The sequence below is a fragment of the Solanum dulcamara genome, chromosome 1 (assembly GCF_947179165.1).
Source record: "Solanum dulcamara chromosome 1, daSolDulc1.2, whole genome shotgun sequence".
Classification (NCBI taxonomy): domain Eukaryota; kingdom Viridiplantae; phylum Streptophyta; class Magnoliopsida; order Solanales; family Solanaceae; genus Solanum; species Solanum dulcamara.
In genome coordinates this window covers 28,210,154-28,282,242 of record NC_077237.1, presented here as the reverse complement: position 1 = coordinate 28,282,242, position 72,089 = coordinate 28,210,154, and the positions used below count along the sequence as shown (strand labels likewise).

Sequence of the window (72,089 nt, the reverse complement as noted above, 5' to 3'; positions counted from 1 at the left end):
CGAGCTATAACATGAAATTTTATTGTCTCCTCATACAACGATGAAAAGGGGAATCTACTTGTCAAGGTAGACTCTACCCCGCTAGGCGGCTCATGTACATACGCTATATATGGATCTACTAGCGGATTGTATTTTCTTCTATGACTTGTCCAGTTGAGTTATAGAGTAGATCTCGGAGATGACATATGTGGGTCATCATACCTTACCTCGACTGCTCGTGTCTATGAGTCCTAGACCACTCGTAGACTTGGGGTCCCTCGTCTTTTCTTGAAATTTGCCTTTCGCTTGACTTTTTCATCTTATGGGGTCTTGCATCTCCCTTCCTAGCCTAGGCCCAGTTCGCCTTTAGTTTTTTGATACTATCACAATATATATATATATATATATAATATGATAGTATTATTTAATATTTGTATAATTTTTTCTGAATGTCTGTTATGGTATCATTGATGATTTTAGAAGTGTCTAATTAACGATTAAGGATTGACTTTGTGAAATAATGGTTGTTCCTCAATTATATTATTTTAATATCATGATAATATATGAATATAATGTGATAGTATAATTCATGTACCATCAAAGGACTTAGGAAAACCTTTATGATACCATCACAATATACATATATACTATAATATTATCTTTAAGGATTTAGAAGTTCCACATTAAGGATTGAGTATTGGCTTCATGAAATAGTGGTTGTTCCTCAATTATACCATTTTAATATCATGAAAATATATGAAAATAATGTGGTAGTATCATTCATGTACCATTGAATGAGTTAAAATAATATTTATGATACCATCACACTATATATATACACACACTATGATAATATCATTCAGTACTTGTGTAATTTTCCTTGAATGTCTAGTTGTTCCTCAATGGTACCCTAAAAGATGTCATTTACTGTTATGGAATCATTAGATTTTAGAAGTTTCACATTAAGGATTGATGATTGGCTTTGTGAAATAGTGGTTGTAGGCGATCATCAGTGGATAGAAAGTAATTTCAAGCTTCTTCTTCTTCAACTTAATGTACACTTTCACGTCGATATCACTAAATATTTTAAATGATGAAAATTCAGGTGCAATTGCATACTTGATCTTGATGTTTCAGAAGCAATAATTTTGAGTTGATTTGAGATTAGTGTGACTAATTTTTGAAATTGAAAGTAGATTCTACTATTATTGCCCCAATGTCAGAACTGATGTACTGTTGCTCTATATTCCAACTTCCATGATTGTGTAGAAGAATCACAATTTCCTTCATTGATAGAATGTTGTGTAATCGAGTAATGGTTTGGATTGGGGAGGAAGGAGAATTGGGGATGGGAACAAACTTTTCCTTTCTTGAATTGTTGAAGGAAAAAAGTCGCGAGCCTATAGTTATAGTTGGGAGAAATATCAATTAGGGGATATTACTTGTAATAAGTTTTGGGGTATTAATTGTATGGAGGTATTTATTGAAATTATTTTACTTTTATAAGACATGAGTTTAGTTTTCCTAAAAAAGTATTGTATCGAAATATATCCTTGTTAAGAAGAAAACTAAAAACAAAGGAAAAACCCAAGAGGGTCATCAAAACATACAAAACATCAAAGCAATCTCTAAATAAAATCAAAGGAGAAACTCCAACAAACAAAAAAACTGATCAACCAATCCATTCTTGTACCAAAACTAAGAATATAAATATCCTCAACCACTGACACCATTCCGACGCAGCCAAAATGTGAAACCAATAAAACAACGACCTCAAACAAATGTAACAACTGTCAAATTAACAACCAAATATCAGTATTTAATATATTTTTTAAAAAAGCAACAAACTGCTTAAACACTATATAAATATAAGCACTATCGTTTTAAGTAATATAATTCAAAGTTATAAATTTTTTTTGGGTAAAAGATAGATATTTTTTTAATATAAATTTTGAACATCTTTTCTATTATCTTCGATATTGTAATAACTGAAATTAAAATTATTAAATTCACCAATAATGTTTTTGGAACCTAAAACACATGTTTTACTAGCTTTACCCTTGAGACACCCCTGCTTTAAAAGTTTAAATTTCAAGAAGCAAACAATGATTTAAATAATATAATCAACTATCAATATGTGGGACAACCCTTGAATCAAAGATAAAAATTTAGTTTATGAATAATTATTACACAATGTAAAGGCAACCAAATTTAAAAAAAAAAGAGGAAAGGGAGAACCAAGGAGTAACTATGAAGAGTACATAGTACATACCGAGGGCAGAGGTCCAGATTCCGACAACAAATGGTAGCAATAAGAAAGTTGGAACCCTAACTCTTCAAAATCAAAATTTGAATTTAAGGCTGTTTTGAGTGTTTGAGGAGAAATCACTTGTCAAATGTTGTTTTAAAATATTACATTGCTTTATTATTGTTTTCAATTATCAACTTTTGTTTTTTAATAAAAAAAAAATCTACATATAGGAAAAGTTGAATTAAACAGTAAAAAATAGGCAAAATTGAATTAATCCTGCATAAAAGATAGGTAGAGAGCATAGTAATGGCAAAATAAAGCATGAAATGATGTAATGGAGGCTTGAACCACAATTTTTGGACTCAAGGCCTTGTTGGCCACTGAAATACCATTGAGTCATCTACCTTTATTTACTTATGGGTTCACACATAGTACATATATATATATATATATATATATATATATATTGAGTTCTTAGTATAAATATAGGGTTTACATAAAAGTAAATGGATTCATCAAAACCTCTGTATTATACTGTAGCTCCGCCCTGAACACAACCACAAACTATTAAAACAAGTAGTATTGATCCAAATGCTACACACAACACTCTTAAAACTAATAACTTCCAGCTACTCCTAGTCACTATTAATTATTAATTAAATATAATAAGTGTGAGTCGATCAGAGGCGATAAGGGTAAAGCAATATTACACTATTAATGGGTTTATGTGATGTAATGACCTTAAGGGCCATTTTCAAAAATTTGTGCAAAATTATCATTTTACCCTATTTGTAGTGCCCCCGAGTTTTATTTGATCGATTTGTGTTGTTGGTTTTTTTAAAATCTTAATAGGTTGTGAATTGTGTGAGTTTTTGAGTTTTCATAATCTTTAATTGTTAAAAAGTGATTTTTGGTTTCAATCGGAGCTACGGATCTCAGAACGAGGTTCCGTCAGTTCCATCAGCTCTTGAATATGGAAATTGGTTTGCGAGAATTATCGGAATCACTTTTGGGGTTAATACATGGATTTGAGGTCTTGAGTTGAAAAATTTAATTTTTATGAGCTAAGTTTGACTTTGGTCAAGAAATCGAGTTTCAAGTGTCGGATGGTGATTTTGCTAGTTCCATTGGCTTCGAAACATATTTTCTGATCAATTTACAGTATTAGTTCATATTTATAGAGTTCCGAATGATTTTGAGGATCAAAAATATGTTTTAAAGGGTGGTGGTGTAAGTTGACCGCGGTCAATGCACGGTCAACATGCGGTCAATAGTCAACACACGTGAACAGTAACATGTGTGAACAGTAGCACGCGTGAACAGTAACTTTTTGGGCAGAAAATGCCGCTTTCTTCCCATTCCAATAATTTTCACCATTTGTTTGAGTTCTTGAACTCTTGAGGCAATTTGATAAGAGATTTTCGAGGCAAAGTATTGGGTAAGTGATTTTTTGACCTAAAACCTTCATTTTTCATTAAGTATTTGACAATTTTAACTCCTAAATTTTAGTTTCAAACCCCAAAAATCTTTATTTTTTTCATAATCAAAATTTAAGGAGAATGACGATTTCTAACTCGTTTTGAGCTCTTTTTTTATGGGTTTTACAACCAGGAGTTCCTTATTACCAGTAAAATGTGATTGTCTAATAAATTTTTAGATTTGACACTTTTCAGAAATAATTAATTTTTGGACCATTTTACCCCCGGTTTCAAAATCTATCAATATGGGTGTCATTGAACTTTTTGTGATGTGTATGTTTCATTGTTTAAAGTGGGTTGTTATTACGGGTGTTGAATTTGAGAGTTGCTTGTCCGGTAGAGGTATTTGGGTGGTTTTGGCAATTGAGATGAGGTAATTAGTCATTCATATATTATAGACTTTGGGATTGGGTTATAGTATGAGTTGAGAATGTTATATATATTATGATGCCCGTGTGAAGACTTATTTATTTATGTGTTGCTATGTGGAGGTTTATTTGTATTACATAGTCCGTCTGGGGCCTTATTTGTTATCTTATTTGCTTTGAGAGAATGTGATTCATGATTTGCCTAAGAGAGAGGCTTGGGTATATTATCTGATTTGTGATGCCCGTTTAAGAAGTTGAGTTGGGGGTTTTGAGCATGCTTGAGTATTGAAATATTGTTGAGAAAGGGGTGAATATTTAAATGGAAGTATTTCCTTCCCATTACTATTTATTGAGGGTGAATATCATGTGTAGGTTATGTTTTGAGAAGTTTGAACCTTGTAGCACATGTGAGTTGAATATTACTTCCATGCCATATGTGTTTTGATGCATTAATCCTCATTCATCATATCATGAAACATGGGAAGTTGAGAAATATGAAAATTCTTTTTGAGAAAGAAAATGAAACACCTTTAAACCTTTGTATCTTGAGTCTCTGACCGAGAGAGTTTTACGACAGGGCAGTGGATGCATTGTGATCCCTTGACCACGGGGAGGTGACAAGGATAATGATATATTGTGATTGAGGTATATGGTCTATGAGACCTCCATGGGTCCTGCTTGGTAGCACAGCTCGGCAGGTGTATATGACAGGCTATGCGACAATCTTTATTCCACCGTACCACCACATTATTGCATCATCATATTGCGTTGATATCTTTACTGCTTGAATTATCTGGTTAATTATAATTATGAGCTGTTATTATAGATTTACTTTACTCGCGCCATTATATATATAAACTGGCGACACCGATGTCGAAGTGAGACTTTTCTGTATGTAGGTGAAAATGTTTCTTAGTTTATTTCATAGGTTTGATTAAATCCATATATTCAGTCGGCTAAAACCTACTGAGTACATGTGAATTGTACTCACCCCTACTTCTATGTCTCTTTTTGATGCAGATATTAGTCAGGGTACCTCACGTGACAACTGATATTCTAGCAGATTGTGTATTCTTAGATTAGTGGTGAGGTCTCAGAATTTGGATTGTCACTAATCTATCTTTATTTCTTAGTCTTTTGTATCATTCAGAGACTTATGTTATATCTTCAGACTCAAACCTTTTATTAGATGTTCTTTATACTTATGACACCAAGTTTTGGGATAATTTCTTTATTGTCTTTCTTTTCATTTAAATCGTGGCATGACTTTCCCTTTGGGAGTTTCGTATGAGTTTTACTTTTAGGCTTAGACATCAGGTTGAGTTTTGGGATGTGTGCCATCATGACCTAGGTTTTTGAATCGTGACATTTGAACTCTCGTATTACACTATAGCTTCGCCCCTGAACTTATCCGCAGACTATTAAAACAAGTAACATTGACCAAATGCAACACACAACACTCTTAAAACTAATAACCACTGCAACTCCCAGACATTATTAATTATTAATTAAATATAATAAGCATGAGTCCATTAGGGATGATAAAGGGTAGAACAATCAATAGCTTTAAAAGCAATACTTTTACGTATTCCTACGTCTTCAGTTCTAAACGCATGTCCCAATTTTTTTCCTTTTTTTGTTGTGAAAGAACTAATATATTACATCCATCCCATTTTATGTGAAACCATTTCCTTTTTAGTCCGTCCCAAAAAGAATGTCACCTTATTATAATAAAAAATAATTCAACTTTAAAATTCTTCTTTAACCCTTAATGAAATGAATTTCAGCCACACAAACATCTAAAAATTATTTTAGACCACAAATTTTAAAAGTCCTTTTTAGTAAAAAATTACACAAATTCCATAATGTTAAGACTTAATTTTATCTTATCCCTACTTTTTTCAAATTATAAAAATTCCTTATATTTTGAGAATTTTGGATTCATAACTTGCCATCTGGACCCATAGCGAGTTGATACGTTGCCTTTAATGTTGTTATGCTAGAAAAGGAAAAATTAATGGAAAATTTAATTACACTCCCATAATACACACGAATACATTTTTTACATGGCTAATCAACCCCTTCCAAAGCATAACAACTTCAACAAATTCAAATTTCAAAATTTCTCAAGCCGATCATCCAATTTAGATTTAATTTTTATTCAATTTTTTTGTATTTTTGAAGAATATACATCATGAATATCTTGATTTTGCTGAGATATTTAGGAATATGTGAATTTGAAGTGAGGTATGAATGATACAAAAGTGATGAAATCATTGTTGGAGAAAAGTATTTGTTCATGAATTTGAAATCAACCATTGTAGGTGAAATAGAGATTGATGAATCAAGAAAAAAATTGAGATCCAATACATCGTACAAGATAATTCATATGCAATGACTATTCGAAATGACATAGGAGTGAAGTTGTACGTAGAGGTGAAGAAAAATAATCCTGGATTTTGCAGTGTATCGCTGTGCATAAATACATCAGATAAAGAGCTTGGTGAGATACATTCTTTTGATGCAAAATCTGGTGCCATTATTTGTGTCGAAGGTTATGAAAATGATACTCATTCTCTTAGTTTGGTTGAGTCAAACAATAGTGTTTCATGTTATTTATTTGAATTGGAAGTAAAAAACTACATCACTGATACAAACAATGTAGAAGTGGAGGAGAAACAATTTTATAAGGATAAAGCAACGTTAGTCGCTGTAATGAAAAAATATAAAATTAAGAATAGCTTCAATTTCCAACTAAAAATATCTGATAGTAAAAGGTATGAAATTATTTGTATGGTGTTATGTAATCGATTTTTGATTCTTGTTTTTTTGGATGGCTGAATATGCCATGATACATTGCTATTTATGTATTTTTTCTTAAATGATTAGTAATTTATACTTACTACATATATTAAACAAGTAATTCTTGTGCATTAGATGTTTATTTTGAGTTAGATATATTAATGTGTGGTATAGTTGACATTTAAGATACATGTAGTTTAATTTTGATGTTATGTATCATGATTAAATAAATTAATCATGATTCATTATTATACATGTATCATATTCTTTGTGAAAAGTTCTGAATGTATCAGATCACAATTGTACAATGATTTCTATTTTTTTTATTACTGATACATAGAATTAAGGTTAATGTATATGTATCTGATACATGCAAATAATTATGTTATTTAAACAAATGGTGTAACTATGTATTAAGATGTTACTTGGAGGACTGTGCTTGGAGTATGAAAGCATCTTGTAGGAAAAACTCTAATGTATTTCAAGTGAGATATTTCAATGGCGAACATACATGCCCGTTGAGAGAAATGATATTCAATAAAGTTTAAGCTACATAAGTCTTTATTAGTGAAGTCATTGCTCCCAAATTGGTTAATCATCAGACAATTCACACTCTAAAAAATATAATTGAGGATGTTAAAGCTATCTATGGGATTGATATTATGTACCAAAAAAGCATAGGGTACAAATGAACATGCATTAGATATGATGAGGAGTAAACTTGCCAATGGATATAGATAGATGTCTAATAAATCCATATGCTAAATACTTTGTATTCAAATTCAAACATAAGGATGTACAAGTCAACCAACAATGAATTCATGTAGCTGTTCATAACATTAAGACCATTGATAAGGAGGTTTCAATTCTGCAGACCTGTAGATATTTTTGACGGTGCTCATCTTAGTGAAACTTACAAAGAGACTTTTGTATCGACAAGTACTCGATGGGAGCATATATGAATATTTGTAATTGTTAAATGAGATAAAACTATGTATCATTACTTGTGATACATTGGTTATATATCTAAAATAATAATTAAAAAGTTTGTGGTGAGTTTTCTATTTAGGTTGCATATTGCCATGAACTTATGATGTTGTTGATACAGAAAATGATTGCTCATGGTCATGTTTCTTCCAATCGTTTAAGAATGCATTCAGTGATAGAAAATATGTGTTGTATCATATAGAAATGAAAGTATAATGAACAATGTAAGTGTTGTGTTTCCAATGTTCTTCATTATGTACGCATATGACATATTTGAAAAAATGTGTGCACAAACTATAGCAAGATCAAAACTACTCAATGGCCAAGGCTTACCGAAAAGAAGATTTTGAAAAAATAATAAACAAAGTGGATAAAATTGATCACAGGGTAAATGAGTACCTTGAAAATGCTGGGCATGAAGAGTGGTTAAGATTTTATGCAACTGTAAACAGAGGAAGAATGATGACTTCTAACATCGCGAAATATATCAATGGCTCTCTTGTTGATGCACGACAACTACCTATAATTTTTTTTTTTTTTTTTTTTTTTTTTTTTTTTTTTTTTATGGGAACAGACCTTACACGAGGCTCCCACCTCTCGTGCGCGGCCAGGGGTTGAGCCGCTCACCCCCAAGCTGTATTATACATAAAAAACAGAAAAATACACGGAGGGGGACATAAACCTAACCTCCAATCCTATGGTGGTTCATAAGCCGACCATCCTACTAAGGGCAGCCAACTCATCCCCGATACAAGCACATGAAAAGAAAACCTAGAAACTATGCACCTAAAGAAAGTGACTCCTCTCGATACAAAGAAACTAGGAAAGCATAAATAAGGGAGACTCTCCCTTTACATAAAATAAAGGAAAAATCTAAATAAAAATGGGGATGAATCCTCATAAATGCTATATATACAACAAAATTAGCATAGACGATGGACATCAAATAACATGGCTAAGATATAACATGGAAAATCACAAACACTGCAATTGGGTGCTCAATCCAAGGATGCAACACTAAATAGTAGATCATGGAGGCTTTTTAATCCGTTTGGTCTTTCTCCGTCTGAAGCTGGGCAGACCGACTCTATCTAGCATGTAGTAACCTCGAGTACCACGAGGTAGCTGCTTAAGGGTGGTGTAGTGGCCTGGAGTGGTAAGAGTGTGACTGTGCTTGGAGAGAGCATCCGCAGTGTAGTTTGCCTCCCTGTATACATGCCTGCAAGAAAAGCGAACAAATAATTTGGAAATACCAACAAGGTCCTGAGTTACCTGGTGAAGGCTCCACGGAGGGTTAGTCTGATGATTGATCCATTTAGTGAGCAACTCCGAGTCAACTTCTAAGATAACGTGCTGAAAACCCTGTTGAATGCACCATTTAAGCCCATAAACTGCCGCCTCTAGTTCAGCTTGATTGTTGGTTCCCTCCCCTAATGGTATGGCGTAGGCGAAGATGAATTTACCCATGTGATCTCTTACAATGCCACCCCCCCAATTGCCCCCGGATTACCCAACGCGCTGCCGTCAGTGTTCAGCTTGACGAAATCGAGTTGTGGCTTAATCCACGAGACTTGGGTGATCTTCATCTCATGAGTACACTTATCTATGTAGGAGATGGTGTGGCTCCAGTTCGATGGCCAATGGATATAGGGATACGCGACTCTAAGAAGATTTGAGATGTCCTTGAAAACTGCAAATTTCACTCTCGCCAAGCTAGAACTCTTCCCCCCGTATTTGCTCGCGCACCTATTCTTCCACAAATTCCAACATATAAATATTGGGGTGGAATGGAGGATAAGTTTGTGAGCTTCTGTGCGGTACTTGCGAAGCCACCAGCTCATAACAAGAGGTTTGAGGGGTGTGGCTTCATGCCTTATGCCTAGGGAATTTGAGAAGTAGTGCCAAATATTCCTAGCGAAATGGCCAGTGCTGAAAATGTGCTCTATGGTGTCCGGACCTGGACTGTGACAGCAATAGCATGGTGTGGAACCATAGCCAAATGCAGTGATCTTTTCCTCTGTTGGCAGCTTGCCTCTAAAAGCCCTCCACAACAAAAACGAGCATTTAAAGGGGATGTTTTTGTGCCAAGTGTAATGGTCGGAAAGTGTCTTGGTCCGATGTTCCCTCACAAGCTGCCATGCCGAGGAACATGTGAAGTTCCCATTGGTATTCAGCTTCCAAATGGCCTGATCCGGTGTGTTTCCTTGCAGCTGAAGTGTGGAAGAAGTAATGAGAGGAACGAGCTGCGCTGGTGCCAACTGATTTAGCATATCGATGTTCCATTGGCCATCTATACGAAAATCAGCCACCCTCGCATTGTTTGCTCTTCCCAACTCCTGCCTATAGTTGGCTAAGGGTCCGATACCTAGCCAATCGTCCCACCAAAAACAGCACTAACCCGAGTGAAGCCTCCATTGAATGTGAGGTTCGGCAATGTGTTTGTTGTGCATCATGTGTTTCCACACAAGCGACTGGCCAGTATGGAATTTTTTGATGATGGGATTCGCTCTTTGACAGTATTTGGCTCTAAGGAAATCACCCCACAATGTTGGTTTAGCTCTAAAGATCCACCATTGCTTTAACTGGAGAGATTTGCACACATCTGTAGTTCTCCTCAACCCAATACCTCCTTCGTCATTAGGGTAACAAAGTTTCTTCCATGAAGCCCAATGGTATTTTTTCTTGTTATCCTTCCACCCCCAGAAAAAATCAGCGGTGACTCTCTCAATCTGTTTGAGAGTAGTACGGGGGGGAGTAATGGCCGAAAGAAGGTGAATTGGGAGCGACTGAAGTACGTATTTCACGAGTGTATCTCTACCGCCGTAGCTGAGGATTTTGGAGTGCCACCCTCTAATTCTGTTGACAACCTTAGAGACCATGTCCGTGTAGTACATGACTCTCTGCCTGCCAATGTACAAAGGGCATCCTAAGTAGGTGATGGGACTATGCTTCTGAGTGAAACCCGTAACCTGTTTCACCGTTTCCACATTGTCTTGGAGTGCATTGGGATGCATCATGAAGTGGCTCTTATTCTTGTTTATAAGCTGCCCTGATGTCTTTTCATACAGAGTCAAGGTCTTCATAATAATCTGGAGAATTTCCTTCCTTCCGGAGGAAAAGATGATAACATCATCCGCAAAACTCAAATGATTAATCTGTGGGCCTCTTTTCTCCATATGAAAACCATGGTAGAAGTGGTAATTATGAAGACTATTCAACATTCTGGACAGCACCTCCGCTCCCAAAATGAATAAGGCGGGAGAAAGAGGATCACCTTGTTTGAGCCCTCTGGTGGAGTGGAAAAAACCATTTCTAGCCCCATTAACGATAACGGAGTACCAATTGTTAGACATGATTCGCCAAATCATATCAATAAAGGTCTCACCGAAGCCCATCCTTCTCAGTACTAGACAAGTATAGGACCAGGAGACTCTATCATATGCTTTGGCCATGTCTAACTTGATAACCACGTTTTCGCCAATAACAGGCTTTCGGATATCGTGGATAATCTCCTGTGCTAGCATGATATTTTCGGAGATGCTTCTTCCTTTTACAAACCCGGACTGATTGAGAGAAATAAGACCGGGGAGAATTGGAGCAAGCCTGAGGCAAATGAGTTTTGATATGATCTTATTGGTGAAGTTACTGAGACTAATGGGTCTATAGTCAGAGAGTGTGTTGGGGTGATCTACCTTTGGGAGCAAGACCAAACAAGCATGAGAAAAGAACTTAGGCATAGCATACCCTCCGAAGAAAGAAGTAACCACTGCTAGTAGGTCCTCCGAAATAATCTCCCAGCAAGCTTGGAAGAATTTTCCATTCATACCGTCCGGACCAGCTGCAGAGTTAGGATTCATAGAGAAGACTACCTGTTTCAACTCTTCAATGGTAGGCGTGGCTTGAAGGCTTTCATTCTGAGCATCTGTGATCATTCTAGGAACGTAATTCAAGATGTTCTCCGGAATCCGAGATTCATCACTTGTGAATATTTTCTGAAAATGATCGCATGCTGCTCTAGCAATGTGTTCGTCGCCTTGAATACAATCCCCTTCTTCGTTGGTAACCTTGTGAATGAACAACCTCCTTCTCCTACCACGGATTAAAGCATGGAAATACTTGGTGTTAGCATCTCCATCCTTGAACCAATGTAGTTGAGTTTTTTGTTTGAGAATGTTCTCTTCAATTTTAAGAAATCTGATGTATTCGGCGTTGAGAGCATGCAATTGCATCCTGTTCTCTTCATTATTGGACACTAACATATTTTCTTCGGCACTTTTCACCAATTCTTCATATTCCTTAACCTTGGCAAAAATGTCGCCAAATTCCACTCGCGACCATTTGCTAAGGGTGGAGGAAAGCCTTTTCATTTTTTGGTGGAAGGACCACATTGGATTCCCAGTCAGGGGTCTGTCCCAACAGGACTCTACAGTTTCGAGAAAAGTAGGGTTATCCACCCAACAATTCAAGAATTTAAAATATTTAATAGCGGAATCCTGTCTAGCATTCATCTCTATTAGTAAAGGGTTATGGTCAGAACCAGTAGAGGGGAGATGGGTGACTGAAGTGTGAGGCATAGCGGCTAACCAATTATCGGACACCATAGCTCTATCGAGTCGCTTCCATATTCTTTTATGCATATCTCGTTGATTACACCAAGTGTAGTCTGAGCCATGATACCCCAAATCCGTTAGGCCACATGCTTCAATAACGCTTATAAACTCAAAGCTTTTTTGCATGTTGTAAGGGATTCCACCTAGTTTCTCAGTAATGGAGGTGATGACATTGAAGTCCCCAACTGTGCACCAAGGAAGGTTAGTGGAAGCGTGGTGCAGGAGCCTATCCCAAAGCGGTCTTCTAAGAGTATCTTTGCATTTTCCATAAACAAAAGTCGTGAGAAATGCATTTTGATGCTCTACGTGTTTTATCTCGCAAGTGATCTGTTGGTCGTCAACATCAATAACTTTACAATCAACATCTTGAGTCCAGAAGATCCAAATCTTGCCATTAGGATTGCAAACGGACTTATCCATACCAAGGTTGATTCTAAAGGTTTGGAGATGAGCATTGTTGGAAAAAGGTTCTAGGATGGAAATGATGGACGTTTGATGGATATGTTTGAGTGACTTTAGTCTGTCTATGACTCCTTTGGTATTGATACCTCTAGCATTCCAAACAATTGTGTTAATCATTGATGGGATCTAAGGTTGTGGAGCCTAGTGTTTGGTCTGCTAATAGGAGCATGAATAGTTGTAAATTTTGGATTGTGATGAATGCCTCTAGGTGAGACAGAATTTGGTGTTTGAAATTGTAAAAATAGGAAAATAGCTTCATATACAAAGTATACATTGGTTAAAAAATTTGAAGATATCCTAATTGTAAACACATCAAAATGTTTGAGAATGAAGGTATGTATTAGATAATAATTATTTTAAGAAATATTATACATAATTGTATTTATATTTTTTATTTTTTTTCTTTGTTAAATATTGGGTAATATAATATTTATATCTGATGTGAAGTATAGAAATGTATCACTTAAGTATTTGATGGTTTGTGCTTGATACATGAAATTAAATCTTTTGAGGGATGTAATACTCAGTGTCTTAATATTGGTAGGTTGTTGCTTCATCCGAATATCTTTATCCCGTTTATGAATTCGAAAAAAATTCATTATTTATTTTAAAAGGAAAATATGCAATTGTAGGAGATTTCAACTTGATGAGTTATCGTGTCCACACATAATTGTTGTTTTGATGAGCAAGAATATTACAAATATGTATTCATACTACTCTGATTTCTATAAGTCAGAAGCATTAGCAAATATATATGAAGTTTCAATGGTTCCAATGTCAGATAAGAAAGATTGTTCTTTTCAAAGGAAATTTTAGAGGACGTGGTCTTGCCATCAAAATTCAAAAGGATGCCTGTAAGATAAAGAAAAAAGAAGAAAAAAAACTCAAGTGAGAAGCTAACTATGAGCATAAATTGTTGTGGACGTTGTAGACATGAAGGTCACAACAGACGATCTTGTAATTTCTTTTCCAAAGAGAAGTAATAATTTTATTTTAATATTAGTTGATTTAAGGATCTGTGTTGTAATTTTTACATCTATTTGGTAATGATTAAAGACTGAATTAGTATAACTGATAAATGATATATAGTTGGCTAAAAATAATTTAGATTTGTATCTAATACATTATAATCATTGTCTAACAATTAAACTATCAAATACATAGTAATAATTTTTGTATCTTATAGATTATGTAAATGCCTTTGATTGCTAATGCATCATATACTTAATTGGTAATGAACAAATTAAATAAAAAATATACATTTAAGTGTATTTGAAAACTGATATGTAACAATGTGTATCATTGAAATGCATTTGATTCAAAACATGTTGTTATATATCACATGTTCAAAAATTCATATGTAAATAAAAAAGTCACAATGAAAATAACTTAAATTCAACAAAATGTAGTAATTAACATAACATAATCAAATTTATAAATAGTAGAGATTCATACAAAGTTTCAAAAGTAATTCTCTAAAAGATTATATAATAGATACACAATTACTCTAAGGATGTCTAGTAGATACACAATAAAATTTGACTTGTAGATATACAACTACTCTACATCAGCCAAATTTCATGAGTGGGGGGCAGGGGTAGGGGGTATTAAATCACCCTTAGGCCTTGGTGGATCATCATTTTCACTAACATATCCTTCATTTTCCTTTTCAATACCATATTTCCATAAGAGTGATGCGCATCTATCACGAAGGTAATCGATTTGAAGTCTAGTAGATGTGATTTGAATTCTATCGCTAAAATATTCAGCAAAAGCAGTTATAAAAATACCGCAATACCTGCATAATAATGTATATTACATTAAAAAGAAAATAAAAATATAATGAAAAAAAAGATAAATACTTACGGGCTTCACTTCCTTGTTGAGCAATGCATTGAGCATATTCAACATGAAAAAGATGTTGAGGTCCAAGCAAACTGCCTGTTGACATGTCCTTGTAAGCTTCAAGTATTGACCAATCAGTGCGATCGATTTGTTCATAAGATTTATTGTTTTGAATGTATGTAGGGAACATTACAATCAACTTTTGTATCTTGATGGAGGGATCTCTGTTTTTTGAGTTCGACGTTTAATCATACACACGTATCAACCTTTTTTTTAAAATAATGACAACGAACATCCAAGGAAAGTCTCCCTCACAGTTTATTGGAATGTATACATCATCTATTAAATGACAAAGCAAACCAGCAGGAATGAAATATCCTTTGATGATGTTAGTCACTAACCTCTCATGACAAGATACAACAGCTCCATGTGCCATATATTCCTTCGTACTAAGATTAACATCAACAAAATTGAAATAATACCTTGTGTTTTCCATGTTTATGTAGGTTTTACAGATATCATTTGTTGTTGTGTATTTATACTGATTATCAAATTGATGTTCAATTTTTTCCGAAGTCAGTAGAAGATGACATTGATGTGCTGCACAATGTATCAAATAGGTAAAAAAATTTTTAGTTATGAAATATGATACACAACAATTAACACATGACATCTTTTAATGTATCTATGCCATTTATATTGTAGATACATTATAGTTGTGTACCCGATACATGACTAGTAATGTATTTGATACATTGAATACATAACTAACTATGTATCAGATACATAGAGATTGTATATAAACCACTGACCTCATTATTTCAGCATCTGTTTGGTTGAGACATCAAATAAAATTAATTCCATTCCTGAAGAAATGCAACAACAAAATTTATTTTTTCAATATAGAGTAAAGATTATTTAACTCGGTAATGTTCCTTTTTTGATTTACTTTATGAATATTGCTAATAAATTTACTATAAGTGTAATATAAAGGATTAGGGTTAGAAAAATATTAATATAAAACTTTCTTGTTGGCATGTGATCTTATTTATCTATCCATATGCAATAGTCCCTAATTAGCTAGGAAGGACGTTCATACTAAATGCTAAAATCTTTAAAAAGTTATTTTTGATGAAAATCATATGAGATTTTCTCCTTGCCTTTTTCAATTGAGCCAAATTTGATTAAATATGGTGATCAGAGTGTCACGACCCGACCTAGGGCCTAGTCATAACACGATGATCGAAACCCCGAAGGGCTTCAACCAAGCCTCTTGTACATATCATAAGCATACATAGGGTAAAGTAAAAGCAGAAACATTATAAGAGAGTCTAAACCATGAATAGTAAATGAAGAAATGTCACATGACAACATAGACTTGAAACTTTGTCCAACTGAATACCTCTACACAAGAGTATGGGTGGGGGCTAAGACATGTCCCTAGATAACCCTTAATACGAAATATAACAAAATTCCTTGAAACAATAACCAATTCAATGACTAGTCCTCGATAAATGAGGACTCACCACAACACCTCCGGATAGAAAGCCCACTAGCCACGTAAATGAGTATGATCTTCAACCTCAACTCCTACATTATGAGACAATATAGGCAAAAAGTATGCATAAGTATGTTAGAATGTACTAAGTTTGAGGGCATGACATGCAATGTAAATCATAGAATGCAATGGTCAAGTAAATCACATGGTAAGATGAGATAATTAAAGCCATGAGGAAAATTATATTGACCAAAGCATTTAAAAAGTATAATTTAAAATTATAGCATACATAAGAGATCATACATATATGGGATAGGAACCATAACCGATAATAAGACCATGCGAGCTATAACATGGGATTCTGTTATCTCCCCATACAATAAAGAAAAAGAGAAATCTACTTGCCAAGGTACACTCTACCATGTTAGGTGAGTCATACATACGCTATATGTGGATCCAATAGCAACCTACGGTGGCACATAGTTTATGGGATATGAGGCTGCAACTGAGGCTTTTGGTAGGGCCCCCATCTCAAGTCCACTTGGTGCTAAGTCAAATCCCACGGAATACATGCATAGCATAGAAATCATAATTTCATATATCATAGTCATTATCATAGGTTTGAAATCATAGAGTAGCTCATTTTCATAACATATTTGTAATGTGAGAACTGTCCTTTCATCATTACAATCATATTTGCATAATTCATATCGTTAGGCCTCAGGTCACCACATAGGAACCTAAGTCACCTTTTAAGCCTTAGGTCCCCACATAGGGCTTTAAGGCACCTTACTTTATAACATGCATAAAAATCATCCTTCGAAATATACTTATAGTCCATGATCATAATTGAAATACATAATCATAATTCATGCTTGGAAATTCATGATCATAGATTATACTTAAAATTTAGGTAAGGTATGAATGCATGATCAATTGATTTGAAAATCATGTACTTGACTTGAAAGCATACATGATCATAAAATTTATATCATCCCATACATAATTCATATAGATAATATCATTAGGAAGTATAATTGAAAATACTCATAATCTTCATCATGAAACCTAGAAATCAAAATAGGAGTATTCATGAAAAAACTCTTCAATTTAATGGAATAACCCTCAATTTATATCAAAATAGACCCATGATCATAATTTGAATCAAAGTTCATGAAATAGGAGTATAGATCATAAAACCCATAAAATACCATACTTTAATTTGATAGAAAACTTGAGAAATTGATTGGGCTTCATGGATGAAAGGATCCATGAATCAATACCCACATACCTTAAGTGAGAATACCAAATAATTTGGAAGAACTTGAGAATTTTGATGGAGAACCTGAGTGAATTTACTTGAAGTATATAATGGAGTCCTTGAGAGTCTTTTATATAGAGAGAAATATTTGAGTAGGTGAATTGTAGAAGAATGAATAGAATTAGAAGTTTAGGTTAATATATAGAGTTGAATTAGGTCCTAAAAATGTCTAGGTTCATTAGCTAATAATTTGGGAAAAGTCTAAAATGCCTTTACTAAAAACTAATTTCGGCCATGAAAAATCATCACCAGGTCCATGATGCGGAGGCGAGCAAGTATGCGATACAGGCTTGTCGCGCACCTTACTGTTTTGCGCAATTCCTTCAAAAATCTATATTTCAATATAAGGGTCCTAAAAATCCACCAAAACTATTTTTCCACGGGTTTTGACTCCCTGATCGATATTTCAAACTAGGATTTTCCAAAAAGATTAAGGATGATGCATTACTTGAGCGGCCTATTCTCAAAGCATTCTTAAGACACTTATGAGAATTTTGAGGGATGTTACAATATCTCCCCCTTGGAACATTCGTCCTCGAATGAGATTCAACAAATATGGGAAAGACATGGAAAAAGAACCAACAACCCAATATGAACATGAGGACACTTCGAAAAAAATGCATAGAACATGTAAACTTCATACTTAACATAAAACATAGTCTTTGAGAAAATTATTTTCATTAATCATGCATGCATATGAATGACATAAGGAACTGAAATGTAGGAGTTTAATCGATTTGATCATGAGAAACTTAGTACCTTTAGGCTTGAGTGGAAGGAAAGAGATACAAATAATGCTTCATCATGTCTGATTCCACTTCCTACCTAACACTCTCTACTGTTTGATTCCTCCATAACACTTTGACGGATGCAATGTCTTTATTTCTTAACCTCTTCACTTGGCGGTCTAAAATCTCAATCAGAACCTCCTCATAGGTCAAATCTTTTTCAATACTTACATTATCCATTGGCACAATAGAATTTGGATCACCCATAAACTTCCTTAACATTGACCTATGAAATATCGGATGAACCAAAGCCAACTCAAGCGGCAAGTCTAACTCATACGCTACTTTGCCAATGCGCTTCAATATCCTATAGGGTACTATATATCTAGGGCTCAACTTCCCTTTCTTAGCAAACCGCATTACCCCTTTCATAGGTGAAATCTTCAAATACACCATATCATCCACATCAAATTCAAGCTCTCTCCTTCTAGTGTCCAAATAGGACTTTTGACAATTCTGAGCCGTTTTCAATCTCTGTCTTATGAGCCTTACTTTATCCATTGCATCAACTACCAAATATGTACCAATAAATACCATCTCACCTACTTCAAACTACCCCACCGAAGACCTATATCTTCTCTTGTATAAGGCTTCAAAAAGAGTCATTTGAATGCTAGAGTGATAACTATTATTGTAGGCGAACTCAATCACTGAAAAATGGTCATCCCAACTTCCTCTAAGATCAATCACACATGCCCTTAACATATCTTCCAAGGTTTGAATTATTCTTTCGACTTGTCCATCGGTTTGAGGATGGAAAGCGGTACTTAGCTTGACTCTAGTACCAAGACCTTTCTGAAATAACTTCCAAAAATGTGAACTAAATTGAGTACCTCTATCTGATATAATTGACAAAGGAACACCATGAAGTTCCACAAGTTCACAAATATACAACTTAGCATAGTCTTTGGCACCATAAAAAGTCTTGACCGGTAGCGAATGTGCCAATTTGGTCATTCGATCCACGATGACCCAAATAGAATCATGTTATCTTCTAGTATGAGGCAAACCCATGATAAAGTACATATTCACATCTTTCCACTTACATGTAGGAATTTCAATTTCTTGAGCTAGACCTCCCGACCTTTGATGCTCAACTTTCACTTGTTGACAATTATGACACTTAGCCACGAACTCTACTATGTTCTTCTTCATGCCATCCCACCAATACACTTCCCTCAAGTCACAATACATCTTAGTGGATCCTGATGAATTGAATACCGAGAACTATGAGCCTCATTCAATATAAACTCTCTTAATCCATCAATATTTGGAACACACAAATGACCTTGGTAACGCAGTACCCTATCTTCTCCTAGGGAGAAAGCCTCAATGGATTTTTCAGCAATCGACTTCTTCAATTCGACCAAAATTGAATCATGGTCTTGGTTGGCCTTAACGTTTGCCGCAAGAGATGAGTCCAAACCATTGTGTATAAGAACGCCTGCACTATTAGAATCAACCAAATGCACACCTAAACGTGCCAATATTTGTACCTCTTTGACCAATTCCCTTTTACCTTCCTCAACATGTGCAACACTACCCATAGACAACCGACTAAGAGCATTGGCTACGAAATTTGCCTTACCTGGATGGTAAAATATGCTCATATCATAGTCTTTTAGGAGTTCAATCCACCTCCTTTGCCTAAGATTTAAGTCTCTTTGACTAAACACATATTGTAAGCTTTTATGGTCGGTAAACACATCAACATGCACCCCATAAAGATAATGGCGCCAAATTTTCAATGCAAACACGACCACCGCAAGTTCAAGATCATGGGTTGGATAGTTCTTTTCATGCACCTTAAGTTGTCTAGAGGCATAGACTATGAACTTACCGTGTTGCATCAAGGCACAACCCAAGTCAACATGCGAAGCATCACAATAAATAACAAACCCATCCGAACCTTTGAGCAATGTTAAAATAGGAGTCGATGTAAGATGATCCTTTAATATTTGGAATCTTTTCTCACATTCTTCTAACCATTGGAATTTTGCGTTCTTTTGTGTCAACTTAGTTGAAGGCAAAGCCCAAAAAGCTTTTAATATTCGTAGGAGATAATGGTCTTGGCCAATTCTTAACTGCCTTTGTCTTCTTAGGATCTACTTTAATCCCATCACCAGATACCACATGGCCAAGAAATACAACCTCCCTTAGCCAAAATTTCACTTACTAAATTTAATGAATAATTGCTTTTCTCTCAATGTTTGCAACACAATCCTCAAGTGACCCATATGATCTTCCTCATTTTGAGAATAAATCAAGATATCATCAATGAACACCACTACAAATATTTTCAAATATGGTTTAAAAATATAATTCATTAAATCCATGAATATAGCGGGAGAATTTATTAAACCAAATGACATTACTACAAATTCAAAATGACCATACCTTGTACGAAAAGCTATTTTGGGAATATCACACTCCCTTAACCTCAATTGATGATAACTGGAACGGAGGTCAATCTTAAAGAAGTAGTCTGCTCCTTGTAATTGATCAAACAAGTTATCTATCCTTGGAATTGGATATTTGTTCTTTATGGTGACACAATTGCTGGTAGTCTATACATATTCGGAGTGACCCATCCTTCTTCCAAAAAAATAACACGGGAGAACCCCATGGTGAAATACTCGGTCTTATAAAACCCTTTTCCAACAAATCCTTCAATTATTTCTTCAAGTCCTCAAGTTCCGCCAGAGCCATACGGTAAGGAGGAATAAAAATATATTGGGTATCGGGAAGGAGATATATGCCAAAGTCAATTTTCCTTTTGGGAGGAATACCGAGCAAAAAATCGGGAAACACGTTGAAGAACTCATTAACTGTAGGTACCGACTCAAGAGTAGGAGTTTTGGAATCGATGTCCCTAACTTGCACAATGTGATAAATGCACCCAGTGGAAATTATTTTTCGGGCCTTAATACATGAGATGAATCGACCCTTAACCTTTGAATCATTACCCTTCCATTCAAGAATAGGCTCATTAGGAAAGTGAAACTTAACCATATGAGTCCTACAACATATAGATGCGTAAGCAACATGTAACCAATCCATACTAAGAATGATGTCAAAATCAGTCATATCAAGTTCCACAAGATCACATGGGATACATTACACCCCACTCTTTTGAACGTTGAAACGTGTTTCTAATCTTTTTAAATATGGATAGGAGACCCCTAATATCCACACATATCATCCAACTCTAAAGAAAGAAGAATGCGATACCTCAAGAGAGGGAGGGTTGGAAATAGAGTCGTGAGAATTCAGAAAGAGTTGGAGACCAAGAAATGAGTCGTAGGACTTAAATTACCTACGTAAGCTACTAACTTAGAAGTCTTACATACCTAAAATACTTAAGGATATACCAAGCTTGCATAGCACGGATTACATAGGCTCTTAAAATAAGACAAGATTACGAACCCAAGAGGAAGAGGATAAGATGACATGTGGCAGCCTAGAAAAGCAACACGTGGAATCAACTCAAGCAAGAAGGTGACCCACCTTCTTGGGGTAAAGTAGGTGACCCACCTTCTTGGGGGAGGTGGACCCCATGCCATGTGGCAGCCCCTTATTGGCAGCATGTATGTGTTGGCCCAATAAGGGTCGAACACGTGTCACCCTTAGGGGATGACATGTGTCACCCCCTAAGTCAACATATATATACATGTATTGTGACTAAGGACTTCATTTTTTGTCCAAAACTTCAGACAAAGAGAGGAACAAAAACATGAAGAACAAAATAACAAGGCAGCCATGGTTTAGAAGAATTAAAGGTGAGTTCTTCACTTTTCCTCCGTGAATTAATTATCTATGGTATTTCCTAAGCATGTGGATATGTATATATGTATTTTATGATTTTTATGGAACCAAAACTTCAGCTTTACAATTGGAAACTTGGAAGAAAGGAGAAGAGAAAAACGTAGAGGGGCAAGGGAGGGAGCTACTGGTTTGCTCCAAGAAAGAGGTAAGAATCGATTTCATTTTGTGAATTAATTATTCAGGGTATACCATGGCTACATAATAGTTTTTAATGGAATAAAATTCCAATTTGGGGCAGTGGAGAAGTAACACAAACAGCCCGCTCAATTTCAGCGCGTTTGAAGAAGTTTCGAGTTGCGATTTGACAATTTTGGCCAAATTCGGGTAAGGTAAGGTTTCTACTTTCAAATTGAACTTTATGGTGTTGTTATGGAGAGTATTATACACCTTTTGTGTTGATGGAAAAGTGAAAATGGTATAGGAATGCTTGGCGTTGGAGACAACCCAAATTGTAGTCGTTATAGTTGAGTTGTCGTCAAAGTAAAGTGTTGTTCTTGTGAGTTGTTGCTGCAGGGGTGTGGTGTGTTTTTTCAGGGAATAAATATGTTATAAATAGTGTTAAGGTTCTTCTGGTGTCAACCACATGACCCCTCGTTTCGTTTAATTAAAGGTGTTATAAAATAAAGGCTAGACACCCTATTTTGGATATCGTATTTTTGAGCAAGTCGTTTGGAGTTTGTATTGTGTAATGTTGGTGTGAATTGCTTGTATATCTGTTGCAGGTTATTGTTTTTGGTTGGCTGTAGTTATTAGGGGTGTGATTGGAAATTTGGATAGGGCACGTTATAGGGGAGGTGCTGGCCAATTTTCGTTAACGCCTTAACTAATTAAAGAATTAGTCGAGGAAGCAAACAAGGAAATAGATTCCATGAATACTAAGGTGAAACTGAAGGTGATGGAAAGTCAAGAGTGGTTGATATTAGTATTACTTCCATGTTGAATAGGTTCAAAGGACGACGAGGCGAACGTGACGAAGAGGAACTCATACGAGGTATGTAAAGCTTTCTCTTGGCATGTTTTGGTATAAGTACGTGCAACTATCTTTCTTTTCTTTTGGCAAGTATTAGCCTTAAGTGAATTGTATGTGGAATGTAGGGATAATTCCATTCCCAAAACTCCAGGTACGCCTTATAATCCCTAACTACAGTTAGGTGTTGACACCCCTACAAGAATTGAGCATTGCCTGTTAAGGCTTCTACGTGCTAGAGAGTAGTGTATGGAAAAACTATCTTTCCTTTATCTTGATATGTACTTGGTATGAAATTGAGATTATGATGCCATAGTTGTTCACCGAGCCCTAGGATGGGTCGGGTATGAAATATGTATATGAAGATCATCTAAAGGAAAGTATAGACTACATAGAGCTTATTCTCTTTCTCCTTTTGGGCATGTCTTTGTATTAGTTGTAAGTTGAATATGATCTGAGCTCCGGGGTAACTCCATTCTTAAAAATCTCTTATTTACTTATGAATATTGAACTCCTACAGTAGTTGAACTATTTCCCTGGAAACTTTTATACGTTAAAGAGGTAACAAATGTATAGGCTCTACGTCCTAAAGACTATAAGGTAACAAGTGTTTCTGATTCTATAAACGATTTGGCTCTATGTTAATACATGTCTAGGGTCCCCAAGATTACAATTGAGACAGCCCATAATGGCATTTAGAGGACACTCGAGATGACTACACCGTTACTCGGGTCCTCAAATAAAAGCTTAACTTTCTTATTTTGTTGAGTCTCTGATAATGATTTAAATTTCATATAGTTACTCACTACTCTACTCATGTATACTGTAACCCTTCTTTCACCGAGTCTCAGGCTGGGTACGTTATCGTGCACAATTCACTGCATTGTCCATTGAGCCCCTTACTAAAGGGTCGGGTACGTATGTATATATATATGATGATGTGTTGTAATAAGGTGGTGATGGCGCCAGGCCTATGATGGTCCTACAGATATGATTCACCGGATCCCTGAAAGGGCCGACTATATTATACAATTTGAGCATGCATGCTTTTATGATTCACAGAGTATAGGTACAGGTTTCCAATTTTGATATTTTAGCCCCTACTTCTCTACTTCAGATATGCTTCCTGTTGCATTATGTTATGTTTTACATACTCAGTACATATGTCGTACTGACCCCCTTTCTTCGGGGGGCTACGTTTCTTGCACGTAAGTATAGGTACAGGTTTTGGGACTCCGTCAGCTTAGGATTTCACTCAGCTCAACTGGAAGAGGCTCCGTTGTATCGGAGCCTAGTTTTTGGCACTGGCCACAGATGTGTAAAATTGTTTTGTCTATTCAGGGGTACGGCGGGGGCCATATGTTGTCGTTCATATTTTTAGAGGTCTACAGACATGTATATGTGGGTTGTGTATGTCAGTTTGATTCAGCTAGGTCTACATGATATATGATATATGTTATTATGTTATGGTAGCCTTATCGGCTTACGTGCCCTGTCATGTTATGATATAAATTAAAAGGGCTACAGGTTTATGAAAATATTATCACCCGATGGTGCTCTGTTACATGATATTATTTTACTTACAGTTCAATTTGACCACAGTTGATAGCTAGGTATACGTGGGGTCCATGTCGGACCCCAGTCATGGCTTACGGGGTTGGGTCGTGACAGAAGTTATATCATAGCAGTTAATCCTTAGATTTTCTGTAGATCGTATCTAGTAGAGTCTTGATTATCGATGTGTTGTGCGCCACATCCATAAATAGGAAGCTACAGAACATTTAGGGTGTTACCTTTCTTTCACATCTGAGATTGTGCTTTAGATTCGAGTCATAAGAAAATTCCTTATACTAACCTTGGATCTTAACAGAAGGACGACACGAACAGAAGGAAGTAATTGAGTACATGAAAAGTTATGAAGCATGAAGGTAAGTAAAGTAAAGACATGGAAGATATCCGTCGGGTAAGGTATTGAAGTACTATTGAAATGTTAAGTTGAAACCTGAAAGGAAAGTAGACAGGAAGTGCAATAGATGCAGTTTGAAGTTGGACATATGAGGTAAGTCCAGTATTTTTATATTATTATTGACGTTGAAAGCCCTGTGTGGCTGCGATATGAGATGACATTGAAAGTCCTGTGTGGCTGTGATATGATATGTATTGTTGGCCCTGTAAGGTATTATTGGTATTTTCTACGTGCAGGTTTTGGGATAGTAAGAAGTGTAGAGGAAACTCTGCCGAAATTTTTCCAATACAAGAGGAAGGGAATAAAACATAGTTTATAACATATCTTGGAAATTGATACCGGGTAACTATAGGATGCTAAATTAAAGCTGTAAGAGATACTCTTCATGTCGTTGATAAGGGACACCCTCTAACAAAAGTCTGTCTAAGCAGTACAGTTCAGACCGCAGTATTTCCAACCATAATTGTGTTGTAGGAAAAAAAAAGAGAAGCTCAGGTTGAAGGTTAAGGTGTCTAGTAATTGAGCTTCACTCTTTTTGAAAGTCCCAAGCCCTCAATTCCTATCGTAAATTAGACGAGTTGTTCATAACTTGAGGATGAACTTGGAAGGAGACCAGGTCGGGCAAGTATTAAAAGGGAAGTACTGTGATGTTTAAGAGGTTCTAGTTTCTTCCAACAATGATTGAAAAATGGTTTGCGATAATAGTTTATAGTTCTCCACCGACTAATTGGGAAAAAAACTTCTAACAGAAGCACCTCAAAGAGATGTTAGGAACTGAACACAAATACGAATTAAAAGGGGGATATATAAGTATGAATTGAACAGTGTGATACGAGTATGCAGGGATAAAGTGGAACCACTAGTAAGATACACTTAGTACGCGTTGACTAAGTTAAAGGCCTTCGTTGAGAACACAGTAAGAGCATGGGGCTTAAGATACAAAAAAATGATGTGTACACAACGTCGCCCCGGAAATAGTGGAACCCTTAAGGGACGAGGATGGAAAACTTAAGGAACAAATGGCGCAACTTCTATTCGCCCCAAGAAGCAAAGGATATAGGTTGGGATAAAGCTACTACTTCAAGAAAACCTTAAATAGTTATCATCGGAATACTAGCACTGCCTAATTGGAGTTGGAACGACTACAGGTACGAAGTAATTTTGGGAAAAGGAAAAGTAGAAGGTGGCCTTGGATGAGTTGTTCCTTAGGTCACATTATTCAAATACCAATTAGTAGACAAGACATCACATTAAATATGGAAAGGTTCTCGTCGTTTCATGATTTAGCCAAGATTCCGTACGCGGATAGTCAGATTATAAAATATACAGATAGATGGAGACATAATACAGTACCAAGTAGATTGGAGGAAGAGACTGGGCGAAATTGAAACTGGATAAAGAGACATAGAGCAAGGTATAAGCAGATGAAAGTACGAGTACCCTCTAAAGGGGGGGAAGTTAATGAGAAAATGGCAAAAGTAGGAGGAGGCAATTGATATGGCAATATATTTGAGATAGACGTCTAAACTTCAATAAGATATCTTACTGAACCAAGTTAGAAAAGTTTGGAAGCTACCAATAATTGAATGGAAGCCAGAATGCTACATAAGGCAGTGTTAAGAAGTTTGTGACGAGACTCGGAACAACATAACAGTAGAAGGCGACTGTGTGCAAAAACAAAAGAGTGTAACCATGAAAGGATATCAAATAACTCAAGAGACACTACGAAGGATAATGACAGCATGCTAGACCAAAAGCCAAAATGTTGGCTATAGAGTTGGTCGCAAATGATGCTGGGACAGATATATAACCAAGGATAAAAGAATAGAAGGCTTCCTGTGATAAAAGATGAGAAGAACACAGAATGAATAGGGGAAAGGGAAGAAGTGTGACCAAGTGGGACGAGTGAGACGACGCTAAGGTAAATCTTGGGCTAAGTTGAGTGCCCCACATATTATTGCAAGGATTGCAATGAAATGCGACACGAAGACTTCCTAGGGAGGTCACCCATCCTAGTATTACTCTCGCCCAGCACACTTAACTTTGAAATTCTGATGGAACTTAATGCGTTAGTGCTGGTATGATCGCGTGAGATGAAAGAATTGGAACTAGCGGCGGAGAAACGACATGAGATTATGTTCCTAGAGTTCTATACGTTACGTTGAGGGTATTGTAAAAAGGTTTTAAGCAAGACAAGAAGGATTAGCTAACTGCTAAATGACGACACACTCAAATGCCACAGTTCCTCAACATGGTACCTATTAATGTCATTTATGGAAGACATGAAGTAATACGTGAGGTCGAAGATGCCACAATATGACCTGGGCTACAAGACTCACTTCACACTCCAGTACCAGAGGACTCTAGAGGGAATGTTACCTGTGAATTAATGATATTAGTCCCTGGTCCTTTGATCAAAGGCTACCTACTCCACCGAGAAGGTGTAAAATTGTAAAGTAAAAGAGTGGTAGGACCTTACAGAGTCCCCACAGCTATTTTCCCGGGTGAGGGAGACCAAGTTGCAATTAACTATCGAGAGATGCAAATATAGGTTAAGACAAACTACTGAGATGGAATTAGTACTACGGGTGAAGTAAAACATGGCCACGAGTGGACCAAAGATCTACCCCGACATCGAGTGTAGGATAAGTGAGAAAAAGGCAGGGTAAAACATGAGAACTAGCGAGGTAACGCTAGGATACTTCTTGTACCCTCTCATAATCTTGTAAAGGTAAAGAATGACACAATATAATAGGTCTAAAGGATTACAAGTCGGGGTAACTGAAATTGTGAAAAGAGTTTAAGTAAAACTGGCAGAACTAGCTGGTTACTACAAGATGACGAGTTTATATGCCAAAATTCCTTTGGAATTATACCAGATCATGTTAGACAAAGCACAGAATGACTATGAGAGCCATTATATGAGGGGACTGTAGCATTATTCAGTAGCCAACCCTAAGGATTGGAAAAAATGGGAACTCAAAAGGTAGAGTGCTAGTTAAAGTTTGGAAGAAAGTCAAAAAGAACTATACGAGGTTAAGGAGCCCCAAATTATCAATGTCATTATGAACCTATTTTATACTCTGTAAGAGTAGGGTGCTATATGGGTTATTGTGAATAGGCTAATTAATCAGCCCATTTGCTTCCAATCAAGAGCACCTATGCTGTTGAAATTAGGTGGAGTTATAGAACATGGAGATAGTAAGGTTCCATGAGGTTTTCCCAACTAATATCTTAGATAGAAGGACTTCAATTATGATTAACGTTTGGACATTAGTCCAAGAAGAGATCGAGAACACAAGTAGATTTTAGTACCCCATTTTTTCCCTCAAACTGTTGAACAGACTAAGTATACTATCAGACGTTAGAAGTTATATATTGCGGGCTTATATGGTTGGATTTAAGAGTAACTGAGATGATTGTCCACCACTTATTGAGTTTGCCTACGAGAAGGGCTACCCTTCTAGTATCTAGATGACTCCCTACAAAATGTTATAAGGCGGAGTGTATAAGTCCCCCTGTTGGGGAAAAGACTGAGCTGGTAGGCCAAATAAGATTAAGTAAACTATTGACTAATAGCCCAGAGTCGGCAGGAATGATATACAAATAATCGACATCGATATTCAGAGTTCAAATTGATAATTGGATGTTCATAACGGAGTCACCCAGAAAAGGAAATTTAATCCAAAATACATTGAATCTTGTCAAGCTGCTCATGAGGTGGGCAAAGTTGCCGGTAAGTTGAGCTTACCATCGGATTGGAAATCTATACGTCCCGTCTATCAGATAAAGACGTTTCGCAAAGGTACTGGTGAGCCACCCGGAGTATGTCCATAGATAATGTCTAGGAGATGGAATCCTATGAGAAACAACCTATCGCCATCTTAGATCGGCACCCTGGAAGATTGTAGACTAAAGACGTGCCTTCCATCAAGATACGTTGGAAAAACCAAAATCGGAAAAAGAATGACCTGAGGAGTCAAAAAGGGGGTAGAAAGAAAATATCCACACTTGTTCACCATATACAAAGGTAATCTAACCTCCTAACTGAATTAAGAGACGATAATTATACAAAACCCCCGAAATCCTCATGAAACCCTATAAGCCGAGTTAACATTCAAGGACGAATGTTCTAAAGGGGGGAAGGATGTTACACCCCGCACTTTTGAACCTTGAAACGTGTTTTTAATCTTTTTAAAGATGTATAGGAAACCCCTACTATCCACACACATCAGCCAACACTAAAGAAAGAAGAATACGATACCTCGGGAGAGAGAGGGTTGGAAATAGAGTCATGAGAATTCAGAAAGAGTTGGAGGCCAAGAAATGAGTTGTAGGACTCGAATTACCTATGTAAGCTACTAACTTAGAAGTATTACATACCTAAGATACTTGAGGATATACCAAGCTTGCGTAGCACGGATTACATAGGCTCTTAAAATAAGACGAGATTACGAACCCACGAGGAAGAGGATAAGACGACACATGGCAGCCTAGAAAGGCGACATGTGGCAGAACCTCAAGCAAGAAGGTGACCCACATGCTTGGGGTCAAGTAGGTGACCTACTTGCTTGGGGGAGGTGGACCCCATGCCATGTGGCAGCCCCTTATTGGCAGCATGTATGTGTTTGCCCAATGGGGGCCGAACATGTGTCACCCTTAGGGGATGAAACGTGTCACCCCCTAAGTCAACATATATCTACATGTATTGTGACTAAGGACTTCATTTTTTCCCCAAAACTTCAGCCAAAGAGAGGAACAAAAACGTGAAGAACAAAACAACAAGGCAGCCATGGTTTAGAAGAATTAAAGGTGAGTTCTTCACTTTTCCTCCGTGAATTAATTATCTACGGTGTTCCCTAAGCACATGGATATGTATATATGTATTTTATGATGTTTACAGAACCAAAAATTCAGCTTTACAATTGGAAACTTGGAAGAAAGGAGAAGAGAAAAACGTAGAGGGGCAAGGGAGGCAGATACGGGTTTGCTCCAAGAAAGAGGTAAGGCCCGATTTCGTTTTGTGAATTAATTATTCAGGGTATACCATGGATACATAATAGTGTTTAATGGAATAAAATTCCAATTTGGGGCAGTGTAGAAGTAACACAAACAACCCGCTCAATTTCAACGCGTTTGAAGAAGTTCCGAGTTGCGATTTGACAATTTTGGCCAAATTTGGGTAAGGTAAGGTTTATTCTTTCAAATTGAACTTTATGGTGTTGTTATGGAGAGTATTATACACCTTGTGTGTGTCTGTAAACGTGAAAATGGTATAGGAATGCTTGGCATTGGAGACAACCCAAATTGTAGTCGTTATAGTTGAGTTATCGTCAAAGTAAAGTGTTGTTCTTGTGAGTTGTTGCTGAAGGGGTGTGGTGTGTTTTTTCAGGGACTAAATATGTTATAAAGAGGGTTAAGGTTCTTCTGGTGTCAACCACATGACCCCTCATTTCTTTTAATTAAAGGTGTTACAAAATAAAGGCTAGACACCCTATTTTGGATATCGTATTTTTGAGCAAGTCATTTGGAGTTTGTATTATGTAATGTTGGTGTGAATTGCTTGTATATATGTTGAAGGTTATTGTTGTTGGTTGGCTGTAGTTATTAGGGGTATGATTGGAAATTTGGATAGGGCACGTTATAGGGGAGGTGCTGCCCAATTTTCGTTAACGCCTTAACTAATTAAAGAATTAGTCGAGGAAGCGAACAAGGAAATAGATTCCATGAATACTAAGGTAAAACTGAAGGTGATGGAAAGTCAAGAGTGGTTGATATTAGTATTACTTCCATGTTGAATAGGTTCAAAGGACGACGAGGCGAACGTGACGAAGAGGAACTCATACGAGGTATGTAAAGCTTTCTCTTGGCATGTTTTGGTATAAGTACGTGCAACTATCTTTCTTTTCTTTTGGCAAGTATTAGCCTTAAGTGAATTGTATGTGGAATGTAGGGATAATTCCATTCCCAAAACTCCAGGTATGCCTTATAATCCCTAACTACAGTTAGGTGTTGACACCCCTACAAGAATTGAGCATTGCCTGTTAAGGCTTCTACGTGCTAGAGAGTAGTGTATGGAAAAACTATCTTTCCTTTATCTTGATATGTACTTGGTATGAAATTGAGATTATGATGCCATAGTTGTTCACCGAGCCCTAGGATGGGTCGGGTATGAAATATGTATATGAAGATCATCTAAAGGAAAGTATAGACTACATAGAGCTTATTCTCTTTCTCCTTTTGGGCATGTCTTTGTATTAGTTGTAAGTTGAATATGATCTGAGCTCCGGGGTAACTCCATTCTTAAAAATCTCTTATTTACTTATGAATATTGAACTCCTACAGTAGTTGAACTATTTCCCTGGAAACTTTTATACGTTAAAGAGGTAACAAATGTACAGGCTCAACGTCCTAAAGACTATAAGGTAACAAGTGTTTCTGATTCTATAAACGATTTAGCCCTATGTTAATACATGTCTAGGGTCCCCGAGATTACAATTGAGACAGCCCATAATGGCATTTAGAGGACACTCGAGATGACTACACCGTTACTCGGGTCCTCAAACAAAAGCTTAACTTTCTTATTTTGTCAAGTCTCTGATAATGATTTAAATTGCATATAGTTACTCACTACTCTACTCTGTATACTATAACCCTTCTTTTACCGAGTCTCGGGCTGGGTACGTTATCATGTACAATTTACTGCATTATCCATCGAGCCCCTCACTAGAGGGCCGGGTACGTATGTATATAAATATGATGATGTGTTGTAATAAGGTGGTGATGGCACCGGACCTATGATGGTCCTACAGATGTGATTCACCGGATCCCTGAAAGGGCCGGCTATATTGTATAATTTGAGCATGCATGCTTTTATGATTCACAGAGTACAGGTACAGGTTCCTAATTTTGATATTTTAGCCCCTGCTTCTCTACTTCAGATATGCTTCCAGTTGCATTATGTTATGTTTTACATACTCAGTACATATGTCGTACTGATCTACTTTCTTCGGGGGCTGCATTTCATGCCCGCAGGTACAGGTACATGTTTTGGGAGTCCGTCAGCTTAAATTCTACTCAGCTCAGCTGGAAGAGGCTACATTGTATCGGAGCCTAGTTTTTGGCACTGGCCACAGATGTGTAAAATTGTTTTTTCTATTCAGGGGTACGGCGGGGGCCCTGTCCCGCCATATGTTGTTGTTAATATTTTTAGAGGTCTGCAGACATGTATATATGGATTGTGTATGTTAGTTTGATTCAGATGGGTCTACATGATATATGATATATTCTATTATGTTATGGCAGCCTTATCGGCTTGCGTGCCCTGTCATATTATGATACAAACGAAAAGGGCTACAGGTTTATGAAAATGTTATCGCCCAATGGGGCTCTGTTACATGATATTGTTTTACTTACAGTTCAATTTGACCAAAGTTGATAGCTAGGTAAACGGGGGGTCCAGGTTGGACCCTAGTCACGGCCTACGGGGTTGGGTCATGACAGGATAACTCTATGCAAGACCCATACGGGTCAATATCTATAAGCTCTCTTGGCTAATACCGAATCACCAATGGGAGTATAAACCAAAAAGGGTTCTATTAACACCTCGGGGCACAAATCAAATCTCATAGCAATGTAAGGAGTAATAAAAGACATGTTATCACCCAGATCAAGCATTGCATAAACATCAAAGTTAAAGACTCGTAACATACTCGTGACCACATTGGGAGCCTCATCAACCTCTTGCCTAGCATAAAGAGTATAGAATCGGTTGTTGCGTTGGCCACCCTTAGATTGAGATTGGGATCCTTATTGCACTTGGCCTCCTAGAGGACGACCTTCTCCACCCTTGTTGGCAACAAGAGGGCACTCGGATCACTTATGGCCCATCTTGGCACATCCATAGCAAACAATCGTTCCCATTAAGAACTTTTCTCCATGATTCCTTCCATACTTTGCACACTTTGGAAAATAAGGGTTACTAGCATTTACACCTCCTTCTCCTTGAGCTATAGGATATGGCACTCTATCCTTTGAAAAGTTATTCCCTGAGCTTTGGCCTTGATGAGAGCATCCACTGCTACCATCGGTCCTAGCATTGGAGAACCCATCTTCATACCGAGCCCTCTTAGAATTCCTCATCCTTATTTACTTGAGCTTTTCTCCTTCAATTTGTTCGGCAAAAGTCATGAGCCGAGATATGTCCATCTCCTTAACAAGCATAGTGGTGCGACGTTCGTTAGCAACCAAGTCGGACACCCTCAATATGAATTTACTCATTCGGGCACGTGGATCGACAACCATTGAAGGAACATACTTGGATAGCTTAGTAAACTTGAGGGCATAGTACCTCATCCCCATATTGCCTTATCGAAGATTTATGAACTCCAACACTTTAGCCTCCCTTAACTTAAGAGGGAAAAAGTGATCAAGGAAAGCATTTTTGAAAGCTTCCCATTCAATAGGAGCTTCATCTACCCTCTCCAACTTCCATTGAGTGTACCATATTTCAGAAACACCCTTAAGTTGGTAAGCCGCCAACTCCTCTTTTTCTTTCAAAGTCACCCCCATAAGACTCACTATCTTGTAGACCTCATCAATGAACTCTTGAGGATCCTCATTGACTTTTGAGCCATGAAACTCCTGAGGATTCATTCGTGCAAAGTACCTTGCTCTTGAGGCTGGAGTAGGAACATTAGGAGAAGCCACAACACCTTGATTGGTCATCACTCGGGCTAGCATAATAATAACTATTCAGAACTCCACATTAATCACTTGGTTTGGTAGGGGACCATTGTCTTAAGGAGTCGAGGGAGATTGGGCTTCATTAACATTATCTCCCCTGAGAAATGGTAGTCTTCTTGGAGCCATCTTTCTAAAAATCACAAAGAAAGATTAGTAGGGAAAAAAGTCTTATGGTAAATTCTATAGCACAACATGGATCATGAAAGAAATAAGAATTCCTAAAATGCTTCATAGCCTCCTACTCATAAGTGTGACGCGCTTTACACTAATGAATAAGATTCTACTTGACGTGGCATGTTGGATACCCTAGGATACTTGAAAAACTTTGTGCTCTAATACCAAGTTTGTCACGGCCCAACCTAGGGACTAGTCATAACATGGCGGTTGAAATCCCGAAGGGCTCCAACCAAGACTCTTGTACATATCATAAGCATACATAAGGTAAAGTAAAAGTAGAAACATCATAAGGGAGTTAAAATCATGAATAGTAAATAAAGAAATGTCACATGACAACATAGACTGGAAACATTTGTCTAACTGAATGCCTCTACACATGAGTATGGATGGGGGCTAAGACATGTCCCTAGATCACCCTTAATATGAAACATAAAAAATTTCTTGAAACAATAACCAATTCGATGACTAGTTCCCGATAAAGAGGACTCACCGTAAATCATTGAATGCAATGGTCAAGTAAATCACATGGTAAGATGAGATAATTAAAATCATGAGGAAAATCATATTGACCAAAGCATTTAAAAAGAATGATTTAAAAACATAGCATACGAAAGAGATCATACATATGTGGGATAGGAACCATAACCAACAATAAGACCATGCGAGCTATAACATGGAATCCTTTTGTCTCCCTATACAATGAAGAAAAAGGGGAATCTACTTGCCAAGGTAGACTCTACCCCGCTAGGCGGATCATACATACACTATATGTGGATCTAATAGCTAGGCCATGAAGGAGACCTATGGTGGCACATAGTTTATGGGATATGAGGCTGCAACTGAGGCTTTTGGTAGGGCCCCCATCTCAAGTCCACTTGGTGCTAAGTCAAATCCCATGGAATACATGCATAGCATAGAAATCATAATTTCATATATCATAGTCATTATCATAGGTTTGAAATCATAGAGTAGCTCATTTTCATAACATATTTGTAATGTGAGAACTGTCCTTTCATCATTACAATCATATTTGCATAATTCATATCGTTAGGCCTCAGGTCACCACATAGGAACCTAAGTCACCTTTTAAGCCTTAGGTCCCCACATAGGGCTTTAAGGCACCTTACTTTATAACATGCATAAAAATCATCCTTCGAAATATACTTATAGTCCATGATCATAATTGAAATACATAATCATAATTCATGCTTGGAAATTCATGATCATAGATTATACTTAAAATTTAGGTAAGGTATGAATGCATGATCAATTGATTTGAAAATCATGTACTTGACTTGAAAGCATACATGATCATAAAATTTATATCATCCCATACATAATTCATATAGATAAGATCATTAGGAAGTATAATTGAAAATACTCATAATCTTCATCATGAAACCTAGAAATCAAAATAGGAGTATTCATGAAAAAACTCTTCAATTTAATGGAATAACCCTCAATTTATATCAAAATAGACCCATGATCATAATTTGAATCAAAGTTCATGAAATAGGAGTATAGATCATAAAACCCATAAAATACCATACTTTAATTTGATAGAAAACTTGAGAAATTGATTGGGCTTCATGGATGAAAGGATCCATGAATCAATACCCACATACCTTAAGTGAGAATACCAAATAATTTGGAAGAACTTGAGAATTTTGATGGAGAACCTGAGTGAATTTACTTGAAGTATATAATGGAGTCCTTGAGAGTCTTTTATATAGAGAGAAATATTTGAGTAGGTGAATTGTAGAAGAATGAATAGAATTAGAGGTTTAGGTTAATATATAGAGTTCAATTAGGTACTAAAAATGTCTAGGTTCATTAGCTAATAATTTGAAGTCTAAAACGCCTTTACTAAAAACTAATTTCGTCCATGAAAAATCATCACTAGGTCCTCGATGTGGAGGCGAGCAAGTCCTCAATGCGGACTTGTCGCGCACCTTACTATTTTACGCAATTCCTTTGAAAATCTATCTTTCGATATGCGGGTCCTAAAAATCCACCGAAACTATTTTCCCACAGATTTTGACCTCCTGATCGATATTTAGAATTTGGATTTTTCAAAAAGATTAAGGATGATGCATTACTTGAGAGGCCTATTCCCAAGGCATTCTTAAGGCACTTATGAGCATTTTTAGGGATGTTACACAAAGGATCTTTTAAGGAATCATACTACATGGAACAAGTGTCTTTGTATCATCATGCAATACTTTGTTTGCATAAAGAGCGGCAGGTAACTGACTGTTGCGGAGAAGACACCCAACCTAAATTACTTCTTGATGGATAAAAACCTTCAATGATTGAGAAACTATAGAAGCGTGAAGGACAGATATAAGTGCATCTACCATATCTTGAGTTCCAGAAAAAATTAAAGTTGATGTAGTGAAATCCTATATGATATGAATGAAGTAAAATAGAATTATTACAGTATATTTTGTGCTTTTATAAATTAATTCAATTACTAATAAATGGTATTGTTAATGAATCAAAGTAAAAGTATGAAAGTTTACTGATGTATCATGCTTTGTTGGATATGTATCTACATATCCCACATTATCTTTAATTGTGTCAGTCACTCTTCGATCCATTATATATTCCATGACATTTGGTAATTCATTTGATGCATCACCCTAAATTCTATGTATCATCTTAGTCTAATGCATATTATTAATAATTTATCACAAATAACAACCTGATATATTACTTTCTCTATATTCGAAACACATTCTTCCTTACTAGCTTCATTACCATTTGTTGTAAATGGATTTGGTGATATATCCTTCATGGGTTACGGAATATTGGATCATCTATCAACCTACAAATATTAGATTAACACCAAGTTCACATATGAAATTTAAATGTAATAACAATATGTATCTGATACATCACATATAATGTATTAATGAAATTATTGATGTATCATGATATATATCAATGTTTCGAAATATACATAAATACCTACCTCACTAGCTTACTGAACATGAGTTTGTTTTTGAACTTTAGGAGCATCAACATCATTGAGATCATTGATGGTCACCTTTATAACATTGGATGATTGTAGTTGTTCAAAGATAATATCATTCTTATCGAAACTAACATCATAGCATGTTTGAAAAATATCGTACTCTCAATTTGGAATTAATGTGCCAGCGTGATCATGTATCTACAAAAGTAGATACATCAATATTTGTAACATACTATAAACAACATTATTTGAAAATAAACCTATACCTTCAAGGATTGATGAACTTCATTCCCAATGATTTTCAATAGCTCGGTGTGATTTGATTTGATTAGTGCCTCAAGATGATTAAACTTTCAGTCAATCTTAAAAAATCAAAATTTAAAAATTAGAATCCATCTCTAATTAGATATATATTGAGTTAAAATGTATACTAAAACTTATATATTTGTAAAGATATTCATTTACTTCATTTACATTTGTTGTGGTCATTTGTTCAGTTGGAACTGATGAATATTGAGGAACATTAAATACACCTGCTACACCTTATGACACCGATGAAATTTCAGAAGTGAACACTGACTTTTTTGATAGTTGTAGAGATAGTTCAAATATTCTTTGATAGCAATTTCAATTAGAATTTATTTTTTACCAACAACATTTCTCATTCTTTTGGGAGGAGGTGGAGAAGATGTACCAACAAATCGACTGAACTTCCTCAACAATAGTTTTTATTGTTTAAAACTAAAGTCCTCAAAACTAGGCAGTTCTTGAGGTTACGCTTGATTGGTCTTGACGGTCGATGTTGTTGGAATGGGCGATGTTGAAGTATCGGTATCCAAAACAACTTCAATACTAGAAAGATCAAGTGCTATAGATTCCTCCTATGTTGGCACTTGTTGATGCACACATTTTGAAAAAGAATGTGTAAAAAGACAGTCCAATCAGAAAAACGCCAGTATGTATCATAAATTTCTTAAAGTAGAGAGATACATTATTAAGATAGTATAATATAAAAATTGACTTTACTAATTGAAACAATAATAAGGCTATGTGAAATTAATAAAAAATGAGAAATTTATCTCGCTAAATATGCTAGTCATAAAAGTCTCATATTTTGACTTAACTCCAACAACTTGCCAATTCAAAATTCTTGGGATAAAATTTCCCTCTCTGACATCAATATTAGAATGAACTTCTGATGCACATTCATACATCCATACATTCACTGCATATGACATGCCTCCTAAATGATACATCGATTTAGCTGTTGTGAATTCTTACCTTAAACTTTTCATCAATTTAGAAAAGGCTAATTGTCCCCTGGAAATTATTCATAACGACCATCTTCTATCATTTTGAAATCATCTACTGATACTGGTGTATCACCTAGTTGAGAAAACACAAAAGTGTGTATAAAGTACAAAATAGTCATCTGAACACCATCTTGATTATTGTCCCATCTTTCTATAAAGAAATGTTAAACCAAATGCCTTTGTTTACACCTGTTTGTGCAACTGGAAAATATTTTTTCAACAATTGCTAGAGGAGAATCCAAGTATCAAAAATCATCAATATTACCTATGTATATCAAATTGGTAATAATAGTAAGTTCTTGGTGAAAAAATGAAGGATGTTCTCCTTGACGTGGCGAACATGCAATTCATTTGGATTTTTCTACTCCAAATAAATCAACAAAAGGCATTTGGTGGTTTGTCCTTGAAAGATAAGGACCAATTATTGTTTGTTGGAATAACTAAATTCCTTCTTCTCCTATTGATGATTGAAAATCATTCACAAAATTCGCAGTGTAATCTGCACCAAATCTCAAAGAGTGAGATGGATTTTGTTTGATTACATACTTCAAACTCTACATTAACAAAGTATAATTATCAATATGATAAACTTCGATACATTGCAATAATAGATATGTTTAAGCACAATATACATAATGAGTAAGCTTAAAACTGAAGATACATTACAAAACATGATACATAATAATCTAGACAATTTGACATAGTTAAGTATCAAATACATAACTATGAATATGATATAATAGAAAGATTTTGTAAACTTATGTATCAAATACAAAAGAATGAACTTGATACATAATAAAAAACTTATATATGATGATACGATATGCATTCACTCAAATTCTGAAGAAGGCATTCAACCACCCGTACCAGATATAATAATCTTATGTTGTCACGACTCGACCAAGGGCCTAGTCGTAATACGATGATTGGGATGCGAGGGACTCCAACCATAAGACATCTTAGCATACATCGCATACATAAGATAAAGAACAATATAGAGATAAGAGGAAGTAATCATTAAGTGAGAAATGGGACAAGGGAAATTAAGTCTATAAATGTCCAATCCGGACTACAGCAATGAATATTGTCTGAGCATACCTCTAGTCTAGTCTTTGACGGGGGATTAGGACAAGATCCTAGCTCATCCTAATAATAGAATAAGTCTTGTCCTTGGTAGGATGAGGACTCACCAACTTTATTAAAATCTAAAGAAATCTCTAGCCACTAGTGGAATGATTAAAAGTGTCACCCGTCCCTATATTATGAAATAATGTAGGAAAAATATGCATTAGTAAGTTTGAATATACCAAGTATGTGTGGTATACATGAACAAGTAAAGGAACTTAATCAATATGCCATAAGATGAATGACCAATCATAATGAACATGAGTAAATCTTAAAAGCAATTTAAATCATAAGAAACTCTTGGTCAATGCATATCATAAAACTTTATCATAAACTCATAGATTGACATCTCATAACTTTAACTCCAACTTGTGTGGGATAGGATCGTTAACCGAAAACTAAGACTATGTGAGCTATTACATGAAATCCGATGACTCTTGCATTGAGACAAGCTAATGAATCCTGCATCGAAAGAGGGGAGGCTACCTTGCTAGGGCATACTCCAAAAGTAACTATTCAACTGGGCTATGTGAATCCACTAGCTAGGCCATGAAGGCAACCTACGTGAGCAATGTAGTTTTGGACTTTAGGTTGCTACTAGGATTTCCTTGGATAACCAACTGCATTATCTGACCAAATCCCAACTAGAAGTCCTATCGATGCTTTGTCAATATCCCAACGAAAACTCATTAAAACATAATCATAACATAGTAGGGAAAAATAGTAACTACCTATCAATCTATTTTAAAAATATATTAGGAATAGCTCATCTACTTAGTGATTCATAATAATCTATAACTTCGGTGAGAATTGTCGTTATTACAATCTTTAAACATCTTTTGATCTTAACTTTGATCATCATCATAATTTTAAATTTAGAATCATAATTATCAACTTTAACTTATATATAACTTTCATTGAAAATCATTTAACTCATGATCAACTCATAAACTCATCTTAACTTCATAATTATAGCTTGAAAATATAGCTTTATGCATGGGCATCTATAATTAGACTTGAAATCATACAATTAATATGAGAACATGCATATAATGATTATTGATAACATCTAAAATGAAATCAAACCAGCCCAATGCAATTCTTCAAAATTAGGGTTCATAATCAATTAAAAATTGAAAGAAAACTTGAGAAATCTTTGGGACTTAATGGGTGAAAAGATACCATGAATTAATCCCCACATACCTTGCTTGAATTCACTAAGAATTGAAGAATAAACCTTGTAGAAATCAAGAAACCCTAGCTTTAGCTTGAAGAGGAAACCTTGAGAGACTTTGCTCTTGTCTTAGAAATGTTTTGGAGAATGAATTGAATAGGAAGGGAATTTGAAGAATTGAATATTTATAAACTTTGAACTTTGCCATAAAAGTGTCTAGGTTCATTGAACCGAACTTTAGTAAAGAGACAATTACCCTTTATTAAATCTGGATATTTGGCCCGACGGATCCATTTCTATAGGCCGTCGAAGTGTTGATGAGTCGTCTAAATGACTCATCCCGTAGGTGAGAGAAAAATATTATAAATCAAGTCTCTAAAGTTTTGTGATGGGTGGTTATTACGATCCGTCATAGCTTCTACGACTCGTCCTGCAAGTAGTATACTTGGCCTTAAGGAATTCCTTGAACGAGGCCTAAGAAGTCATCCTATGAAAACTTTCTATGGGTCATCTACCGTATAACGGACCGTAATAGTGAGTCGTAGGACCTCTCTTTAAAGTTGGTCCCAACTAACCATAACGATTCCCTCCACGACTCATTTCTATGGGTCATGTAAACTTCCCGGAATCATAGAGACAGTTGTGAACTCAGGTTCAGTTGAAGATTTGAGAATGTTTCTCCTTGGTTCCAACCTTTTGACTTATGAGGTCATATAATATATCCCCCTTGGAAATATTCATCCTCGAATGAGATTTAACTTATCATAAGAAGGACATAGAAAGAGGACTAGCAACCCAAATTGAACGTAATGACATCTTATAATGCATGGAACATGAAAACTTCAACTTAACATTAAATCATAATTCTTACAAATCAACTTTTTCATGAACATGCATGCAAATAAATGAATTAGGAGGAACTGAATATGTAAGAGTTCAATTAGCTAGAATAGGAACAACTTACTATAGGATTGAGTATAGGGAAAGGGGTACAAGTATCGTTTAATCATATCCGCTTCCGCCTCCCAAGTAGCACTTTCCACTTGTTGATTTCTCCATAACACTTTGGCGGACACAACTTCTTTGTTCCTCAACTTCTTAACTTGCCGGTCTAAGATTTCCATCGAAACTTCTTCATAAGTCAAATTTTCCTCAATTCTTAAATATTTGAATGGAACAATGGAGTTTGGGTCACCCACGAACTTCCTCAACATAGATACATGAAACTTTAGGTGAACCATAACCAGCTCAAATGGCAAATCTAACTCATAAGCCACTTTGACAACACGTCTCAATATCTTGTAAGGTCCAATGTATCTAGGACTTAATTTCCCTTTATTGCCAAAGCATATTACACCCTTCATGGGTAAAACCTTCAAATAGACCCAATCATCCACATCAAATTCAAGCTCTCTTTTCCTAAGATCGGAATAAGACTTTTGACAACTTTGAGCCATGTTCAACCTCTACCCTATGAGTCTTACCTTCTTCATAGCATCGATAATAAAATCTAGACCAATCAAGGCCAACTCACCTACTTCAAACCATTCCACCGGAGATCTACATCTCCTCCCATACAATGCTTCGAAAAGAGCCATTTGGATGATAGAATGATAACTATTATTATAGGCAAACTCAATCAATGGAAAATACTCATCTCAACTTCCTTTAAAATCAATTACACATATCCTTAACATATCCTCTAAAGTTTGGATCGTTCTTTTGGCTTGATCGTTGGTTTGAGGATGAAAAGTCGTACTTAACTTAACCTTTATATCGAGAACCTTTTGAAAAGACTTCCAAAAATATAAAGTGAATTATGTACTTCAATCTGATATGATGGACAAGGGCCCACAATGAAGTCTCACCAAATCACGTACATACAACTTAGCATAATCTTTGGCGCCATAGGAAGTCTTAATCGGTAGAAAATGAGCCGACTTGGAGATCCAATCTACAATAACCCAAATAGAATCATGTTGTTTCTTAGTACGAGGAAAACCATTGTGAAATCCATATTCACATCTTCCTACTTCCAAGTAGGAATCTCAATATCTTGGGATAGACCTTTCGGTCTTTGATGCTCGACTTTGAGTTGTTGGCAATTTGGACACTTAGCTACAAACTCTGCTATGTCCTTCTTCATATCATTCCAACAATACGCTTCTCTCAAGTCATGATACATCTTGGTGGAACCCGAATGAATCTAATATTGGGAACTATAGTCTTCATTCAATATAAACTCTCTCAACCCATCAACATTGGGTACACACAACCGACCCTGGTAACGTAGCACACCATCTCCCCCCTTGGGAGAAAGCTTCGATAGCTTTTTTAGCCACCAATTTCTTTAACTTGACCAACATTGGATCTTGGTATAGCTTGGCCTTGACATTCTATACTAGAGATGATTTTGAACCATTATAAACAAGAACAACTCCATCATTAGAATCAACCAAACGCACTTCTAAATGTGCAAACCTATGAACATCTATAATAAATTCTTTCTTATCTTCTTCAATATGTGCTACACTACTCATGGAAAACCTACATAGTGTATCAGCAACCACATTTGCCTTGAACGAATGATACAACACACTCATATCATAATCTTTCAACAACTCAAGCCATTTAATTTGCCGAAGGTTCAAGTATTTTTTCTTAAACATATTGTAAACTCTTGTGGTCGGTGAACACATCCACATGGACACCATAAACATAGTGCCTCCAAATTTTCAAAGCAAATACAATCGTAGCTAGTTCAAGATCATGGTTTAGATAGTTCCGTTCATGTACCTTAAGTTGCCTAGAAGAATAGGCTATTACCTTACCATGTTGTATTAATACAAAACCAAGACCAACCCTTGAAGCATCATAATATACCACGAAGCCATCGAACCCTTCCTGCAAGGTCAAGAAATGAGTGGTAGTGAAATGATCCTTCAACTCTTGAAAACTCTTTTAACATGCTTTCGACCATTGAAACTTCACCTTCTTTTGAGTCAACTTGGTCCAAGGTGAAGAGATTTATGAAAATCCTTTTACAAATCTCCTATAGTATCTGGCTAGGCCAAGAAACTCCTAATATCCAAAGGAGATAATGGTCTAGGTCACTTCTTAACCGCTTTGATTTTCTTAGGATCAATAATAATCCCTTCACTGGACACAATATGACCTAGGAAGGCCACCTCCCTTAACTAAAACTCACATTTCTTGAACTTTGGATATAGTTGCTTGTCTCTTAGAGTTTGCAACACAATCCTCAAGTGACTTGCATGCTCCTTCTCATTCCGAGAGTAAACCAAAATGTCATCGATAAATACAATCACAAACATATATAGGTATTGCATGAACATCCTATTCATTAAGTCCAATAAAGCCAACATGAGCATTGGTCAAATTAAACAACATGACTAGAAACTCATAATGGCCATACCTTGTCTGAAATATCATTTTGGGAATGTCATACTCCCTTACCCTCAATTGGTGATAACTGAAGTGAAGGTCTATTTTGGAGAAGTAACTTGCCCCTTGCAATTGATCGAACAAGTTATTTATCCTCAGAATTGGATAATTATTCTTGATGGTTACCATGTTCAATTACCGATAAGCAATGCATATACACAATGAACCATCCTTTTTTCTAACAAATAATACGAGAGCACCCCATGGGGAAATACTTGGCCTAATGAAACCCTTATCTAATAATTCCTTCAATTGATCATTCAACTCCTTTAACTCTGATGGAGCCATCCGGTAAGGAGGAATAGAAATAGGTTGAGTATTCGGAAGAAGGTCTATATCAAAAGTGATCTTCCTTTCAGGAGGTACACTGGGTAAATCATCATGAAACACATCCGAAAACTCATTTACAAAGGAACTGACTCTAGGATAAGGACTTTAAAATTCTCATCCATAACCCTTACAAGATGGTATATACAACCCTTGGAAATCATCTTCCGAGCATGAAATATAATTGACCTAAATATGGGGTTATTACCCTTTAATTCTAGGATCAGCTCATTAGGGAATTAAAACTTAACTACTCGGGTTCTATAATCAATAGAAACATAACATGCATATAGCCAATCCATACCAAGGATAACATCAAAATCGGGCATCTCAAGCTTAACTAGATCACATAGGGTAACTTTATGAAACACCGTAACCGAACAACTTCTATAGATTCTTTTAGCCACAATCGACTCACCTATGAGAATATAAAATGAGATAGGCTTTAACAATGACTCGGGACTAACATCAAATCTCATAGATACATAAGGGAAAACAAAAGACAAATTTGCACCCGGATCAAGAAAAGCATAAACATCATAGTGAAAGACCTGTAACATACCAATAACAACATTGGGAGACCCCTCCACCTCTTGCCTACCATGGAGGGCATAAAACCTATTATTGCGTTGACTACCCTTTGGTTGAACTTGGCAACCTTGAGCAACTTGTCCTTGAGGACGACCATCTTTGACCTTGCATTCCTTAGCATGATGACCTGTCTTACCACAACAGTAGCACACATTCAATTCGGCTAAATATTCACCCTTGTGCTTCCTACCACACTTCTTGCATGCAGGAGTAACTTGGCTTTTAGGAGAACCTCCTTGAGGTTTATAGATGGGAACCTTATCTTTGTCAAACCTTGGAGTAGTAGCATTAGAAGAACCTTGGCTGGAGTAATTTTGCCGAAAATAAAGACGTCCACCTCTTCCGGACTTAGCATGAGAAAATTTACTATCATTGATCCTTGACCTCTTAGAATCTTTATTTTTACTTTTAGCTTCTCATTTTCTACTTGTTAAAATAGGTCATGAGTCTAGATATACCCATCTCCCGAATCAACATCGCCATTTTGCATTCTGTTGAAACCATATCCAATACACCTGATACGAACTTGCTCATATGAACTCTTGAGTCGGCAACCATGAATGGAGCATATTTTGACAATTGAGAAAACTTGAGGGCATACTCCCTCACACTCATACCACCTTGCTTAAGGTTGGTGAACTTTTGCACCTTAGCCTCCCTCAACACTAGTGGGAAAAGAAATCAAGAAATACTCCCTTGAATGCATCCCAAGTCATGGGCTCGGCTCCTCCTCTCTAGGCCTCTCACTTTTCCATTGATAAAACCAAATTTGGATAACACCCCTTTATTGGTACATAGATAACTCATCCCTTTCAACCAGCTAATCCCTATGATCTCGATAATCTTATGGATTCCATCTACAAACTTATCTGGATCCTCATCAACTTTAGAACCCTAAAACTCCAGAGGATTCATCCTTATGAAATCACGAACTCTTTTCACCGCTGTTCCAATATTTGGGTTCACAGAGCAACTACGTCATGGTTGAATTAAGCCATAACGGCTTGATCAAATACTTGAAAGGCTTCTCAGAACTCGTCATAGGAAACTTGATCATTCATAGGGTCATTCGAAGCTTGTTGCTCCTCTTCAACCAAGTTCATTCTAGTGGGGTATCTTTGTGGAGGCATACTCTAAAAATTGCAAAGGCCAAACATCAGAGGGAAAAGACTTAACTACTCTACCGCACGACATAGATCATGAAAGAAGTGAGACTTTTCCTAAGACGTTTCATTGCTTCCTATTCATAGATGTGGCACGCTTCACACTAATAAGTGGTTAACTCATGATCAACTCATAAACTCATCTTAACTTCAAAATCATAGCTTAAAAATATAGCTTTATGCATGGACATCTATAATTTAAATTGAAATCATGCAATTCATATGAGAATATGCATATAATGATCATTGATAACATCTAAAAATGAAATCAAACTTGCCCAATGCAATTCATCATAACTAGGGTTCATAATCAATTGAAAATTAAATGAAAACTTGAGAAATCTTAGGGACTTCTTGGTTGAAAAGTGCCCATGAATCAATCTCCACATACCTTGCTTGAATTCACTAAGAATTGTAGAACAAAACCTTGTAGAAATCTAGAAACCCTAGCTTTATCTTGAAGAGGAAACCTTTAGAGACTTTGTTCTTGACTTAGAAAGTTTAAGTAGAATCAATTAAATAGGAGGGGAATTTGCAGAATTAAATATTAATAAACTTTCAACTTGTCCATAAAAGTGTCTAGGTTCATTGAACCAAACTTTGGAAAAGACACAATTATCCTTCATTAAATTAAGAAATTTGGCCCGGCGGATCCATTTCTATGGGTCATCAAAGTATTGATGATTTCTAAATGACTCATCCTGTAGGTCTGATAAAAGTATTAAAAATCAAGTCTTTGAAGTTTTATGAAGGGTGGTTCTTACGACCCGTCATATCTTCTACGACCCATCCTGCAAGTCGTATACTTGTCCTTGAGAAATTCCTTGAATGAGGCCTTAGAAGTCATCCTACAAAAACTTTCTACGGGTTATCTATTGGAGAAAGTATCATAATAGTAAGTTATAGGACCTCCCTTTAAGGTTGGTCCCAACAAACTATAACGACTCCCTCCATGACTCATTTCTATGGGTTGTGTAATCTTCCACGACTCATAGAGACAATCTGAAGTTGGGTCCAATTTAAGATTTGAGAATTTTTCTCCTTGGTTCCAACTTTCCGACTTACGAGGTCTTACATATGTATCATGAACAGAATCAATAACATTATACACAACCAAAAACTTGTGTATCATGATATGAGATACATTCATTAAAATTCTGAAGAAGACATTCAACCACCAATACCAGATACAACAACCTTATGTATCAGAAACAGAACCATGAATATTATACATAATAACAGTTTATGTATCAAAAATAAAATCATAAACAAGATACATAATAAAATTTGTCTCACTGAATTAAGGTTATATATCAAAATTGTTATTTAAACATGAGACATTGTACATTATAAGGTCATAATGTATATTAATGTTGAAATGTATGGATTATACATGAAATTCAGAATGCAAAAATGCTATATACATTAAAAATCCAATCATTGGTAGATAAGGGAGTGTTGTAACACCTTCAACTTTTTTCTCCTTTTTTTGAAGCTTTTGCAACTGGAGATTTCGAACTTGCACCAGCATCCTTCTCTAAAAACTCCTCCCGTAATTTCTTCACCATTAAAGGATCATTATGGTTTTTGGATTTATTTTCATCATAACCATCACGACTAGATGAATCAGAATATGGAGTAACAAATTTTCAGTTCGGGGAACTAATTGGGTAAGACCAAATAATGCACAAGAATCCATATGTATCAGAAGTTAAAGATGAAGAACACAAAATTAAAAGAACTTTGATCAAAACCTGGAGAAAAAAATACAAAAGCAACCATGTAGAACTCTCCTACATTTTTACAAATTGAAATTGATAAAGAAGACTATAATGACATGGTTGTAATTCAAAAAATTAGAGATTAAAGTAACTGCTGATACAAGGACTTGAATTTAGGATAGTTAATAGTGATGTGGGAATAGAGGGGTAATGTATCCGAACATTGAAGAGAGAAAGAAGAAAAAAGGATTTTTGAATTTTTTTCAAATGGTAGGGAGTATTAGAGAATATAGTAAAATAAAGTGTGTATTTTGGTAATTTTTCCTCTTTTAAAAATACCATATCAAGGTCAAAAAGTGACACATAAAATATAACAGAGAGAGTGCATTCTTAACATAAGAGTCTACAGAGTACATATGTGTACATTACACACCAAAGTAGTACGTGGAACAAGATCAATAGTAGATAAAGAGGGGCCTCCTCCAGTAGCTAATTAGTTGGTTGTCATGCACCAAAAATAAGGAGTGCACGACTGGCCTCCATACTGGCTGAATCGAGAAGTCGACTGTATAACATCTGAAAATGGAATACTTAGGTGAACCAAGCCACCTGTCACATCCACCTAAATCGATAAGGTTGCAACTAATATAAATGTGAAAAACATAAGTTCAACTAAACTGAGCAATGGAAAGCCGATAAGGCCATAAAACTAAACTAAGCTAAATTGTAAATATACGTCTACAAAAGCCTCTAAAAAGTAACAAACCAAGTGCATGAGACAGGGTCCTGACCTACCCATACCAAACATATAACACAATACTATCAAACTGAAATATGGTCCTGAAAAAAAGCAGCATACCAACTCTTAGCTGAAGTCGGATTCCCACTGTAACTGACCATCAAAGCCTCTACCAGATCCTGCAGCACAAATGCATCATCTCCAGGTGGAGGGATGTCATTATGAATAACATGTACTTATATGTAAGGCTAAAAGCTATAAACATAAGTATATCAAGATACTAAAAAGTAGAGATAAAAACAACCTATCATGACCCAATTTCTTGAGTCATGATAGCCTCGACTATAACCCCAAGTAGGCAAGCCAACCCGTATCCCAGAGCTACAAGTAATGGAAATAAGGGTGGAAAACTAAACCAAAACTTAAAAAATTAACATAAATAACAAAGGAAATAGTGGATGTAAGCCAAAACTATGTACAAATAAAGATCCCTCCAAGAACCTAGAAATCAAAAGACAAAGCTACAACAAAAATGAATACAAGTCCCAAAAATGAACCACATAAATAAGACTATCTCAAAAAGCAAAAAGACTAGTCATAATATATATAGAAGGAGGTGGGTAAATCCAGGACGTCGTGTGCTCACCCTTGCTTTCGGATCAGACTGCAGTAAGCTTGATATCAATGCTGGTGGCTGCTACTCGGCAGAGTGTAGTATGAGTATAAAATAAATAGGTACCCAGTAGATATCATAAGCCGACTGAGCAGGAAAAGTAATAGTAATATGAAATGCTAGAATTTAAAATACAACCAGAAACAAGAGAAAAAATCTAACTAGGATGCACTACTAACACTAAAAGAAAGAGAGAACAACTAACTAAATCCAACCGGGCTCCCATAAACCCAATGGGTACACTCATGCACAAATTTAAGTAAAACCCGAATAGACTCCCAAAATTCTCTAAGCAGGGAAAGGAACTGTCCTAAGTAGGGAAAAATAAATACTCTACTAGACAAAGAAGAGAAATAAATAAAGGGAAAGGGATAAGAAATTGTTGCTTTTGTTAATCCATTGCGTTTTCTATACACTTTGTCTAGTGCTAGTGAAATAGACACAAATGAAGATTTTGATGTTGTTACCTACATAAATGCTGCTGAAATGGTGGATGATACATCAGACAGCTATGAGACTCTAATGTACATTTACATGAAGATCAGGGACAAGAGCGTGATTACGATGGTGGATACTAGTGAGACTCATACTTTTGTTGCCTCAAAAATAGTCAAAGAGTATGGTTTGAAGGTGACTGATTGTGCAATGAGGATGAAGGTAGTCAATTCTTCCATATAGCTAGGCTATGGTATGTCTCTTGACGTGGCTCTGGAAATGGGGCACTAGTCTGGTGTGCATAATCTAACTATTGTTCCACTTGATGATTTCAACCTCATGTTGGGAATCAACTTTATGAGGAAATATAAAGTTGCTTCTATTTCTTATTTAGATAGTCTGATGTTTATGGATGAGAAGGACCTGAGATTCGGGTAAAGAATCCACCCTTATAACGAGGGAAGTAAGAATAATAATGGAATTGTTGCACTACTATCTACTTTCGCTTTTGAGAAAGGCTTGAAGAAGGGTGAGCCGGCTTATCTTGTTGCATTGGTTGAAGTGAAGCCAGATGTGCAAATTGAAGTTCCAGATGCTATTCCTAAGTTGTTGACTGAGTACAAGGATGTGAAGCCTTCAGAACTACCTAAAGAGTTGCCGCCAAAGAGGGAAATTGATCACATGATTGAACTGATTCCTGGATCACTGCCACTGACACAACCTCCTTACCGCATGTCTCCATTGGAGTTGATTGAACTTCACAAGTCCAAGTTGCTTGTTGCTAGAATAATTCAGCCTTCGAAGGCTCCATTTGGTGCCCCTATCCCATTCTAAAAGTAGCAAGAAGTATTCTAAGAATTTGTGTTTATTACAGGGCATTAAATAAAGTGAATGTGAAGAACAAGTATCCGATGTCACTGATTTAAGACTTGATGGATAGGTTATCTAAGGTTAGTTTTTTTCTAAGTTAGATTTAAGGTCTAGCTATCGGTAAGTATGCATAGCGAAGGGGGATTCCCCAAAGACCACTTGTCTTACTAGATGTAGTAGCTGTGAATTCCTTCTAATGTCTTTTGGGATAACTAATGCCCTGACTACTTTCTGTAAATTAATGAATAATGTACTTTATTAGTATCTTGATGACTTTATAGTAGTATACTTAGATTATATAGTCATATATAGTAGGACTCTAGAAGATCATTGGGTGCATTTGAGAAAGGTGCTGCATTGACTTAGAGAATACCAACTTTTTGTCAAGATGTATAAGTTTTCTAGTCATGAAATAAAGTTTCTAGTCCATTTGGTAAGTGAAAACCAAGTGTGAATAGACCCTAAGAAAGTGCAGGCAATTGTAGAATGTCAAGCACCCAACGGGGTTAAAGAACTGAGATCATTTTTAGGACTTGCAAACTACTATAGGAAGTTCATAGCAGGATATTCAAATACGGCTGCCCCATTGACGGATTTGCTAAAGAAGAACATGAAATGTGCTTGGTCAGAATCAAGAGAGAATGCTTTTAATTCGTTAAGAAGGCTATTGCATCTGAACAAATATTGCAGCTGCCTAACTTTGATCTTCCATTTAAGGTACAAACTAACGCCTCTTATTATGATGTTGGTTGTGTGCTGGTGCAGGGTGAACATCCTGTTGTATTTGAGAGTAGAAAATTAAATCCTGCAGAGCAAAGGTATTCTGCTCATGAGAAAGAAATGGTGGAAGTACTCCATTGTCTTCAAATCTGGAGGGTGTACCTACTTGGGATGAGGTTTGTTATTGAGATAGAAAATATGGCTAATACATACTTTAAAAATCATTAAAATGGAGTTCAAAGAAGGCTAGATGGCAAGAGATATTGGCTGAATATGACTTTGTGTGGGTACATAAACCAGGCAAGAAAAACAGAGTGGCTGATGCACTACATCGCAAAGAGGTATTTTCTATTGTTTATGCAATTATTAGACTTGAATTTGATTTTCTTGATAAGATCAAAGTTAGTACACCATATGATTCATTATATTTTATGTTGATGGATCAAGTGAAGGAGAGTACTGTTAGACGATATTGAATTGAGGATGATCTTTTCTATTTCAAATGGGGGGAATTATTGTTCCTCAAGGTTATGGGCTGCAAAGAAAACTCTTGAAATAGACACATGATACTATTTATACTGGGCATCCTGGTGGTGAAAGGATGATGGCATTTCTATCCTGAAATTATTTATGGCCAAAAATGGAAGATGATATTGAGGCCTATATGAAATCATGTCTAGTATGTCAACTGGATAAGACAGAAAGAAGGAAGGAAGCTGAGTTACTTTAGCCTCTACCTATTGCGGAGCGTCCATGGGATTTTATTTTAATTGATTTAATTAGTGGATTTCTAAGAGTGAATGACAAAGCATCAATTATGGTTGTGGTTGACAGGTTTTCAAAATATGGTATCTTTATTGCTGCCCCTACTTTGTGTTTTTCTAAAAGAGATGTTGAGTTATTCTATAAGAATGTTGTGAAGAATTTTGGTGTTCCATTGGATATTGTGAGTGATCATGATGCTAGGTTTACTAGTCATTTATAGATTGTTTTGATCAAAATGATGGGTATTGGTTTGCAGTTCTCAACAGAAAACCACCCAAAAACTTATGGATAGACTAAAAGGATCAATCATCTGCTTGAAGAAAATTTCAGACATTATGTGACTGCAAGTTAGAGGAATTATAGGAAAGACAACAAATCTAAGAACTAAAATGTTGAGCTTTAAATAGAAATTGGGCAAAAATTTGTACCAAGCTTAGGACAGGTTCAAATCTCTATTCATTAGTTATCCTCACCATCATCAAGAAAATGAGGTGTTGGTCCATACCTTTATTAAAGGGTTGGATCCCAACACCAAAGTTCTTTTTGACTCTACTGCAGGTGGACATACATTAGAAAAAATATATAATGATCTCTACACATTTCTTAACCGCATATATCTAGGAAATCATGAGTGGAACGGATGAAACTCTAGGTTGTTGTCCAAAAATAGGCAGGTATGCTTGAGGTTGATGTTGTGAAAACCTTGACAACATAAATTGCAGCAATGCAAAATATGATGTCTATACACTTCAACAACTTGACATTGGGAAAACAACAACCTCTAGTAAATGTGGTTCAGCACCAAAAAATATGGTGGGAAGTGTGTGGCAGCAGTGAACACATGTCAGAATACTGTGGTGCAAATCCTGAATTGGTAAATTTCATAAGGAACACACATATTTTGGAGGCCAGCAGAATTGTGGAAATACTTATAACCCCAGTTGGAGGAATACCCAAACTTCTCTTAGGGTGGAAACCAACAAAATCAGCACCAGGGACAAGCTCTATATAGACAGCTAGGAGGAGGACAACACTACAACCAACAAGGCCAGAGTAGCCAACAAACAAGTAGTGTAGGAAATATGAGTGTGGAAGACATGATTAAAAATCTCATGGTTGATCAAGCTAAGTTGGCAGCTGATATACGTCAATACTAGATCATAACTCAAAATTTAGAGAAGAAGGTAGGGCAGTTAGATAGTGCTCAAAATTCTCACCCACAAGGTGGTTTAGTAGGTAACACTGATCCAAATCCCAAATAGGAATGCTGTGTTACCTGTGGTGGAATCCCACTAGCTGAGTTAGCCCGACTAAGAACAGATAGTAAAGGTAAAGGCAAAGATGCATATGTTGAAGCTAGTGAGTCTAGCTTACCAAAGAAGGATCAGGAACCTAGGATAAAACCACCTCCCCCATTCCCACAAAAATTCAAACAGAAGGAGGATGAATGTTTTGAAAAATTCATAGATATGCTTAAATAGGTACAAATTAACTTGCCTTTAATTGATGTGTTGTAGGGTATTCCAAAATATGCTAAGTTTGTCAAAGATATTGTGGCCAACAAGAGCAAGTTAGCTAAGTTTGAGACAGTAGCACTCACTAAATAGTGTAGTTCAAGAATTTTGAACAAAGTAAAGCTCCCAGCTAAGCAAAAAGATCCAGGTACTTTCATGGTATAGGTAACAATTAGTAAGTATAACAATGCAAGAGGTCTCTGTGATCTAGGTGCAAGTATAAACTTGATTCCTAGATCTATGCTTAAGAAATTAAGCTTGGGAGAACCTAAACCAACTACCATTTTGTTACAATTAGCTGATCGTTCTGTATCTAGACCTGATGGTATTATTAAGGATGTGTTAGTTCAAGTAGGATCCTTATCTTTCCTATTGATTTTGTTGAATTATATTTTGAGCCTGGTCTAGAGGTTCCTTTCTTCTTGGGATATCCGTTCTTAGCAAAAGGGGGATGCACTTATTGATGTAGCCGCAGGTAGATTAACTATGATGGAACATGACAAAGTGGAGGTGTTTGATGTATATTAGGCATTGAAATTGCTTGCAGTTTATGAAGAGTTAACTGTCATTGATGAGGAAGTGGCAGCTCAGCGTATTTTAGCAAAGGAACCCTTAAAGAGAGTATTAGTGGGTCAAGATATTGAGGGTGACATGGAAGCTAAATATCTATCTATCGTGCTCGACATTCCCAATGTCAGTATGTGGAAAAAGAATATGGAGCCCTTAAATAGAGAATTGGGCCCTTAACCCAAGCCATCTCTAGAAGAAGCTCCTAACTTGGAGTTGAAGCGGCTTCCATTCCATCTCAAGTATGCTTTTCTTGGTGTAAATAATACTTTGCATGTAATTCTTTCATTGTCTTTGTCTGATATGCAGGTCACAAAAGCACTTAAATTTTTAAAAGGCACAAAAAGGAAATTGGATGGCAGATGGCTGATTTCCATGGTATCAGCCTAGCTTTGTGCATGCATAGGATCTTCATGGAAGGACATAAGGCAAGTGCAAAACCACAATGTAGGTTAAACCCAGTCATGAAAGAGGTAGTGAAAAAAGAGATAATTAAGTGGCTAGATGAAGGCATAATACACCTAATCTAAGATATCAATTGGGTAAGCTAGTTCAGTGTGTACCTAAGAAAAGGAGAATAACTATAGTGACTAATGAGAAAAATGAGTTAATACCCACCAGAACAGTGACTGAATGGCATATATGCATGGATTACAGAATGTTGAATGATGCCACGAGGAAAAATCACTGCCTAGTGCCATTTATTGATCAAATGCTTGATAGATTGGCAGGCTAAGAGTACTATTGCTTCCTAGATGGATACTCAGTCTATAACAAGATTACCATTGCACCATAGGACCAAAAAAAGACAATTTTCACATTTCCTTATGGGACATATGCATTCAAGAGTATGCCATTTGGTCTTTGCAATATCCCTGCCACTTTTCAGAGATGCATGATGGCTATTTTCCATGATATGGTGGAAGATTTTGTAGAAATATTTATGGATGAATTCGCAGTATTTGGGGAGTCCTTTGATCTGTGTTTGAAAATTTTAGAGAAGGTGCTAGCGATATGCGAGGAAATAAAATCTCATCCTGAACTAGTAAAAATGTCATTTCTTGGTAAAAGAGGGGATTATGATAGGTCACAAAGTATCTAAAGACGGTTTAGAGTTAGAATAGCTAAAATTGAAGTGATAAAGAAGCCACCACCCACCATCTTAGTAAAAGGTGTTTGCAATTTCCTAAGGCATGCCGAGTTTCTTCGGCAGTTCATCAAAGATTTTTCAAAGATTGCTTAACCCATGTGCAACTTGCTGGAAAATAAGGTAAATTTATTTTTAATAATAAGTGTTTGCAGGATTTTGAACTCTTGAGGAAGAGGCTAACTGAAGCCCCAATCCTGAAGCTCCTGACTTAGAGTTACCCTTTGAGCTAATGTGTGATGCAAGCGACATAGCAGTGGGAGCTGTTCTAGGAAAAATGGGGGAGAAGATCTTTCACTCAATTTACTATTCCAGCAAAACTCTTGACTCAGCTCAGGCAAATTACAGTATTATAGAGAAGTAGATATTTGAATTGGTCTAAGCATTTGATAAATTCTAATCTTACCTAATAGGTACAAAAGTGATTGTTTATACTGACCATGCAACTCTAATGGTAAAGGTTTTTCTCAAATATATTGTAAATCCTACTCAGTACTCCCTCTTTCATATAGTTCCATCATGTTTATCTAGTAGTTTACACCCCATTTTCCCTATTTTTACTTTTTTTAAATCTTACCATGTTCATCTCTTCCTCTTAACTTAAGTTCTAACAACTTCATCTTTAACCATACCTCAGACATACATCTGGCAACAAATTCATCCTTTGTTCATTAATCGTACTTTCAAGGCCAATAATCCTAGGAATTTACAGGCTAATCCATAGTTGTTATTAAGACATCAAGAGGATAACCATGTACTAAGGGTAAATAAATAAAAACTATACAACAATTTACATACATAAAGCAGTAAATCAAAGTAATATTATATTTTTTTTGGGGGAGGGGGGGGGGGGGAATTTAGTATAAATTATATTAGACTCACATGATTTAACAGAGAGAGATTTCTCTTTCGGGAACCCTAAAGAACTTTGCAAATAGACTTGGAAAAACTTCAGACAACACACTTTATTTCACACTTTAGTACAAAACAAGGACAAAAGGTTCTGTTTTTTAAACAAAAAGGAAAGGAGAATATGTTGGACATTTTTTGCTTAAGGCTTTTCTCTCAACTCTCTTAACTCTATCTTCCTAATTCACACCACTATTTTTATATAGACTCAAGGATAAGAAAATGAAAGGTTTAAGATATGCTACATGGCCTGATTATTGATGGCCGACAAACTGATAAGATTTTCTTTAATAATGTGCGTCGGGTGATTATTGGGCCCCATTGTCACATGCATTATTAACTTTAATATTTACTGACAGACATGGACAGAAGCATTCTTATCAATAGTTTTTCCCTTGGAGGGTAGTGATAAAGTTACAACACTTTTTACAAGACCTTAGTGGGCATACCCACATGACACTCCTTCTTACTTTTGTACAATAGCGACAAACGTCTTCTTCATGATCTCTTTTTGGTACAAATATCTATCTTCTTTCTGTATTGCCTTTGTATTGAACTATATATCTAAATTATCCAAGGCAATGGAGTCAAAACTCATTCTTGAGTCATCATCTTCATATGGGTCTTGAGCATCTAGATAAATATTATTCCCATAGTCTTTATCTAAACTTGGTGTTCTTATTGAATTGGTGTTGTTAACTTTGTTTGAATTTATTTCGTCATTTTCTGGATTAGGACTGTCTTTACTAATAACATGCTTATCTTGTCCGTGATCTTGAAAAAACTGCTTTAAAGTGGGCTTAATTATGGCTTCAATTTTTTTTATAGCCATATTCTTCTTAGAATTGTCGTTGTGAAAAGTTTTAGGTAATCTTCTTCGTGAGGAAGAAGATCCCTCGTCTTCACTTTTTGGCAAAGTGACAGCCATTAACGGGTTTGATATGTCTTTATCGGCTATCGTTTGAACCAGACTAGCTGTACCTTGATCTGATACAGTAGATTTCTTAACATTCAGATAAGAATACACACTCTTCTCATCTATTTTTGACATGAGATGGAGAACTCATGTCTTCAGTATGAGTACTTGTATTATTTGTTTTGGAAACAAAATTACCTTGAAAGTTTCAAGCTTCTTCAAAAGTCTCATGTTTTCTTGAAAGAGAGCTTCATTTTTGTTATTTAGTCTTTTGAAGGCTTAGGTCATGGTGGAGCAATGATCACAAAAAATAATTTTATCTGTGTCTTTTTGAATGTTGTATTGAGGGTTTGGGTTTGGCTTTGTCTGAGGATTGGTGAAATATAATAGTTTGGACCAAGTATTCCTCTGGCATAGTCTAAAGCTTCAGTGAAATTATTAAAACCTTTGAAAAATGGATTTTTACTCCATTTATTGAGTTTAATCTAGGTCTGAAAAACACCATTTGTTTTACCATGTATAACAACATAATATTTAAATTTATTATCTTTATTTTTGTCTGAAAAATATTGACATAGCGCATTATTTGCAGCAATAAAATATTTAGTGTCTTGTTTATTATAAGCTATCCATATGTAATCTACTAAACATCTCTGGGTTTTGTCTATGTTACAATTTGGCAGTATTCTAAAAGATAGATTACACTAAGGATAATAAATTAAGTTAAATTTACCAAATTAATTCCTTTCCATCATCTCAAGTGTACCTTGGGGTCTAAAATTAGTCTTACCTAATAGTGTCTGAGCGTACGAGTCTGATTGGGCTACACCCTTGCCCTTGTCTTCTGGCTGTTGGCCAGTTGGTCTCATGCTGAAACATAGGTAATATAATTAGTTTTAAGCTGTAATCTACTCAAATGATCATCTAATTCATTGTCTTTTCCTTTTACATATTCAAACACTATATTATTATATATAGATATAACATCCATAAAATTTAACCACCATCATTTACTACTAGCTTTACTATTTATTGTTTGGTGAAATTTTACTATGGCTTCACAGTCTGTTCTAACTAATACTTCTTCTTTATTTAATATGTATAATTTGAAGCTATTTAGTTCATATATTATTGCTAGTACTTCAGCGTCTATACTACTCATATTTTCCTTTTCTTTATATTTTCCACTCTAATATGCGCATATTCTTTCTTCATTTTTACTATTATATTTACTAGGTCTAGTTTTTAAAACTGCTCCCCATCCTAACTGACTTCCATCAGTTTGGACTATGAGATAGTCTGATTCTAGGGGGATTTTTAAGTATGGTATATTTTAACTTTTTCTTTTATTTGTTTTACCAATTTTATATCTTTTGTATTGAAGAGTTTTTGTCCTTTACTTCCTATCTTAGCATATAAAGGTTCATCTATCTTTCCTAAATCTTGAATAAAATCCTAGAATAATTTACAAGGCCTAAGAACTTTTGTAAATCTTTTGTATTGTCTAATTTATCTGGCATATCTAGTACTTTTTTAGCTATATGTGTTTGTTACTTTATCTTTCCTTCTCCTATTATTATGCCCAAGAAATTAATATGAGTTTTGCATAGTTACTTTTTCTTTTTGCTAATTATTATTCCATATTTTATAAATAATGTAATAATAGTTTGTAGATGTCCTAAGTGTTCTTGTATGTTTTTACTAAATACTAGGATGTCGTCTACATAGACTAATATAAAATTTTTGTAATCCCCAAATAATTCATCCATTTTTCTTTGGAAAATGGTGGTGTTGTATTTAAACCAAAAGGCATAGCTAACCATTCAAAATGTCCTTCTGGACAAGTGAATGCAGTCCACTCTATACTTTATGGGTGAATTTTTACCTGCCAGTATCCATCTTTACAATCGAACTTACTAAATAATTTTTTACCTTGTATCCTATTGATTAGTTCATTTTTATCTGGTAATTTATTAGCATCTGTTCTGGTATTATTACTTAATCTCTTATAATTTATTACCATTCTGGCTTTCTCTCTTACTTGTTCACTATGGTTTGTTACCATGAATGCAATAGATCTATGTTTAGAAGTAGATCTTCTTATAAGATAGACCTCAGGTCGGGCTATTATCAATTGAAACTGAGAGAAAGTGACATTTCGAAGATAGCCTTCAGAACCAGGCATGGTTATTATGTGTTCCTAGTTATGTCCTTTGGTTTGAATAACTCTCTTGTAGAATTATTAGACCTCATGAATAGAGTGTTCAAGCAGTATCTACCCTTATTTCTTCTTGATATGTCTTTGACATAAGTGTGGTGATATGATGGTAAGGTAATACAATAATAAGGTTATGATACCGAGCCCATAATGGGCTAGGTATGATATATGTAGTGATAACTCCTTGAGGAAAAGTAGAGACTAGGTAAAGTTTATTCTTTTTCTTCCTTTGGCATGTCCTAATTGTAAGTAAAATGTGATACTAGCTCTGGGTAACTCCACTTTTAAATCCTAAATGTAATTTGTATCTCTTATTCACTTCTGAATGCCAAACTCTTGTAGTAAGTTGAACTACTTTCCTTGAACTCCATAGGTTGAGAAGTACTGGATACATAAGCTCCTAGTCCTAAGGACTATGTGATAACGGGTATCTCTGATTCTATGAATTGTTAGTATTACTTTAGCACATGTCTAGGATCCTTGAGATCCTAAGTGATATAGGCCTCAATGGCATTTAGATGGCAGTCGAGATGGCTACACTACTATTCTGGTCCTTGGACGATAGCTTAATCTTCTTACATTGTCGAGTCTTTGATAATGATTTAGATTGTATATGGTTACTCACTACTTGATTCGTGTATACTATAATACATCTAACACCGAGTCCCACAAAGGGCCGAGTATGATATATGATGATTATAACAACGAGTCCTATAAAGAGCCGGGTATAGTGTATGATGATATGATGACACTGAGTCCCATAAAGGGTTGGGTATGGTATATGATACGTGGATTAGGCCGAATGTTCCTCAGCATTACTATTTGATACGTGGATCGGGCTGAATGTTCCTCGGCATTACTATATGATACGTGGATCAGGTCAAACATTCCTCGGCATTACTATATGATACGTGGATCGGGCCAAATGTTCCTCGGCATTACTATATGATATGTGGATTAGGCCATCATTCCTCGGCATTATTATATGATGTGTGGATTGGGCCATACATTCCATGGCATGTACTTACTGTATACATGGATCGAGATGTACATTCCACAGCCCTAATAATATGTATGTGCTTATGATAAAAGAATGATGTAGATGGTACACCGAATCCCCTAACGGGCCGGGCACAGTATATGATGGTAATATGTATGACTTTCTTTTATATGATGCGAGTACGATAAATGGTTAAATGTTATACTTGCCCCCTGTATCCCTATGCCAACTGTAATCTTATTATGATGTCTATGCTTTACATACTTAGTAAATATGTCATACTGACCCCCCTTTCTTCGGAGGACAACATTCATGCCAGCAGGTATAGATACACACTTTGGGGATCTGTCAGCGTAGAGTTCCACTCAGCAGTTCAGAAGCGCTCTATTGTGCTGGAGCCTAGTTTTGATATTAACCTTTGATGCATATATTTATTTGTTCACAGGTACAGCGGGGGCCCTGTCCCACTTTATGTTACTGTTCTTAGTCTTAGAGGTCTATCGATATATATGTGGGTTGTATATGGGTTGTATATGCATGTATGTACAGTGGTGCCTATGATAAGCCTCGCCGTCTTATATGTTATCCTGCCTGTTGATGTGCTATAACTTAAATAGGGGACAAATTTATTTATAGATAGTCGGGATATACGCGAGTGCCCAGTTTGAGCACCCGTTATGGCCTACCTGGTTGGGTCATGACAAAAGTGGTATCAGAACAGTTTGGTCCTTGGAATGTCTACAGACCGTGTCTAGTAGAGTCTTGTTTATCAGTGTGTGGTACACCACATATAAAAATAGGAGGCTATAGGACATTTAGGATGTTACCTTTCTTTCTTGTCTTAGATAGTGCGATAGAGCACAACCATAGGAAATAAAATTCCTTTTTTTCTAACCTTTGGTTTCAGCTGAAGAACGACATTGACAGAAGAAAGTGATGGAGGCATGCTGGGTAAGGTAAGAAGATTGAAATATGATTGAAATGTAAAGTTGAAAATTGAAAGAAAAAGTAGACAGGAAAATATAATGGGTGCAGTTCGAGTTGGACATACAAGGTAAGTCCATCATTTTATACTGTTGTTGATATTGGGTGCCTTGTGAGGCTGTGATATGAATATATATGTATTGGCCCTATGAGGCATTGTTGGTATTTCTTGAGTGCAGGTTTTTGATAGGAAGGAATATAGAGGAAACTCTGGCGAATTTTTTTTGGAAATAGAAAGAGAATGATATATAAGGTTGTAATATATCTTGAGAGATCGTATCCATGGTAACGATAAGATCCGACTAAAGTAGGAGTACAAATGACTTTGGGAAATAAGTTAATTGTAATATGGGTGGAAAGTAGAAGGTCAATACTGATATGGTGAGAATAATGGTGATAGATATGAATGTCTTAAGATAGCCTATGAGGTATTAAGGATGAGAATGATGAATAAGGATAAGGGGTTAAGTACGCTTGCTCCACTAGGAGAAATTAGACTAGAGTAAGGATCGTGAATAAAAAATAAGAAATATTACCCTCCGGGATTGACCTTGAGCAGAATATAGTGTTAATATAATGAGGATCATCATGAAAGTACGTATATGATTGTGAGTAAGATTAGGAGTTAGCATCGGGTACACGATAAGGATGAAAGTTCATGAAGTAGAAAGGGGTATTGTGTATACCTCCACTTTGGAAATAGTGGGATCCCTCGAGGATAAGGATTGGAAAATTGCAAAACAACTGAGGCATTGTGAAATTATTAAAGGAACAAGTGGTATCCTTTGGGACAAAAAAGAGGTCATAAAAAAACGTGAAACATGTGTCATCAGAGTATAAGTGCCCCCGAATGGAGAATCGGACACGATTATAAGCACTAGTAACATACTGATTGGGATGAAGGAAATGTTACTTCGACTAAACTACTACATTAGTTATATGACTCAAGTATCAGTACTTGGACTAGATTGGGTACTAGTTATTGAGAATTCTGAGCACCCTATGGTTATATTAAGGTTTCTTACAGGGGCAACCTAAAGTATAGATGAGTTAACAGAAGGTGTAGACATGGTGCAGTATGTCAAATGTGTTGGAACAGAATCATATGCATATAAATAGTTGAAAATAAATAGAGGATGATATGGGTACACGCTAAAGGGGGGAAGTGGACAAGAGAAATACAAGCGTGTGAGGAAATCAACTGATACTGTACTAGGTTGATGGGACCGCTTAAATTTCAAGCGAGATCCCATAGTGGCACGAGTTATCAAGAGCTCAAGGCCAATAATAAATAGACAGAAGCCGCGGTATCTGAGACCGTGCGAAGAATCATGGGTGCCTATAAAAAAGGTGAATATGATAAGAGAGTAGGACAGAGCAAACTAAGGGCCGCAAAAAGAGTTGTAGGGTCGTGTTTGAATAAAGATTAATATATGGCAACAGTGTCATTGGTCGCTAATATCAGGATGTATAAGTAGCAAGGAGAATAGAAAATCTCCTAAAGTAGGAAATGAGGAGACCAAGGAGTACGTAAAGGAAGAAAAGAAAGAAGTAGGATAAAATAGCATTAGCATGAGCAAGTTCTAGTATGAAGTCGATATGTAAAGAAAGATGGGCTGGGAGACAAAAAGACTGTGCTTACCTCATAATAGTGGTATAAGAGTAGTTGTGCAACCTACAAATAGTTATAGACAGTATAAGACCAAGCAGAGGAGTACATGATGAAAAGGAGTTATGATATTTTGGAGATGTTATAGAGGAATACGAAGAGAAGTTAAATCAAATGGCCAAAAAGGATACAGTAATGGTTGAATTAAAGATCTATCCCTACACCGGTTGTAAGAGAAAAGAAGAGAGGGCAAGGAAAAACATGAAGACTAGCAAGAAAATGCTATGGTAAATCTTGGGCTAAGATGAGTGCCTTCACACATTATTGCAAGGATGAAATGGAACATGACACGAGGACTTCCTAGGGGGGTCACCTATCCTAGTACTACTCTCGTCCAAGTATATTTAACTTCAGAATTATAGTGGGATCTGGTGTGTTAGTGTTGTTATGATCGCACGAGATGGGAGAATCCAAACTAGCGGCGAAGTAACAACATGAGATTATGTAGTTAGAGTGTTATAAGTTACGATAAGGGAATTGTAAAAGAGCTTAAGCAAAATAAATAGGATTAGACAATTACTAATAAATGGCGCACTTGTATGCCACAATTCTTCAATATAATACCAATTAATGATAAGGCAAACCACGGAACGACTATACAGGTCATTGTGTGAGGGGACTTCAGCACAACTTAGTAGCCAACTCTGATGGGCAAAAAGCAAAACCCAAAAGGAGAGGGTACCAGTTGATGTCATCTAAAGAAGGCAAGAAGTAATATATAAGGTCAAAGATTCCACAATACGACCTTGGATACAAGACTCACTTTGCACTCCTTGGACAAATAATTCTATATGGAATGTTATCCACATATTAATAATATCAGCCTCTGTTCCTTCAATCAAGGACTACCTGTCCAGTCGAGATTGTGTAAAATTATAGGTTAAGTGAGTGGTAGGACCTTACGGAGTCCCCATAGCTATTGTCCCCGATGAAGGAGCCTAAGTAATAGTTAACTACCGAAGATCAGTCCATGAAGAAATTATTTCAGTTAACTACCGAAGATCAGTCCGCGAAGAGATTGGGAAGACAAATAGGTCTTCGTACACCATTTTACCCTCAGACTGATGGACAGACTAATCTTGGTAGGTACATGGTATACGATATGTTGCGGGACTATATGGTTGACCCCAAAGGTAACACGGACAATTGCCTACCACCTTTCAAGAGTACTTACGATATTAACTATCATTCCAGTATCCAGGTGGCCCCATATGAGGCTTTGTATGGCAGATAGTGTAGGTCGCTAATTAGTTGGTTTGGTGTTAGTAAAACATGACTAATAAGCCTAGACATGGTTCAATAGGTGGTATAGAAGGTGAAGCTTATTCAGGAGAGATTATTAGTAGCATAGAGTCGATAAAAGTCATACGTGGATAATTGATGTCGATCTCTAAGGTTTTAAGTTATAATTAAGCACTGTTGAAAGCATCGCCCACAGAGAAAGTGATGAGAGCCAATAAGAAAAAGGACCTTAGTCCGAGATGCATTAACCTTATCAGATCCTCCGCCAAATAGGCAAGGCTGCCTATGAGCTGGACTTACCAGTGAATTTGGAAGCGGTATATCCAGTCTTACATGTATCAATGCTTTGCAAGTATGTTGGTAAGCCAACCCGGGTATATCCCATAGAGGGTATCCAGGTCACAGAGGAGTTATCCTACGAGAAGTAACCTATCGCCATCCTGGGTTGGCGAAGTAGAAGATTGTAAACTAAGGACGTAGTTTCCGTCAAGGTATTATTGCAAAATAAAAATTGTGAAGAGATGACCTGGGAAGCGGAGGAGGAAATAAAACACAAGTATCCATACCTACTCCTTATGCTATAGGTAATCGCAACCTTTGGTACTCTGATACTGATAGCTAGATGAAAGTATATGTTATTGCAATTGAACAGAGAAACTCTCCATATAGTCTGTATAAGATCTTGAGGAAGGTTTTGGTTCACATTCGAGGACGAAGGTTATAAAAGAGATGGTTTGAGTGTTACACCCCATACTTTTGTACCTTGGAAAGCATTCTTAAGTCTGTTGAAAGGCTCTTAAGTTTCTTGGAAGGATCATAAGCCTCTTAAGTTTCTTAAGGTTTCCTAAAGTTTCTTAAAGCTTATTAAAGCTTCTTAAGACTTCTTAAGAACTATTAAGATTATTAAGAGTTACCATGTGAGCCAGATAATCTATAATGCTATCAAACAACTCTAAGGAAAGGAGAATGTGATACCCCATAGTAGAGAAGATTGAAAATAGAGTTAGAAGAATCCAGAAGAAGTTGGAGACCAAACAATGAGTTGTAGGACTCGACTTATTTACGTAAGCTTCCAACTTGGAAATATTACATACTTAATCTACTGGAGTACATACCAAGCTTATGTAGAAAGTATTACATAGGTTCATAAAAGATGACGAGATTACAAACCTATGAGGGGGAAAAGAAAGTGCCACATGGAAGCATGGGAGAGTGCCACATGGAAGCAGCTGGGAGTGCCACATGGAAGAAATTGGAGCAAAGGGGTGGGCCCCCACATTCCATGTGGCATCCTGTGATTGGAGAAAGGGATGTGTTGGCCCAATGAGGGCTTGACATGTGTCACCACTTAGGGCTTGACATGTGTCACCACTTAGGGGTTGACACGTCTCACCCCCCCTAAGGTGGCCTATATATATATATTTATTTGATGAATTTAATTCATCCTTATCCTTTAAGCTTCATCTTTATCAAAAAAAGATTTAAGAAAAGAAGAGAAGAGAAAACTTAAAGCTAGAGAGAGAGCTACGGTTTTGGGAAAAAAGGTGAGTTCTTCGATTTCTCTCACTGAATTAATTATCTAGGGTGTACCACATTTTTATGAAGGTTCTATTAATTAAAATATATGGTTTGTAGCAGCCCAAAACATTAGAAAACAGCCACAAAATTTTAGGCGCGCTAAAGGAACTTCCGAGGCAAATTTTGACGAGTTTGATGAGTTTCGGGAAAGGTAAGGGATTCCCTTTAAAATTGGAGTTTATGATATTTCTATGAGGTATATTATATGTCTTAAATAAGGTTCGAAGTGGAAAAATTACATAAGGATGCTTGACGTTAGAAACAAACTAAATTCAAATGGTTATAGCTAAATCGAAGTTGAGTAGTGGGTTGTCGTTGTGGTGCTGCGGGTGAAACTGGTTGAGTTGCGTGTTGCAGGGATTTAAAGTGTTATAAAAAGGGTGTGGGTGCTTCTGGTTGCAGATACACAACTCTCAATTTGGTATGGTTAATAATTTTACGAAATAAAGATTAAAAAACTCTATTTACGTATCGTTGTTTGGAGCTAGTTGTTTAGAGATTGTATTGTGTAAGGTTGAAGTGATTTACTTGTAAATATGCTTCTGGTTGTTTTTGGTGGTATGGTTGTTGATATTGTGTCCGTGTTGAAATCTCGGGGATGTTGAAGTTATAAGGGAGATGTTGCCCGATTTTTGGTAGATTCGGAACTAGTAACAAACTAGTCGAGGGTAATGGATAAGGAAATAACTCCTATGAGTACTTGGGTGTAGATTTGGAAATTGGAAAATGAAAGGTCATTAACCTTAGTATTACTTTCATTTTAAATAGGTTCAAGAAACGACGAGGCGAACGTGTAAGAGTAATCTGTAAGAGGTATGTGGAGCTTACCCTTTCTTTTCTTTTGGCATGTCTTAGCCTTAAGTGATTGATATACAAAATGTGGGGATAATTCCATTCATATAACCCAAAGTATGACTCATTAGTCTTATTCACTTCTCGATGGTAGAATTCCTATACTAGTTGAGTTATTGCTTCTCAAGGCTTCTATATGATGGAGAGTAGTAAGTATGTGAAGTTATCTCCTTTCTCTTTGCATGTTTTGGCATAAGTACGTAGAGCTACCCTTCTTTTCTCTTGATATATCTTTGACATAAGTATGGTGCTATGATGGTAAGGTAATGCAATAATAAGGTTATGATACCAAGCCCATAATGGGCCGGGTACAATATATGTAATAATGACTCCTTGAGGAAAAGTATAGAGTAGGTAAAGCTTAATCATTCTTTTTCCTTTGGGATGTCCTAATTGTAAGTAAAATGTGATATGAGCTCTGGGGTAACTTCACTTTTAAGTCCTAAATATAATTTGTATCTCATATTCCCTTCTGAATGTCAAACTCTTATAGTAAGTTGAACTACTTTCCTTGAACTCCATAGGTTGAGAAGTACTGTATGCATAAGCTCCTAGTCCTAAGGACTATGTAACGATGGGTATCTCTGATTCTATGAACTGTTAGTATTACTTTAGTACATGTCTAGGGTCCCTGAGATCCTACGTGATATAAGCCTCAATGATATTTAGATGGCACTCGAGATGGCTACACTAAAATTCTGGTCCTCAGCCAATAGCTTAATCTTCTTACATTGTTGAGTCTCTGATAATGATTTAGATTGTATATGATTACTCACTACTTGATTCTTGTATACTGTAATACATCTGACACTGAGTCCCATAAAGGGTCGGGTACGGTATATGATGATTATGACACCGAGTCCCATAAAGGGTTGGGTATGGTATATGATGATATGATGACACCACATCCCATAAAGGGCCGGGTACGGTATATAATCTGTGGATCAGGCCGAATGTTCCTTGGCATTACTATATGATATGTGGATTGGGCCGAACGTTCATCGACATTACTATATGATATGTGGATCAGGCCGAACGTTCCTCAGTATTACTATATGATATGTGGATCGGGCCGTCATTCTTTGGTATTATTATATGATGTACGGATCTAGCTGTACATTCCCCGACATATACTTACTATATATATGGATTGGGATATACGTTCTACAGCACTAAAAATATGTATGTGCTTATAATGAAAGAATGATGTAGATGGTACACCGAGTCCCCTAACAGGCCGGGCACAATATGTGATGGTAATATGTATGACTTTCTTTTATACTATATGAGTACGATAAATGGTTAAATGTTATACTTGACCTCTGGATCCCTATGCCAACTGTAATATCCTTATGATGTCTATGCTTTATATACTCAGTACATATGTCATACTGACCTTCCTTTCTTCGGAGGCCTGCATTCATGCCCATAGGTACAGATACACACTTTGGGGATCTATCAGCGTAGGAGTTCTACTCAGCAGTTCAGAAATGCTCCATTGTACCGGAGCCAAGTTTTGGTATTAACCTTTGATGTATATATTTATTTGTTCATGAGTATGGCGAGGGCCCTATCCCGCCTTATGTTACTGTTCTTAGTCTTAGAGGTCTGTGGACATGTATATGGGTTGTAAACGGGTTGTATATGTATGTATTTAAAGTGGTGCCTATGATAAGCCTCGCCGACTTATATGTTATCCTACCTGTTGATGTGGTATAACCTAAACAGGGGACAAATTTACTTACAAATAACCAGGATATACGCGAGTGCCTAGTTTGGGCACCCGTCACGGCCTATAGGGTTGGGTCGTGACATTGAGTTACTCAGGGATTATGACAAGAGTATTCTCTACAACCTAGGTAAAGCTAATATTGTTGATGATGCTCTTAGCAGGTTGTACATGGGGAGTACTGCTCATGTTGAGTAGGAAAAGAAAGAGTTGGCTAAGGAAGTGCATAGACTTGTACGTTTGGGAGTTTTCCTTGTGGACTCAGATGATGGTGGTGTAGTTGTTAAGAATAGGGATATGTTTATTAGTTGTGGAGGTAAAGTAAAAGTAGGACTAAGACCTTATTCTACTTTAATTGAAACAAGATGTTCACAAATAAAAAAGGGTGGCTTTTCCAAAGGGGGAGATGGAGTGTTGAGGTATCGAGGCAGATTATGTGTTTCGAGTGTTGATGGTCTTCGATATAGAATAATGGCAGAGGCCAATACTTCCAGATGTTTAATTCATCCAAGTTCTACCAAAATGTAACATGACTTGAGAGAAGTCTATTAGTAGAATGGTATGAAGAGAGATATAGTAGACTTTGTGTCCAAATTGTTAAAAAGTCAAGGTTGAACATTAAAGGCCTTGTGGTGTAGCTTAGAATATAGAGTTGCTAGAGTGGAAATGGGAGATGATCAATATGGAATTAATTACAGGCGTACTGCTATCTCACAGACATCATGACTCGATTTTGTTGATTGTGGATAGGGTTATCAAATTAGCCCACTTCATACCTGTTAAGACTACATATTTAGTAGAAGATTATGCCAGATTGTACATTCAAGAGATAGTCCGACTTCATGAAATCCCCTTGTCTATCATCTCAGACAAAGATGCTCAAGTCACTACTTAGTTTTGGAAGTCATTTCAAAAAGGTTTGGGTTTAAAGGTAAATCTTAGTACTGCTTTCCATCCTTAGACAAATGGTCAAGCGGAGCGTACAATTCAGACTCTTGAGGACATATTGAGAGATTGTGTCATTGATTTCAAAGGTTGTTAGGATGATCATTTACCTCTTATTGAGTTTGCATATAACAATATTTTTCATTTGAGTATTCAGATGTCTCCTTATGAAGATTTTTATGGAAGGAGATATAGATCACTAATTGGTTGGTTTGAAGTTTGTGAAGCTGAGTTAATAGGTCCATACTTAGTTCATCAAGCTATGGGGAAAGTTAAAATCATTCAAGAAATATTAAAGACACCACAAAGTCGTCTAAAGCCTCACACTGATGTTAGGAGAAGAGACTTGGAGTTTGAGGTGAATGATTGTGTATATTTGAATGTTTCACCCATAAAGGATGTTATGAGATTTGGGAAGAAAGGGAAGTTTAGTCCCTGTTACATTGGTCATTACCAGATTAATAAGAGACTTGGCAGTGTAGCTTATGTGTTAGAGCTGCCATCAAAGTTAGCCGTCGTTTATCCTTTGTTTCACATTTTGATGCTTAAGAAGTGTTTAGGAGATTCTTCACTCATTTTTCCTACAGAAAACATTAATGTGAAAGATAGCTTGTCCTATTAGGAAATTCTAGTCCATATTCTTAATCATCAAGTTCGTAAATTGAGGACTAAAGAGGTCGCTTCAGTCAAAGTCTTATAGAGGAATTAGTTTGTTGAGGAGGCTACATGGGAAGACAAGGAGGATATGAAAGACAAGTACCCACATGTATTCATTCCTCCTAATGTTGAGATTGAAGGTAATATTCCTATTCCTATCTCAGAGTTTAGTGCTTTCTTCTGTATTTGAGTAATCATTCTTGAGTTTGATTTTTTGAGATTCTTGCATTTCATTCATCCATTGAGTAAATTCTTAGCTTGGTAATTATTCGAGGATGAATAATCCCAAGAATGAGATATGGTAACAACCCGTATTATTCTAGCTTAGATCAAGTTTGAGAATCCAAAGAAAAGTTTGAGAAAACCACTATCCAGTGGCCCACGAGTGGGACCTATGACCTATAGAAGTTTCTACTAGCGGTAGGTGGGACTATTAGAGTCCCCCAAGACTTAGAAAAAATTTGAGTTGTTGAGCACCATCTTACGATCCGTCTTTATGACCCATAGGGTCAATCGTAGAGTCATGTGACACATTCTAGTAGCTACTGGAATATGCAAAAGTTCTTACGACTGGTCCTATGACCTGTAATAATATCTATGGACCATAGGACAATTTGTAGACCCCCAACCCTCAAAGCCTTGCACACTTTCACGAGCACCTTCTACGGCTTGTAGAACTTCCTACAATCCATAGAAGGGCATTTGTAGACCCTGAAGACTAATTCCAGTAAAGTCCAATTTTGGTACTAAGTTTCTATGAGGACTCTTCTATGGCCCATAGAAAGACCCTTAGTGGTCGAGGTTTAATTTTTAATGAGGTTTAGTATGGTCTTTTCCCACCTTTCCCTAACCAAAACATGACGTTTTAAAAGTAATCAAGGAATGATGAGGCTGAAGCTCATCGAGGTCACTTGAGACTCATTAAGTGATGAATGAGCTCACTGAAAATATCAGAGAGTTCTTGTCAGAACTCAAGAAAGTGTGGCGAGGTGAGTTAGAGGCAGGTGACTTATCGATTGAATTGGCAAGCACGACTAGTATTTCCTAAGAGATCAGAGATTTTTACTCAGATACTGAAGTCAACTTTGTTAGAAAAAAGAGAAACGGTGACTCACTGATTGTGTCGACGAGCACGTCTGATCTCTCCTAAAAGAGCAGAGATTGCTGCTCAAGACCTATGAAAAGTTAGTGATGCAAGGAATGTTCGATGACTCACCAATCAGTTTGGTAAGCTCGACTAACATTGCCGAGTAGATCTCCGATGGTTTCCTTTGTATTTTTTAATTATTCCTAAGACCCCAAACCTCCCCATTCCCTCTCAATCACTCTAAATAAAAAACACTCTCTCAAAGTCTTCTCTCCCAAGGTCAAGATTAAGGTTTTCAAGATTTAAGTCTCCTCTTCCAAATTCACCTAGGGTTTTTATCAAAATATGTGTTGAATTTTATCGATGGATCCCTTTCTATCCATTGAGTCCCAAGAAACTTCAATTTCTCAAATTATGTTTTCCCCAAATTCTAGGGTTTCGTAATTTCTGTTGGGTTCTTGTTGAATTTCAATTTTCTTCCATGTTGATCTTATTATGCATGATCTGATCATAATTATATGTTTTTAATGATTTTTACATGAATCTATGCCACATGAGTATTTTTATTATGAAATCAAGCTTTGAGATTCTGCATGCATTATGAATTAAAGAGTTTACAATTCAAGAAAGCTTTCAAATAAAGTATCAATTAGTTTTTATAAAATTGAGGCTTCCGAAGGAAGTACCTCCAATGATGAAAGAATGATATGATTTAGCCACTTTCAATTAAAGTGCTTTTTGTTATTATGAAAAAGGCTATCATGATTTAGATGCTTTAGATAAGGTTCTCCTATGAGTATTTTGTGAAATCATGATTTAAAAGAGCTATTCTTATGATGTAAATTTATGAATAATTTGGTATTACTAGATTCTTACCACTTCAAAGATTATGAATATGATATGATTATATATGTTTTTTGTTGGAAATTTACTTAGCACCGAGTAGAC

The 72,089-nt window shown here is 36.2% G+C and overlaps 1 pseudogene; it reads right to left on the bottom strand.

The window, feature by feature from the left end:
- Nucleotides 1-27,120: 27,120 nt before the first annotated feature.
- Nucleotides 27,121-27,239, bottom strand: LOC129904395 (5S ribosomal RNA; annotated as a pseudogene).
- Nucleotides 27,240-72,089: the final 44,850 nt, after the last annotated feature.